The sequence below is a fragment of the Phaseolus vulgaris genome, chromosome 6 (genome assembly GCF_051622355.1).
Source record: "Phaseolus vulgaris cultivar YP4 chromosome 6, ASM5162235v1, whole genome shotgun sequence".
Classification (NCBI taxonomy): domain Eukaryota; kingdom Viridiplantae; phylum Streptophyta; class Magnoliopsida; order Fabales; family Fabaceae; genus Phaseolus; species Phaseolus vulgaris.
The window spans coordinates 23,699,517-23,761,162 of record NC_143503.1 but is presented as its reverse complement, the minus strand read 5'-3'; the positions used below and the strand labels follow the sequence as shown (position 1 = coordinate 23,761,162).

General features: G+C 30.4%; 5 protein-coding genes and 1 long non-coding RNA gene across 9 annotated transcripts; 5 read left to right on the top strand and 1 right to left on the bottom strand.

The window, feature by feature from the left end:
* Positions 1 to 11,934: 11,934 nt before the first annotated feature.
* LOC137831420 (TATA-box-binding protein) lies at positions 11,935 to 15,995 on the top strand. Of its 2 annotated transcripts, none has more exons than XM_068639091.1 (10): positions 11,935 to 12,206; positions 12,315 to 12,500; positions 12,978 to 13,065; positions 13,442 to 13,513; positions 14,316 to 14,366; positions 14,629 to 14,673; positions 14,793 to 14,885; positions 15,336 to 15,437; positions 15,509 to 15,582; positions 15,844 to 15,995. In XM_068639091.1, coding segments are annotated over exons 2-10 (603 nt in total). In that variant the 5' UTR covers positions 11,935 to 12,206; positions 12,315 to 12,423; the 3' UTR covers positions 15,845 to 15,995. The 2 variants fall into 2 exon arrangements, with proteins under 2 accessions (XP_068495192.1, XP_068495191.1); XM_068639090.1 differs by having other exon boundaries at positions 11,961 to 12,206; positions 15,834 to 15,995.
* A 5,008-nt stretch (positions 15,996 to 21,003) lies between these two features.
* Positions 21,004 to 24,371, top strand: LOC137831418 (P-loop containing nucleoside triphosphate hydrolases superfamily protein). Its single transcript, XM_068639088.2, has 2 exons — positions 21,004 to 21,874; positions 23,525 to 24,371. Exons 1-2 carry the CDS (start codon positions 21,126 to 21,128, stop codon positions 24,171 to 24,173), a joined length of 1,398 nt encoding a protein of 465 aa, XP_068495189.1. The 5' UTR covers positions 21,004 to 21,125; the 3' UTR covers positions 24,174 to 24,371.
* A 2,141-nt stretch (positions 24,372 to 26,512) lies between these two features.
* Positions 26,513 to 33,523, top strand: LOC137831416 (uncharacterized). 3 transcript variants are annotated; one of them, XM_068639086.1, is made up of 9 exons: positions 26,513 to 27,047; positions 28,102 to 28,821; positions 30,707 to 30,802; positions 30,888 to 30,971; positions 31,588 to 31,822; positions 31,906 to 32,066; positions 32,189 to 32,467; positions 32,544 to 32,730; positions 32,910 to 33,523. In XM_068639086.1, exons 1-8 carry the CDS (start codon positions 26,712 to 26,714, stop codon positions 32,592 to 32,594), a joined length of 1,962 nt encoding a protein of 653 aa, XP_068495187.1. In that variant the 5' UTR covers positions 26,513 to 26,711; the 3' UTR covers positions 32,595 to 32,730; positions 32,910 to 33,523. The 3 variants fall into 3 exon arrangements, with proteins under 3 accessions (XP_068495187.1, XP_090159734.1, XP_090159735.1); XM_090303608.1 differs by having other exon boundaries at positions 26,563 to 27,047; positions 28,102 to 28,799; XM_090303609.1 differs by lacking the exons at positions 26,513 to 27,047; positions 28,102 to 28,821 and adding an exon at positions 30,465 to 30,614.
* A 16-nt stretch (positions 33,524 to 33,539) lies between these two features.
* LOC137831417 (uncharacterized) lies at positions 33,540 to 34,174 on the top strand. The gene is made up of 2 exons (XR_011084425.2): positions 33,540 to 33,652; positions 33,815 to 34,174. It is a non-coding gene; the product is annotated as an uncharacterized LOC137831417 (long non-coding RNA).
* Positions 34,175 to 35,720: 1,546 nt separating this feature from the next.
* On the bottom strand, positions 35,721 to 38,902 carry LOC137831419 (chaperonin-like RbcX protein 2, chloroplastic). The gene is made up of 5 exons (XM_068639089.1): positions 38,120 to 38,902; positions 36,959 to 37,050; positions 36,430 to 36,487; positions 36,146 to 36,211; positions 35,721 to 36,053 (listed from the first exon to the last, which is right to left on the bottom strand). The coding sequence occupies exons 1-5, from the start codon at positions 38,444 to 38,446 to the stop codon at positions 35,931 to 35,933; spliced, it is 666 nt and encodes a 221-aa protein (XP_068495190.1). The 5' UTR covers positions 38,447 to 38,902; the 3' UTR covers positions 35,721 to 35,930.
* A 9,376-nt stretch (positions 38,903 to 48,278) lies between these two features.
* Positions 48,279 to 53,859, top strand: LOC137831415 (RNA-binding (RRM/RBD/RNP motifs) family protein). The gene is made up of 2 exons (XM_068639085.2): positions 48,279 to 48,446; positions 52,901 to 53,859. The coding sequence occupies exons 1-2, from the start codon at positions 48,433 to 48,435 to the stop codon at positions 53,670 to 53,672; spliced, it is 786 nt and encodes a 261-aa protein (XP_068495186.1). The 5' UTR covers positions 48,279 to 48,432; the 3' UTR covers positions 53,673 to 53,859.
* Positions 53,860 to 61,646: the final 7,787 nt, after the last annotated feature.

The following is a 61,646-nucleotide window of genomic DNA, read 5'->3' as shown; positions in this document are numbered from 1 at the left end:
ATTTATTCTTATATCGTATATTTGTTATTAAATAATATTAAATCTCTTCTTCTATTTATTTTATCATTAAAATAAATGAAACACATGTTTTGTCTTAATTGATCACATATATAGTAATTTTTTTTATCTTTTTTTCTTCCTTTAAAAGTATTGTTGTCAAATATTTTAGATGAAGAATGAGTTAATTTTGATTTAATTATTTTTATAAATCATTTTAATTAATTTTATAAAAAAATTAATTATTTTTAAACTATTTACAAGTCTTATTTTTTAAAAACTTACTCAAAATTTCATTCTACATTAATATTATTAGTTATTAAATAAATTTGAAAACTCACTTGTCAATAAGTTAATTAACACAACTATATATATAATTTTAATGAATCAACATAAGTTAAATAAATATTCTTTTAATAAATTAAATATATATTATTTTAAAAATAAAATTTAACATAATAAATATTAGATTATTTAAATAATCAAACTTAAAAGAAATTTGATGGAAATTTTCAAAATTTAAACAAACATTAAACTATATTTAAAAAAATTAACATAATAAATATTAGATTATTTAAATAATCAAACTTAGAGAAATTTGTAGGAAAATTTCAAAATTTAAATATACATTAAAACTATCTCGATTGTATTAAATTAAAAAAAGTTTGATGATGAAATTTTTTCACAAAATATTAAAGATATGTTTGGTGGATAAAATATAATAACAATTTAATATAAAAAATAATTTTTAAAAATATAATTAAAATAAGATTTAATATAAAATATATTAATAAATATTAAAATATTTCATTTTTTGCATTATTTAGTTATTTATTTATTATAATATAAACATAATATTAATGAAATACTAAAAGTATAGTTATATATAAATTATTATTTATATTTATAATTTAATTAATTATATAAACATAAAAACTGATTTGGCTTTTGCATTAAATGTTTTTAACAATTAATTGGAGTTTAAATAATCTGCTAGCTCCTGATTGTTAATGATTCATATTATCTCTTTCAAATGAGTTTTTTCAAGATTGCTTCAAGCTTAGGATTTTTTCTAAGAATGGAATAAGATTGCTTTGTATTTTTCATTCTCAATCTGTGATTGTACCAGGTGTTATCATTCTTTTTATCTCTTGACTATTTTATTTATGTGGTGCAGATCCAAAGGTTGTTCTCTGATCTGTGGTGTTGTTTGTCAAAGGTGATGTGTGTTCTCGAATGGTTCAAGATCACTACTTTGGTTTGTGTTGTGTAATCAAGGTGTTTGATTGCTTAGTGGAATTTCCAGAGGTTTCTCAGGACAGGATGTAGCTTTTGGTAAAGAATGAACCAGTATAAAACTTCCTGTGTTGATCTTTCTATCCCTTATCTCATTTAAATTTGTTATGCTTTGGTTTTTAATAGATAAAAATAATCGATTGTTTCGCAAAAACAACTGGTTGATTTTCTAGAACCATATTAAAAACTGATTTGTTTTTGGCTGAACTGATTTCTCCTTTATTGATTTCTCATTGACTTTCTCTATACCTTCAACATTTGCGAAAATCATACATAAACAATTCACAAACAAGCAAATTGTGATGGTAATATGAACCAGAGTTGTTTCCAGGTCTAATCTACCATATGAAGCAATCTAAGATAGTCTTGCTTATTTTTGTCTTCGAAAAAATTGTTCTAACAAAAGTTAAGATGATATTTTTTGCTTTAAAAATCCCTTTATAATTTTTTCACCTTTTTTTCTGGCTTTTAGCTGTTTTCATTTACACTTTTAGGTGAGAGATGAGATTGTATACTGTCTTTGAGAACATATATTTTGTAGTTATTGAATTCAGGAAAAACCAACAATGATAAGATTTTGTCTTCATATATTTAAACATTTTCAATACATACACCAAAATTATGAATGCATTAGATTTAGATCTCGTAAGGTTGTATTTTTGTGCGAGTATCTATGTAGTTACACTCGATGCATTCCTAAAATGAAATGGTTTTTTTGCTACTTTTTATCACTATTTCTAGGTATAAAACCTTGATTCAATATTTGACATAATTATGACAGATTTGTCTAGAAAGAGCAGAGCAAAGGGTTTTGCATAAAAGTTTGTGGAACTGTAAATACTAAGACAAAGGAGATGATCTTTTGATTGATCTTCTTGGTAAAGTGCCAAACATTAAAAATATGATTTTGAAGAGTAAGAAATCAATGAGCTAAATGCAGAAGTAGTAGCACATTCAGTTTTGACATTTCAATATATTTTGATAATTATTTTGATAAATTTCACTAGTGTGGTCTGAGTACTGAATATCTTGATCAACAAATCAAATATTTTAATGATGGAATTGTAAATACTGATACAAAGGAAATGATATCTAGATTGATATAAATTAAAGACAGTTGTTAGTTAAAATGATCATGTATATTACTCTAATAATCATCCTAAGATAAACGAATATCACTTTTAATAATTAATAGATATATTATTTTTAAAATAAAATTTAACACGATTAAAGAACTAAATTGATTAAACTTGAAATTGGATATTTTCAAGGAGTGGAGAACTAGTTTCATGTTTGATGAAACTACCATATTTTATCCAATATATTATTTATTGTGTTGGAATGTATTTCCACCCTAAAAAACAGATAAATGAAGTTAAGTGGGGAACTTTCTAGAGACAGGAAGAGTAGTTGTTGAGGGTAATCAAGAATCTCTCACTTTGAAAAAATATATGAAGACAAATTCGTACCATTATTAGTTTTTCCTGAACTCAATAAGTACAAGATATATATTTTCAAAGGCAGTATAAGTTTCATCTCTCACCTAAAAATGGAAATGAAAACAATTAAAATCTAGTACAAAAAAGGGAGGAAATTATAAGACAAAACATATCACCTTAGCTCCTGTAAGAACAATTTTTCCAAAGACAAAAATAAGTAAGACTATTTAAATAATCATCCCCACTATAAGGCAATACAACCAATACATCAAATGATGGAGGGAACTTTATCAACAACATAGTTCATCCTACATAGTTTAACTAGATGCAACCAATACATGAGATGGAGATGAATTCTATTAATAATATAATGCATCCTACACATTTTAATCAAATGCGACCAACACAATAAACAATGTATAAAAAATATTAATATAATGTCATTGCAAAAATAAAAGTATAGAAAATATTATGAAGACAAATTTGTACCATTATTGATTTTTCCTGAATTCAGTAAGTAAAGGATATATGTTCCCAAAAAGACAGTATAGGTCTCATCAATCACCTAATAATGGAAATGAAAATAGTAAAACCTAGTAAAAAAAGGGAGGATATGTTTTGTCTTATAATTTCCCCTTATAATTTCTTCACTCTTCTTTTTGTATTTAATTTTAGTTGTTTTGATTTACACTTTTAGGTGACAGATGAGAATGATAAGATTTTTGTTTTGTTTGTGGTTTATTTTCACTTTAGCTGTTTTCATACAATGTCGTACATATCTCATATTTATATTGTATTCCTGATTGAAGATTCACTCAACTACAAGCCATTGTAAAAATATAATTTCCAAATAGACTAGTGTGTTGTCCATTTTTATCACACTTTCCATAATATTTACCACTACTATCTAACCTGACAATTTTCACCTTTCTGTCTAGTTGCCTTTCCACTTCATTTATATAAATTTCCAAGACATTCACTGCTTGAGATTTTTCATGCAGTAAATAAACATAACCATCTGCATGAGATTTTCCAAGGCATTATATTTAGAAGTGTATTCGCATAATATTGTCACGAAAACACACCTAGGTAGGATAAAGAAAAGAGGAAAAAAAGTGCTCTGCAAAGAAAAGAACAAATTTGCAGAGAAAAGAGATGAGAAATGACAGACAAATAAATATAATGATAAATAAAGTGTAACAAAAAGTTGGATAAAGTGAAGAAGAGAATCTTCTTCTTCTTCAAGTTCTTGGATGGCGTAAGTGGTTTTTCTAAACCGTTGAAGAAGAAAGGGATAAAAATGGGGTTTTAAGACAAATGATTGGTTGAATAACTCAAAAGAGGAATAACTCAAATCAAGAATCAAATTCAAGACAATTGCAATTTTGAATTATGTTTACAACTAGCGGGAACACATGCGTTTTCGCGCCTGTGTATCTGCATTTTTTATTTTTATCGTTACAACACATGTGACACCATTAAACAATAAATCAAAAATTCATCCTCAATCGCTCAATCAACATTAATCATGACAACCCAGAGAGACTTAGTCAAATCGTTCTGATCATTTACCACCACCGTCAACCACTTCCCCTTCATATCCATCATCACCACCACCCCTTTATTCTTAACCTTCCCAATCAAATCCAAAAACTGAACCATTTTTTTATTCACAAACAAAACTACCAACCTTTCACTACTCTCTCCAGTGGATGTATAAGCACATTCAACACGCACCGAATCCAGATTACACACTGCTCTTAACCGTGTTACTTCACATTGGAACCTTGTGCTTGGGGGTAAGCACGACAATGATAGGAACGCGCACATAAATAGTGTCTAGGGGTTCATTGTCTTCCTCATTCTACTTTCTTCTAACTAAAGTTTCTCTCTATTTGAAGATTGTGAATAAGTAAATCAGATTGGAAGTAACTTTTCCGTAAAACATGAGAAAATGAGAATATAATTTAGTCACTGTTCTGTATGATTTTATTTAAATCCATAAAATTATTTTCAAAAAACGTCTTATGATCAAGGACTTTCATCACTTACCCTCTGCCCCTTGTTGAATCCTTCTTATTCCTCTAGTCATATGTTTCAATCACAATTTCATAAGAAAAATGTCAAATTAGTGTTTCACAAATTGAAATGCGAATAAAGAGAATTACCGATTGTTGTGATGGTGCCCGCAACTCCTTTTGTTAAGTCATTCCCCTCCATCTAGTCACAAACTTCAATTACAATTTCATAAGACAATGCTCAAATTAGGGTTCCACAAAGATTAATCAAAACATAGAAATACAAAGAGAAGTGAGAATCAAAGTATGCTTTTACATGAAAGAAGAAAGGAAAGAGAAAAGAAAATGAGAAGTATGGTACAAAAAGGAAAGTGGGAAGTAGTGTGGGTACGTGGGTTTATGCGTAGTGAAAATATTCATATCCAATATTAAAGAAAACTTCTTAAATCAATTTGAAAACTATTTTTACATACATTTTTTATAAAATATTTCAAATAAAAAATTTGTTTCTAATTTTATACCTAATATATTTAAAATTTTGAAAATTTAATTTTTTTTCAAAATTTAAAATTTTTCGAAAAGGCTTTAGGGTTTGAAAATTCAAAAAATTAAAATTTTTAAAAAAAATAAGAAATGACGCAATATCCATAATAATAAAATCAAATCAAATATTGATATAAGAATAAAATAGAAAAATAATTAAGAGAAGTTAAAGAGGAGAATCCCTTTATATAGAGGTATAGAATACTCCATAATTCAAAATTTAAAATTCAAAATTCAAAATTCAAAATTCAAAATTTAAAATTCAAAAATTTAAAATTTAAAATTTAAAATTCAAAATTCAAAGTTTAGTTTTTAAAAATAAAGAAGTCACCAAATCACAAATATCTACTCTGGTATATTTTATAATAATAAAATAACACATAAAAATAAAAATAAAATTTGAATAAAATAACTGGGGAAGGTAGTTAAATATATGAAAGTAGTTGTTAAGGATAGATAAGAGTCTCACTCTAAAAAAACAAAAAAGTTAAATATATGAAAACAAATTCATACTTATTTTTCCTTAATTCAATAAGTTCAAGATATATATTTGGAAAGGCAATATAAGTTTCATCTCTCACCTAAAAATAGAAATGATAACAGTTAAAATCTACTAAGAAAATGGAGAAAATTATAAGAAAAAATATATCACCTTACTATCAATATACAAAACACCTGTTAAAATATATGTAAAAATATATGGTAAAATACCAGTTAACATCAACTTTATATATCATAATTTCGACTAAAATCCATATAAATATTTTTTTTAAACATAACAAAACGAACCCTAAGAACATAAAGAACAGAATAGGACTTTTAAAACTCAATGTACTAAAACGGAAAACTAAAAGCTAACATTTTGACAATAAAATATAACTTGGCTAATATTAATTTATAAAAAAAATACCTATCATAAGTTTTGTTTGACATATTATAATGTAAATATTTATATTTATTATTACAGCGACATATAAACTTAAAAATATAACATGTAATTTTTTTATCTGTATCAGGAAGTAATTATACAAATAAAATATTTGTTTAAATTTTTTGTAAATATATTAATTTTAATTTTAGAAAAAAAATTATAATTTACATTTAGTAAAAAAAACATATATTCAAACCCATCTTAACATATGTGGCCATCCCAATTGCCAAAAAAAAAAGCAACACAAATAAATATTTTAAAATATAAAATATCAAAACAGTATTAACCGTAATATTATTAAGGTGATCTCTTTTATCTTTTATCTTATTGTTAATATCTATATGATTTAGTGTGTTATCTTATCTATGAATATAAAAATGGATGTGAAGAGTGAAATGTTTGAAGGAGAAAGTGTGAGAAGAGAAAAGAAAAGTGAGATTTTGTAGTGAGTTGGAAAGGAAGAAAGCGTTTAAAGAAGAAGAAAGAAAGAAAAAAAATGGAAGTGTTGAGTGAGGAATGGTGGAATGAGACGAATGCTTTGTTTTTGGAAGTGTTCCCTAACATCCAAACTCAGCCTGCCACCTCGGACATGATCAATGGTCCTCCAATAATGCTACCGGAAGCAACTTCCCTCTCCGGTCACCCTCATCAAGATGTTGTGGAAGCTCCTTTAATGTTGCCACCGTCTCAAACATCCAAACAGTGTGGAATCCAGGTTCAGTCCAATAAACGAAAAAGAATTACCTGGACTATGGAAGAGCATAGGTACTTCTATAATATCAATATTCTTTTTATACTTTTATTTTTGTAATAACATTATATTAGAGTTTCATATTAATTTTTAATTTATTTTAAACTCATTTATTTTTTCATCATAGATTGTTTTTGGAAGGACTTTCCATGTACGGGAGAGGATATTGGAAAAAGATTTCATATTACATTCAAACAAAAGATGCAACTCAGGTGGCGAGTCATGCACAAAAATATTTTATGCGTAACAAAATATCGCAAGAGAAAAAGAAAAGGAAAAGCATTCATGACATGGTGTTAAGTCAACCAATGCAAGTGCAAGAAGGGATACACTTCAATCCTCCTATCAACATGCCTCATCCAGTACATCTAAATCTTGTTAATGTGACTCATCAAATACCACCAATAACAGGAATGATGCAGTCAAATCATATCAACCATATAAATCATCATCCACAATATAATGGAATAGATCAAATGATGGAGGACAATTATATCAATAACGTAGTATATCCTACACTGTTTGATTAGATGCAATGAAGATGGAGATGAACTCTATTAATAATATAATGCATTCTACATAGTTTAATCATATGCAAATATATAATGTATAAGTTGGTCATGAGGATTATGTAATTGTTTTTAATAATAATAATAATGCACAACCATATTATTTGATGTAACTACTACAACTCTTTTTATTAACTTATTTTTTAATGAATGATTTAATTTTTATTTTTATTATATATGTTAATTTAAAATTTTATTATTAAAATTGCTCTCAAATAGTTGTTTATAAAAGAAAAATCATTGTCAAAATTTTATTTTCTATTTAGTGAAAACTTGTGATGATATTATTATATATAGACTATCTCGTTCAAATGGGTGGAACGAACATTCAAGATTTTCATTACTTTGTAGGTGATTTTTTTTGGATTATTAAGCCTAAGCAATTTAATATAGACTATAAACTTATTAAGAATGATTATCAATAAAAAAAATGTATTAATGTAGAACATGGAGCAATTGGACAATGACCAATATAAATGTTTTTTTAAAGTTAAATATAAGTTTCATGTAAAACACTGTTATCTTTTACATTTCATTTCATGTATTGAGTTTTTGTTACATATAAGTTAAATCTAAAAGGATATTATCTTTTACATTTCATTTCTTGTTTTTTATTAGTGTATTTGTAACATCTCATAATACATCTAATCATTATAATACAAGTTCTACATGTTTCTATACAAACTTAGAGTTTTTCAAATATTCTTAATTCATTATTAGAGCTTATAAAAATAAAAGTATTTACCATATAAGGTTCAAAATTACATCCTAAAGCCTTTCAAACTCTGTGACACCTGTATGATCATTTGCTCGTGTACGTGGTATAGTCATCACATTTCACAACATAACAAGAAAAGTAAGGATAAACTAATGAAAAAAAAATTCATAACATATTTAATTCATGCAAAAAGAAATCAATCAAATTAATCATTTATAAACATTTATTTAAATGTTGTCATATAAAATTTCAATACCAATTTCATCATTCATATAGACCACACATGGATCTATTTTCAATCACAACCATTGGATTTCATTTCAATCACAGTCACTACACATGACTCCATCATCTTTTAGAAGACCCATTAAGTATGTCCCTACCATAGACTAACAATAAATCCATACATATATCAAGGATCATAATGAGTTCAAACATCCAATACCGAGTGTCTACAGCAAGACCCGTCATGTATGAACTTCCTCATCAGCTTCTCACCGACTGATATCTTAGTCTACGTGACTTAGATTATTAATGAAACCAGATAATCTTTGTTAAACATAGTCTTTCCATAATTAATGTACCATCAAACAACAATACATTATCCCAAATGTATGACATAAATTTCATACAATTTTCATCATTCATATATAATACATATCATTCATAGATATCTTAATATATTTACGTAATGCATTAGTATATAGAGACTATTGCTTTTTTAAGCTTCTTCATCCCGAATGATGTATTATACATCCATAAACTGAAAAAATAAAAGTGCGTTAATGTTTTCAACATTTAATAATAATTTATTGACATGGCTATTAAAAGCTTATCACATTTATTTGGAGGAATAGTATTAAAATTTTTATTATCATATTAATTTGTTACACACTTTATATATTTAAGACTTTAATTTAATCATTTAAGTATAAATTTTATTTTTAAAAGTTTTATGATTTTCATACTTCCAGCTGAATATTGGTGATTCTTGTATCAACTTAGTAAATATCAAAACCTTTATTAATTATTTTACACGTAAATTTTTTTTGTCTATTTGATTTATGTCTAATAATTAGAATTTAGATATTTCATTAAATCTTCTAACTTAATACTTATATCACATTTTAGCATTTTAATAGTAAATTTTATATAACTATTATCATATACAAGTCATTGCATTATTATCACTCTAGTAATTACTCTATCATCATAGACAACATATCAATTTATTACACTAAATGATTCAAAATATGATGATTCACAAACTCATATGATATCTCATATTATTACATACATATCAAATTTAAGTATTAAATAAAATATCAAATATATCTCATTTAAACAATACATTTTTGGTTAAACAAAGAAATAATTGTTTGAACATAATTTACGCTTAAGGACATCATCACCATTTGAAAAAAAACACTTAAAGTAAAAAAAAAAAATATTGTTTAAATCTCTTTTTCATTTTTGCAAAAATTACATAAAATAGAACTTTTGAATAATTAAAACAACAATCACCAATCAAAATTCTCCAAATTTATCTATTCTAACATGTTTCATAATCTTACTACAAAAATCAAAACCACTATTTCATGTAATCAAAATGTAGCATACATGTTAATTCAACCATTCAACAAAAACACTACAATCTACAAATATGCAATATCAAAACAAAACATGTTAATGTATATGATGAATAAGTAAACTATCACTTTATTCCACTTTCACATGTTCTATCAATCTATAGAATCTAAAAAACAGTAGTGGCCCAATCTATAAAATCTACCTTAATTTTTGAAGAGTTGAATATGTTTTTTTTTTTTATGTAAAATTGATTTTAGTTGTTATTCAAAACTATTGACTATTTGTAATTTGAAAACTACTAAAATAAATCAGACGATGTTAACATTTGTACAACGTTATAAATAAAATTTTAATATAAAATTTATTAAATTTTTCACGTCAACGAGAAGTTATTATCGACTTAAGTATAAAAGTTGAGTAACTAAAAGTAAATTTAATTTTTTATATAAAATTATTTTTTTATAAAAAAGTTTAAAATATTTAAAAAATATATTATACTTAATAAATTTTTTAAAATCTAAGATGAGAAACACCCAATAATGATTTCTGGTTCATGTTGCGTCACCATTAATCAATATTGATACCAATTTGAACTTTTGGTATTGTGTTAGTACCTTAATCAAGTAATGAAAACTAATTTAATTTTAAATAGTACCTTAGGTTATATGATCTAGATGTGAAGGTAACATAATCACACTATTTTGAGATTTTTGCAGGGATTGATATATTGGTTGATTCTTTTGAATTAAAGAAGTGTATGTAAAGTTTATCTTGGTTGATGATGATTTAACTTATGTTTACCTTTAATTTGTTTTGTGATTATAAATAAACTCACCTAAAATTTATGGATTGGTTGAATGGCAAGAAAAACCCTATTTTGGTTTTAAATGTTTTGTAGGGAGTATGCATGTATTAATACATTCATAATCTGATGGCTAAACAAAAGGTAACCACGGTTATGGAAATAGTTGAAATTAGAGTTGTATGTATTGAAAAAAAATTAAGTATATGAAGACAAGTTCGTATCATTGTTGATTTTTCCTTAACTTAATAAGTATAGGATATATATATTCAAAGGTTGTATAAGTTTCATATCTCACCTAAAGATGGATCTAAAAACAGCTAATATTCAGGACAAAAAAATGAAGAAATTATAAGGGGAAATTATAAAGCAAAACATATCCACCTTAGCTTGGGTGAGAACTATTTTACCAGATACAAATATAAACAACATTATTTTACTATTTATTTTTATTATTATTGATAATGTAATCATGTTAATTTTAAGGAAAAAATACAAGACATAATTATAAAAAAACCAAAGTCAATTAGTATTAATTAGTAGTGGACACAAATAATATTAAAGTGTGTACCCTAAATGCAAAATCCTAAAAAAAAAATACTAATACAAATGCGCTACACTTAATGCTTAAAAATGAGAATAAAAAAATAAAAAAAAATATAGAAAATAAAGACAACAACAATAAAAATAAACAAAAAACATAAATAAATAAAGAATGGTAAAAAAAAAATAACTAAAAACATTAAAAATATAAAATAAAGAGAAAATAAAATAAGATAAATATAAAATATATAAAAAAAACAAAAACAAATCTAAACATGATAAAGATAAGAGATCTAAGAGATACTAAATAAGTAGTTGTTGAACATAAAAAAGAAAATAAACAAGATATATTTAGTATCCGCTTATATATCTTATTTTTATCTTATTCAAATTTGTTTTTATTTTTTTATATTTTTTATTTCTATCTTATTTTTTAGTTATTATTATTTTTTCTACCATTCTTTTTTTTTTTATTATTGTTAGTTTTATTTTATATATTTATTTACTTTTAAATTTTTTTCTTCTCTTTTACTTTTATTTTGTAAATTTTTTTTTTCATTAATAACTATTTTAGACATTAAAAATAATTTTTTAATACATTTAAAATTATTAAAAAAATTATTAACTTTTTTAATTTAATAATTTATTTTTATTTTTAAAATAGTAATAGATAGAGAAATAAAAAATAACAGATTAAAAAATAAAAACAAAAATATACGAATCCAACGTGGCGTGTCATACTCAGATAAATAGTAGGTGGCAGATCTTGTTTCTCTTCTCTCTTCACACACTCTCTCTTCTTCTTCACGTCTCTGGACATACATACAAACGCTCATTCTCTTTCTCTCCCTCTCCTTTATCGTATAAAAGAACTCTTCTTTCGAATTCTTCCCGCTCTCTCTACACCTTTTCACTTCTTTCCCTCTCCGATTCACTCCACGCTCACACGCAAGCCTTCCAATTTCTCCCAAACTAATTTTAAGACATCAAGGGGAGTTCTTTGCATCGGGTGAAAATCTTTCATTATCTATTTGTGTTTTTCTTGTCTTTCAAGATCTGGGTTCTTGGTCTTTTTGATTTTTAATTAATAAAGGTTTTTCCTTTCCCTTTCTTGCAGTTGAGAATAAACCTAGCGTAGTTTTGTTTGGTACGGATCGGTGTTGAACGTGGTGGGTTTTTTTTTTTTTGCGGGCAGCTCTTCGTTTGAGTTAATATATTAGGGTTTGATGGCTGACCAAGGATTGGAAGGGATCCAGCCGGTGGATCTACAGAGGCATCCTTCTGGGATCGTGCCCACCCTTCAGTGAGTTTCACTTGTTTCTTTCATCAAGTTTTAAAACACTGGATAGCAGGGTTTCTGTTAACACCTTCCCACATTAGTGAAAGCGTGTATTTTTTATCCGTATTGCCGAAATTTGTTTTCTATGTTTATTGAATTATGGTGTTTATGTTAAAACCATTTGAATTTGAGGTCGTGCCTAACAAGATGGCAAATCATATTGGCCACTTTCAATCTCCTATGATTTTTTTCAAGATGGATTTCTCTATGAGTCAAAGCGTGTTGTTGTGTAGAGGTGTTTCATGTCATTTTCACCACCTTGTTTTTCTGTCCCACTCACACAAAATTTGCTTCTTTTGATTAATTTTCTTTTATTTTTGTTGGCATGTATAGTAATTTTGCTTGAATTTACATTTTATTATTTAATAATTTTGCTTCTGTTTACAATTTACTTTGGACTGTGCAAATGATTTGTTTCTATTTATATTTGTGTACTGCCAGAAATATTGTGTCCACGGTCAATTTGGATTGTAAATTGGACCTCAAAACAATTGCACTACAAGCTCGTAACGCTGAGTACAATCCCAAGGCAAGTCTCGTTTACTTGTAGTGAGTTTCACTCACATTGGTTATCTGCGCACTTGTGCATGTATGCATGTTTCTTTTTTCTGATTTTGCATCTGAATTACGATAAAGTTTGATGGTGGTTGTGCAGTCATCTTTTCTGCTTTCTGCTTTTTGTTGTTCTTATCTGGATCAGAACAGTATGGTTAATCTAAGATTGCTATTTTATATATCCCATGTGATATCTTCTACATGTTTATACTTGTTTTATTCAGAATTATTAAGTAGCAGATGTACTATATATGATAGTTTTAGAACCGCCCTACCTTACTACAACATAAGGACAGAAGGGAGAAGGTTGGTGGTATACTGTACTGATGTTATGATGTGTTTGCTTGCAGCGTTTTGCTGCTGTTATTATGAGGATAAGAGAGCCCAAAACAACTGCACTAATATTTGCTTCTGGAAAGATGGTATACTTCTTTTCTTCCCTTCCGTATCTATCTTGTAGATTAGAGCATGGTAGTAAGTATTGCACAATTACAAACCCCATGATACGAATCATAGGAAAACTCATTTGTTCTCCCAAATCGGTGTTGTATCGTTTGTATCAAACTCGGAATCGCGATTCTAACAAGAAACTCAGCCTGAATCATGCATTCGGGTCTCACTACAAAACGGGTGAAGTCGCATGACTCAGTTTGAAAAAACCCTAATCTGATTTGTTTTATTGTGTGAACTGAGTTAGAAGAGATGTATACCAATTCGTGTTCTTCCTTACTTTGATTGCCATGAATGGTTTATTTTAATTAACCGTGTTTATCAAATCAATGGACAAACTGGTGTTAGTTATAAACTCATTAGGTTTGTCTTTGCCTTAGTATATCATTGAAGGTGCTAGTAATGAGGTTGCAAACATAGTTGCCACTTGTCAGAATTGTATGAATAAATTGGTTATGTATAGCATGATGAGAGAAAAAGAGAGATCACGCATGGAGCAACCTCAATGGCCCAATTATTAATTTTTGCAAAATGGAAATTAAGAAGATATGTTCCATTTCTAAACTTATTTTAGTAATTTAGCATTAATCTTGCAATTTACTATACATTTCAATCAGGCATATCAGATCGTAGGCCTTCTGGTTTGGAATTTTCTTTGCTGCTTTATGTCATAGCTCTAATTTTTATTCCCTAACCAAATTAATTTGGTACCCCTCTTGTAAAGGGACTCTTTCTTATGGACTTTGATTTATTCTTTTTATGACCATTGACTAGGTTTGTACTGGAGCTAAGAGTGAACAACAGTCTAAATTGGCAGCCAGGAAGGTATGTTACTTTTTTTTTCTCTATCATCCTATAGGTATTGGTGATTCTTTTCTCAAAGTGAATCCCTCGAGAACTGAACCATGTTGTTGTAGCTTGTTTTTGAGACTATTCCTCCTGTTTTGAGTAGATTGAGGAGGCTGAATTTTTTAATTCTTTCCATGTGTTTAATATTGATCTTCAGGTTGCTCTCTTCAGTTAGGATTGTGAAGTTCATTCTGAAAAATTTACAAATTTTCTGACGTTTCTATTTTCCCCATTACAGTATGCTCGTATCATCCAAAAGCTTGGTTTCCCTGCCAAATTTAAGGTATTGCTTTTGTTCTTCCTTATAATTGTTGCTGTAATTGTTTTATCCATTATTGTTCTTTTCTCACTTAACTATGTAGTGCTTGATTACTAGTTGATTCCTTTGCTATTGTGCTTTAGGATTTCAAAATTCAGAACATTGTTGGCTCTTGTGATGTCAAATTTCCCATACGGCTGGAGGGTCTTGCATATTCTCATGGTGCTTTCTCAAGTGTAAGTTTTTTTAATTTTTGGTTAAACAATGGCTTGCATTGGATCTTTGATATTGACTTTTAAAATAACACCATTATTTTTTTTTCACAATCAATTTTTGGCTATCTTGATTTTTAGCAGTCTCAAACAAGGGCGTTTTTTTTTTTGTAATTATATACTTGATGTCAAAATAACCTATGGAAAAACTGTATTTTTGTTTAAAGCACTATGTTGCAAAGCATAAAGGATTGAAAGGCTTCAAGAGTTCGAAAAATTTAAAAATAGAGTGAAATGGTTAAACTGGACTAGTATTATTATAAATTACTATGCTCGTGTGATAAAGTAACTTAAGTTAGTATAAATTGTGGAAAGGGCATCTTCTGTTATGTTTATGCATGTGCTTAATCTAAAGTTTTGAAGTAGGGGAGAATGATGGATATTTGCTGATACTTTGCTTGTTTGTGGTGGTAGTATGAACCAGAGTTGTTTCCGGGTTTAATCTACCGAATGAAGCAACCCAAAATAGTGTTGCTTATATTTGTCTCAGGAAAGATTGTTCTGACCGGAGCTAAGGTAATATGTTTTGCTTTATAATTTCCTCCCTTTTCTTACTGGATTTTAGCTGTTCTCATTTCCATTTTTAGGTGAGAGATGAAACATACACAGCCTTTGAGAACATATATCCTGTACTTACTGAGTTCAGAAAAAATCAACAATGGTACGAACTTGTCTTCATATATTTAACTTTTTTCAATACATACAGATACAGATGGAATTTCAACTATTTCCATAATCGTGGCTACCTTTTGTTTAGCCATCAGAATTATGAATGCATAAGGTTGAATTTTTTGTGCCAGTGTTTATGTAGTTACACTTGATGCATTCCTAAAATGTATTGTTCTTTTTTTACTTTTGATCACTATTTCTGGGCATAAAACCATGATTCAATATTTGACACGGTTATGGCAGATTTGTGCAGAAAGAGCAGGAGCAGCAGGTCTTGCAGAGAAGTTCACGGAACTGTAAATACTGATACAAAGGAGATGATATCTAAATTGATATAAATTAAAGACAGTTGTTAGTTAACACAATCATGTATATTATTTTAATAATCAGCATAAGTTAAACGAATATCACTTTTAATTAATTAATAGATACATTATTTTTAAAATAAAATTTAACACGATTAGATAATTAAATTTGATTAAACTTAAAGAATTTTGAAAGAAAACTCAAAATTTAAACATAAAGGTATGAAGTTGTCTTTGTCCTTGTACTTGTCGTTAAGTTTAGTCGTTTCTTCTAATTTAAAAAATTTATTAGTTAATTCTCAAACTTACAAAAAAATTATGTGAATTTATTTATTTTTAACAACTTTTGTCATCATAAAAAAAATTGTTAATAAAGTTAAATTTAAATATAAATAAGTACTAAGATCACACATAATGTAAATTTAATCGTTCTATCTCCGACCATAAAAATTGTTACTAGATATAAATTGAGGTGTAAGAGATTGAAATTATATATTTTCAAAGAGTGGAGAACTAATTTCATATTTGATAAAACTATCATATTTTATCCAATATATTATTTATTGTGTTGATATGATACCATACTTTTATATTGTCACTATCATGTCTTATTATTTCTACCCTAAAAAAACTGATAAATGAAGTATGGAATGCAAGCACATTTTGATACCCTTGATGGTGATGCAGTTGGGAGTTTAAAAAATCAAAACAACACATTTATATAAAAAAGAAGATACACGAGTACTCAAATTTAGTATAAGAACTGACTCCAACATACAAGTATAATCATTACAGAATGTGTGTTATACAAAAACTACACCTGATTTTCCTTTTGTGATGCTACAGCTAGCATCTCATTGGCATTTGAAGGTGAAAGAGAGAGCAGTTGAGTGATGCAGATGGAGGCCGAGAGTGATTCAGAAGAGTGACTGAGATATGGTGTTTATTAAGAAAGAATGATGCAAATGTTACTTTTCTTCAGATTAGGATGCTTCTTGCTTTGTCTCTTTCCACCTTGTTCATTAAAAACACCTATACTATAGTTACTTTTCTTAATAAAATAACATATTATGATCAAATATAGAATTCAATAAATCATATGAACAGGAATATTAAGGTAAATCATATGAACATCATCTCTCCTACTACAATAGAGTTAACCTGTTTAATAAGTTAGTTATCTTTCACACAATTTATCCATTCATATGAACATCTTTTGACTCTCACCACCTGAATAACTTCATCTATATGATTTCATTATATCATTAGAGTCAGTATACTTCTTTCTAGACGAATTCCTAGTCAATGTCATCCTAAAAAATCTTAACACGGTATTTTCTTTCCTGAAAACATTATATCTTGATTAAGATTCATATTCCACATCTGACAATATCCAAAATCACACAATCATAAATCATACCAAACCTTAGAATTTCAAAACACAAGAATTCGTCCAATTATTACATAAATATCTAACAAAGAATTTTCAATTAAATATACATAAAAAAATTGACATAAGTTATAAGTAAAAACTATAAAATAGAAACAAACCAACTTTTTAAAAGGATTCTTTTTAAGGCTAGCTTGAACGAAAATGAGTCTTGCAAAAATCTTCTTGCTTGAGTAAGATTGAACTCGAGAGCACCCAAAATTTCATCTTAGACCTTGCTTGAGCAAGATTTCTTCTTGCTTTGGTGAAAACGGACTCGAAAGCACCTCATTTTTTCATTATATTATCACTTTTGAGATATGCAAAACAATCTGCATAAACCTGTTATATTTCTGAACCAAAATAACTATAAACTCATTATGTTATAAATATACACATTAAAAGGACAGTTCTTACTCAAAATTATTCAAGCACAAATATTCAAAAACAAGAAATCTTATAAGAAAATTTGATACACTGTTGGGTATGAAGTCAAAACCAATTGGGTTGGGATGACTAGACACCATGTTTAGTGAGTGAGCTTAATTATTGTGTCCTTTTTATAATCTCTATTTAAAGAGATCATTGTACTTGTAATTGTGTGCAACAAGACTGAATGAAAATCTAATAGTTGCTCGTGTGGATGTAGGTTGCAGTTGATTCTTGATTATGTGTGTTGCTTCCCCGTGCATTTTTCCCATCAAGTGGCATCAGAGCTTGGTTCGTTTACACACTAGAGATCCGATCAACAGAAATTAATCGACGAGACGTGAAAATTGCGGCAGCAGCATTCCAAAGCTAGGGTTTCGCAGGGGTTGCAATAGCGTCTCAAAGTTAGGGTTTCGCAGAGGCGGCAATAACATCCCAAAGCTAGGGTTTCGCAGGGGTTGCAGTATCATCCCAAAGCTAGGCTTTCGCAGAGGCGACAACATCATCCCAAAGCTAGGGTTTCGCAGGGGCTGCAGTAGCGTCCCAAAGTTAGGATTTCGCAGAGGCGACAGTAGCGTCCCAAAGCTAGAGTTTCCCAGGGGTTGCAGCGGCGTCCCAAAGCTAGGGTTTCACGGCAACCTAGGATTCGCGACAGTCTAGACCTGCGACTCGCGGCAGGCGCGCTCAGTAGGCAGTGCGACGTGCAGTGGTGTGGGTCGCGACAAGAGTGGTGGCGACTCGTGACGTTGTGCAGGTGGTTTGCTCGGAGTAGGGTCGTGTCCAGACAGTGCAGCAGAGTGTGCCAGTAAGGCGGCAGATCGTGTTTCACGGCGAACAGTTGCAGGTGCTTGCGGTGAGCGAGATGACACGGAGGTGCAGTGCGATGACAGTGATGGAAGACGCAGGATGGCAAGTGCATTTTTTTGCTGGTGCAGCAGTGAGAATGCGGTGCTAGGCGCGGGGTGTGGCTCTTTTTCACTACGGCACGAAGTTAAGACAATTCAGTTACTAAGCACATTAATAAAATGAATTTGATCTTAGCCAGACTTATGTCAGTGGGCATTAAGTTCGACGATGAAGTTCAACCTTTACTACTGCTATTGTCTTTGCCTGATAGTTGGTCTGGAACGGTTACAACAGTTACCAGTTCAGCGGGATCCGATGGATTCACTTTTGAGCAAATTCCTGATCTCATTCTTGGCAAGGATGTCCGAAGGAGGAGTTCTAGAGAATTATCTAGTGAATCGCTATATGTAACCAGAGGTAAGAAAAATATCAGAGATAGTGGGAGCAAGAACAAAAAAAAGAGTTAGTCAAAGACTCGGGATTGCTCAAGTGTAACATGTTGGAACTGCAAGGAGGTGAGGCATTTCAAGAATCAATGTCCAAATGATAAATAAGTTAACATTGCAGAAGACTTTGCGGACAAGGACCTTTTAGTCTGTTGCGCAAATAACAGTGTGGATTCCTGGATCATGGATTCTAAAACATTGCAGAATCTAGTTATTGGAGACTTTGGAATGGTAAGATTAGCGGACAACAAAACTCTTGATGCTATGGGTATAAGTGACATAATGTTGAAGACACCAGTTGGTTTCTGGACTTTGAAGGATGTCAGAGTTGTTCCAAGCTTAACGAAAAGTTTGATTTCTGTTAGACAGTTGGACGAATAGGGACATGAAATGAAGTTCGAAAATCAGTAGTGGAAGATCGTCAAGGGAAATCTTGTCATGACCCGCGGAAGAAAGAAAGGTTCGTTGTATATTATCGGATTACCGTATGAGGAAGTGACTGTCTCAATTCAGAAGATAAACAAAGTCTGGTTTACAGAATCTCGTGGGCAGAAGAGGGTTGTCTTTACAAGAGAGAAACATATTGTCACAGGTCAGATTCAGGATGAACGAGCATAGAAAGGTTCAGGTAGACCAGTCAGAGGTACTTATGGTAGTGGGAGCACGGGTTGTGCTTCAGCTGAGGTACAGTGGGTTAGGAGAACCAGTATTCCAGTTGTTGAAACATCTCCAGAAAATTTCTTGTTGAGTATGGAGTATGGTTGTCCGTGTGGATGTAGGTTGCAGTTGGCGACTGAAACACGTTAAATCCTGTGTTGTTTATTTTCTACAGTTGATTCGTGATTATGTGTGTTGCTTCTGCGTGCATTTTTCCCATCAGTCACTCCCACATCCAAATCTTCTAGTCTAAGGTTCTATTGGAAATTTAAAACTAGTTTCCCTTACTTGAACTAAGCATATACTCACTAATAGCTTCAAACCTACCAAAAGTTCAAGGGATAGCTTAACTTGAACCATAGAGTCCTGATAAAAACTCTAACTATTTCACTAGGACCCTAAACTAATAGAGATTAACCATAAAGCTAAAAGAGTCAAATGCAAAGCCTGGACTAAGACCAACCTAACAAATTCAAAATTTGACTCAGAGAAGAAAAAAAATGGACTTACTCTATCAAAAATTCCGATCGGGCAGTTGTAATCTTCGCTGTCAGGAGTTTAATGGCAGATTCTGATTGTCAATTTGATGAACAAGGAGGTTAGAGTCTTAAAAAGAAGAAAAAAAAAAGAGAACTTTTAAGGTGATGATGATTATTATAAAATGAGACTTGAATAACTAAATTTTATATTTATAAATATTATTTTTTAATAATAAAATATTGATGTGTCATTTAAAATATATCAGAGGTTATTTTTCAATTTAAGATTATTTTATAAACCCTTGTATAACTTCAATAATTATTTTTTCTTAAAATATAAAAATTATACATTATTTATAATGTAAGAAAATCAGACTAATTTTGTTTAAAATAACTTTGTTTTATTTAATATTTAGTAATTCCGTATTATTAAATATATTAAATTTAAATTTTATTATTATATATGATATATATGAATAATATGTATAAGAAAGTCTATATTAATTATATATTCGACATTATTAAAAATTAAAAATAAATAGAATTGCACAAATTATTTGATTTAAAATGCAAAAAATAACTCCAAGATCCTAACTTTCTAGTTTATCAATATGAGTTACTTATTCTTTTTTAACTAAATTTAATGATTCAAAACTTTAAATATAAAATTTTACATTATTAATCAATCAAAGATAATATTCGTCTAACTTTTTTTAATATATGTTTTATAATTAAAAAAACCAATCCACATTTTTTTTTTAAATTTTACTAATTTTCAAATTTTGTAAAGCTTTATATGGTTTATTTTGAAGAAAAAAAAAAGGGTTTTAGTTTATTTTTCAACGTTATATGGTGATCAACCAGTAACGTATCAGTTTCACAACCTTACTCTCCCAAAACCCTCAAAACCCTAATTAACCCCTTATTCTCCCACCGCCGCTACCATGGCGGAGCTCAAACTCTCCGAGAGCCGCGACCTCACCCGTATTGAGCGCGTGGGCGCGCACTCCCACATTCGCGGCCTCGGTCTCGACTCCTCACTCGAGCCGCGCGCCGTCTCCGAGGGCATGGTTGGTCAGACTGCCGCTCGCAAGGCCGCCGGCGTCATCCTCCGCATGATTAAAGACGGAAAGATTGCCGGCCGTGCGGTCCTCCTCGCGGGCCAGCCTGGTACCGGCAAGACCGCCATCGCCATGGGCATGGCCAAGTCCCTTGGTCTCGAAACTCCCTTCGCCATGATCGCAGCCAGCGAAATCTTCTCCCTCGAGATGTCCAAGACCGAGGCGCTCACCCAGTCCTTTCGTAAGGCCATTGGCGTGCGCATAAAGGAGGACACCGAGGTCATCGAGGGTGAGGTCGTCGAGGTCCATATCGACCGCCCTGCGGCGGCCGGTGCCGCCTCCAAGACCGGGAAACTCACGCTGAAGACCACCGAAATGGAGACCGTTTACGACCTCGGCGCGAAGATGATTGAGGCGCTGGGGAAGGAAAAGGTTAGCAGTGGTGATGTTATTGCGATTGATAAGGCCACCGGCAAGATTACCAAGCTCGGGAGGTCGTTTTCTAGGTCAAGGGACTTCGACGCTATGGGGCCGCAGGTGAAATTTGTGCAGTGCCCTGATGGGGAGTTGCAGAAGAGGAAGGAGGTCGTGCATTGCGTCACTCTTCATGAGATTGATGTTATCAATAGCAGGTTGGTCGTATTCCCATTTTGCCTTTTCCAGGTTTTTCAGAATTTCTTGATTTGGTTAACTAGTTAGTGGTTAATAGTTGTAGTTAGGGCTGGTTATGAACTGAACCAATTTGAAATATGTTCGAGACTCCATTTTATTGAACTTGGTTCATGAACTAAATGAGCCAAACTGGAGTTGAAAATTGAGTTACTTAAGTAAATGAGCTAAATTTGAGTTTTGTATAGTTCATAAATAAGAGTTGTTCACGAGCTTGAATCGAGTCAAGCGACACGGGAAAGATGTCTCATATTGAATTAGAGTTGAGCTCGTGCTGAACAAATTCTTGTCAAGTTGGGTTAAACTTCGCAACCCTAGTCAAGTTAATGGTTTTATTTCTTGATTTTGCGTAAAATTAAGGGAAAATGTGGCTACAATTGCAATCGCACCCTAAAGCCAATTCTTATAAAGTTGGGTTCAACTTGACTCACTTCATTTTAACCCCAGTGAAGATTTTATTTCTTAATGTTGTGAAAAAGGCAAATGTGGCTACTATTGCAATTGCGTTTGGGTTGTGGATGGTAAAATATCCTCCCTGTTGCCGAAGAAATGGTGATGGTAGAGACCATGTTTTAACCCTGCCAAAGGCTTAGAAAACAGTTAGTAACAATTTCAGTTGCAATATCAATGAATGCAACTAATCTGTGACCAAAATTGTGTCTGGTTTCGTCACAATTTTTTGACATTGTAGGATAATGCAGTCAACTCTACCAATGTGGTCGTGGAGAGCCCAAAGATCTTAGCTTGGGGTTGAAATTGGGGTTGCTGTCTGTTTTTTAAATCCTTGGTCCTAGTTTGAGTAACCAATTAAAATCTAGGCACTGGCTACATCATGGGACTGCGGAATTCTTTGAACCAGTTTCTGTTGTTAATCTTAACATGTATTTTAAAAAGTATTGCTATGTGCCTTTAATCTTAAGTTGGCAGATAGGTCTATGTATTTTGTGTGTTCTTCATGTTTTTATTCCTAATTTAATATAATCCTTGAGCTGGATTGGAATGTTCTATCCAAATAATGTGCAGATTTATATCCGTGATTCTGATTTGTGGTTTGTAAGTAGAGTTGGAATTTTAAAGTTGTCAAGGGAGAAATGGATATTTTGTGCTGGGATCATTATATCCTCATTGAAGCAAATGCGTTTCTCTTTAATTTGTTTATTGAACTTTATGTTTAGTGAAATTGGCTGTAAAAGCTTTGATTCACAAATGTTGTGTTTCCTTTTTATTCCCAAATTTTAATATATTCTTAAGCAGATATGGAGTTGCTAATTAAGTTTTGTCTGGGGATCGATTGTGGTCCTTGTTGAAGCAAGTACACTATTCTCTTATATCAAGTTTATTGAGATCTGTAAAGTGGAATTGGTAGTGAAAGCTTTTATTCATGTGTGTTATGTGCTTTTCAATGATTTAAGGAAGTGCCATTTTCCACAAATTTTTATTTTTTTTTCCCGAACAGATAGACAGACTGTTGTTTTCCAATTTATGTGTATGACGTCATTAGCTGTTTACCTCTTGCGTTGAAGGATATACACTTGTTAATTAGGCTTCTAAATTGCTTTACAGGTTAACATTTTAGTTCTTCATGCCATGTAATTCTGTTATGTTAATTTCAGAACACAGGGATTTCTGGCGCTTTTCACTGGCGATACAGGTGAAATTCGTGCAGAAGTCAGAGAGCAAATTGACACCAAAGTGGCAGAGTGGAGAGAAGAAGGAAAGGCTGAGATTGTGCCTGGTGTTCTTTTCATTGATGAGGTGCACATGCTTGACATAGAGTGTTTTTCATTCCTGAATCGGGCTCTAGAGAATGAGATGGCTCCCATATTAGTTGTTGCTACCAACAGAGGCATCACAACTATTCGAGGAACGAATTACAAATCCCCACATGGGATTCCCATTGACCTTCTGGATCGACTGCTCATCATCTCTACTCAACCTTACACAGAGGATGAAATTCGCAAGATTCTGGATATCAGATGCCAAGAGGAAGAAGTAGAAATGACTGAAAGTGCAAAACATTTGTTAACCAAAATAGGTGTAGAAACATCTTTGAGATATGCTATTCATCTAATCACAGCAGCTGCACTGGCATGCCAAAAGCGAAAGGGAAAGGCAGTGGAGTTGGAAGATATAAATCGGGTTTACAATCTGTTTTTGGATGTGAAAAGATCAACACAGTACCTAATGGAGTATCAAAGTCAGTATATGTTCAGTGATACAGGAGAAGCTGATGAAGATGAAACCAATGCCATGGTCTCTTAGATTTACAAACATCAGCTAGAGAGTTTGTAAGTACCCGGTTAGTCTTTGTACAAGTTGCAGAAATTTGTTCTATCTGGTTCTTCATTGCACTTCAATTAGTCTTATACAGTTCACCAGAAGTTTTCAGTGGTTGAACTCTGCTCATGACTTTGCAACTTATATATTTTGAACACGAGAAGCTGTACCGAATTTCTGTTACTACTGAGCATTTCATCCTTATTTTTTTTTGCTGTATCATGCATGCACAACAATCAACAGAGAGTGCTTTAACAGTAATTTATTAGACATGGTTTGCTGTAAGCAGTCAAAATGTCACAGGTGGAAAAATATGTGCCGTTGTCTTAATAGATTAGAATTGGTTGTTTTCTTGTTAACTTAGAAATTGAGTTTTATATTGACAAATTAAGCAGTAAATCATATAATAAATAGGTTGTTGAGATGAAGGTGTAATTATAAATAATTGTTTTAAGGAATCGCATGCCTATGATGGAAATGCTCGAATTTTGATGATGTATTTAAACAAATAAAAATTATAAAAACTATGGTCGTGACATTTGCAGCATACCATGAACCCAACTCCTTTTAGCAAATTATGTTATCGTTTTACAAGTTAACGGAAATATAAGGTGTCTAAGTATGGAACAAGTTTTACAAGTTAACGGAAATATAAGGTGTCTAAGTATGGAACAAATAAAACGTAGTTTAGTTTATGGTTATACTGTGATAGCATTAAAGGGTTGTCAATACACAATTTGGTTTTAACTTTTAAAAGGGGCTTACTTTGTTTTCATCTTCTAAAATTTTTGCATGTGGAGTTTATATTTTGAGGGATGAAATTACTTACAACTTAAATTGATATGAAGGTTATATAGATATACACGTTCAGATACCAAAACAAAAATATGTTCATATACCAAAACAACAAAACAAAAATATTCATATACCAAAACAAAAAAATGTTAATAGGAAGAGTTTGATAGATGTAAAGACGAAAACATTTCGTAATATATAAATAAATATAAATCTTATTTTATAGTTTGGTTTTATAAAGTTGATTTAGATTTAAAATTGGCTTTTTAATCTTATCTATAACGATCTTAACGAGAATTTATTGATTTTGTTAAGTTATTCAATATTGTATCACCTATAAATATATAATTTCAATAATCTTAAAATTTCAACATAAAATTATCTCGACTAAAAATAAAAATATTTTATAATAATATAAATAAATTCATACTACAAAAATCTAATTTAGTTCGCACAATAGTTTAAGCTAACTAAACATACCTCCTACTCTTACGCTTCGGCCAAAGGATGGAGTGAAAAACAACTACAAGCACCTGAAATATTGCAAAGAAACAGTAGAATTAACAAATGTTGAAGTAAAAGCAAAGTGATAGACGAAGTATGCTTTTTTTCTCAAATTGTTTTTACCTTTTATTTGATTGAAAGCAAAGTCATATCAATAATGGATTTTTGAAGTCTTCGATTCATAACCGTAATGATTATTTTCTGAATAATTACAGTGTTAATGTTATTGGTAGGTATTATTTGCACAATAACTAGTTTTAGGCCATAAATATTAACTTTTATATTGAACTCATTCTGCTGTCTTCCTTTTGCAGCAACACAGTTTAAAGTTTTAAATATCATCAGTTCTTTACATATGTATTATAAATTTCAAAGTTTTAAGGATATTTTTTTAAATTGCTTATCAGTTTTTTATTTGGGAATAACTCGTTATTTGTCGAAATCTACCCAATACATTTGCAATCCTCGTGAAAAGGATGGCAAACTGATACAAAAGATTATATTTTTGAATAAAATATGTAACTAAATGATGAAGGATATGATTTTAAAAAATAGTGCCCCATGACCATTATTAAATTGTGGGGTATATGGTGAAGTTTTTAATCGAGATACAGAAAATTGAAAAGTGATACAAGAAATAAAATCCTATAATATCTCTAATTAAAGTTGTTTACAAAATTTGTTTATTAATAGTAAATTTATTGTATATTTTATATCCTCATATTGTTTATTACATATAATAAAAGGAACACAAACATTAATATTTCAAAAAACTATTTATAGTTAAAAAACACACATTAGTCCAGTCAATTTCATGTCTTTATTAGAAATTGTATGAGAAACTAATTATTAAATAATATATATTTTAGAAAACATTTTCGAAATAAGAATACAAGCCTTGGATGGAGTCATGAAGTTAAATTTGAGTTTTAAAAAACAAAGAATCAAATAATTAATTTGATTTTAATTTAAAGTGAAAAATCAATTAACCAAACTAAATTGTGTAGTTGGCACCAACAAACCTCACTCTCAAAGCACTCGTATATAATAATGTAATAAAATAAAATAAGAAAAAAAAAACAAAAAAACAAAAAACGAAAGGCTCTTTTGTATCGCTCTTTCTTTTCTCTCTCTTCCATTGTTTTGTAATTTAGCGTCTCCTCCGTCTTGCACGAGCTTCCGCCACCGTCACCGTCGCCGTCGCCGCCTATCTCCGCCGCTTCCATGCCAACGCCATCCGCTTCTTCTGCCACGGGCCTATCATCCTCCGATCCGATCCTCGACCGTCTCGCCTCCTCCGATGGCGCGGTGAAATTCATAGCCATCCGCGAGTTGAAGAACCACATAATCGGAAACCGAACCAAGAAGCTTTCCTACATCAAGCTCGGTGCCGTCCCCGCAGTCGCCGCTGCGCTCGCTGACTCCGACCCCAACCTCATTGTCCAGTCTGCCGCTGCGCTTGGAAGCTTCGCCTGCGGCGTAGATGCCGGCGTCCGTGCCGTACTTGACGCCGGAGCTTTTCCTCGCTTGATCGGACTCCTCTCCGCTCCCGACGAGAAGGTTTATTCAAATATTCAACCGTTAGCAACCGCTTTTTTTATACTTTTTTAATGTTTGGTTTGTAGGAAAATTGACGCGTGCTGTAATCAGTGTGCTACTGGTTCAAGTTTTAGAACGAAAATGGAATGTGAATTGTTTGATTCATAATTTTGTTAGGTTTTCTTCTTCGCAATCCAATGGAGCTGAAAATTAGAATCCTGACTGTTACGGTTTTATTTCGTTTCGAAGTAGTTAATCTCTCTGCCAAGTGCATCTTTGCCATTCAATTACCTTTTCCGAAGATTAGTTATAGTTTTAGTAATCTAGTTTATGCCTCCTATTTGTTCACTGGTATAAATTTTATTATTTTATATGTTTAACTCCTCCGACTGATTATTAAGCCGCGATGTTAAATATGAATTATTCGATGTTTCTGTTTAGTGATGAGTTTATTGATGTATTCAATCCTGTTTCTGGGTAGAATTCTTACTGGTATTTGCTAGTGGTACGGAATCACGAGGGAGTTTCAAATAGGATCCCCATCGAGGATCGTGTTGCAGTGATGGGTGCTCCTGTGGTGGCACTGCAGGGACTATGCCAAAGTTAGTACGCGAGAAGTTGAGTTTGTTATTTACTAGTTGTTGAGCCCTTTTATAGAGTTTCTTTGGAGGGAAAAAGGGATAAGGCTGTTGAGATGTCTCCTGGCTTACATGTATGCTCTGCATGTGTTTGGCTACAAAATTAACTAGGTTCTTACTATGCCAGCTGATTGAGGTTGGCTTTGTAAATCGGCTCCACGTTGTGAGAGCAAGGCCGGCTTAGAATTCTGGAGGTAAAGGTGACTTCAAGCTGCCGAGAAGAACTTTTAATTCCTTCTCAGTGTCTTTGAGATTTAGAATTAGGACAATGTGGAGGGGTGGGTGATGGAAAAGGAGCAAAAGTTGAAGCAGTGTAGTGATGGCAGTCCTTTGTTGGAAAGATATACATACGAAATGTTGACTTCATTATTTATGTTTTTTTTATGTTATTTTCATTTGGAATGCCATTTATTCACCTGTTCTCTCCCTCTTATCAGGTTTTGGATGCTGCAGCTCGAACTTTACGAATGATTTATCAATCAAAACTAGCTCCGAAGTATGATTTTTTTCAAGAGGAAAACATGCAATTTCTTCTTTCATTATTGAAAAGTGAGAATGAAAATCTTACTGGGCTAGGTGCAGGCATTGTTATTCATTCTTGCAAGACAATTGGGGAACAAAATATATTATGCCATACCGGTGTTTTAGAGAAACTTACTAGTCTTCTTGATGGTTCTCTAAGTCAGCGAGATGCTAGTCTAGAGTCGTTAGCTGCAATTATTAGAGACAACCCAGCAGCTGTCTCTAACTTTGTTGAACTTCGTTGTGGAAGAGCTTTACATTGTGTTACTGAATTAACTAAAGATAAATATCCTAGAACAAGATTACTAGCCTGCTTGTGCTTGATTTCTTTGAAGAATTCTTCGACATGCTATCTCCAAGATATAGGAATCAAAACCAAATTGGTCTACATTTTGCTTGAGCTCCTTGATGATTCTGGTCCAGTTGGAGATGAAGCTTCTTTTGCTTTCTCAAGTTTAATTGCAGAGAAGGAAGATTTGCAGAAGTTAGCGTTTGAGGCAAATGCTATTAATAAGTTCAACTGCCTTTTGCAAAAGCATCCCATACAACCTAAAAGGCTTGAAGGGGTACTTCTGGCCTTGGCTGATCTTTGCTCAAAATTGGAGTGCTGCAGGTCTAATTTTCTTTCGTTGCAGGTCTGTTGCTTGTGTCTGTGTTTTTGTTTTTGAGCCCATGCATGATTATATTCATTACTGCAAACTTGAGACATGAGTGCTATAAAGAAAAAGCTTCACTAAGTCATTCATTATAATAGCACCATAGGCGAGGGTGCTAGCAAGGATGAAAGCTATCTGGTGTATGATTGGAGGAATGTTAGACACTCATGCACCAATATGTTGTTTTTGCCCCCTATCAGAATTGGATATTTGTCCAATATTGATACCTTCAGACACCAGATTAGATATATATCCCATTAGTATACATTATCATTTTATTTGAAAAATCAATATTAAAATATCAGATACATTGAGATAAAACTGGACACACGAATTTTTGAAGATATATTATTTGCTGATATGGTACTTATTTGTGCAAGTTGTTTATATAATCGAATAATCAAATTGCTTCAAACAAGAAACAAGCTCAGTTTCACATGTTTGATAGTAATCGTAGAGTCTTAAGGGAAATGACGGTGGTTGTACTTGTGTGTCCCTGCACACAGAGACGACACAGTGGTTTTTGCCTTTCTTCTTACTTTTAAATTTACCTTGTTTGCTACTTTTGTCTTATGCACTGCACTCATGTAACTGAAAACTGTATTTCATTTTCAAAATTAATTTTTTAATATTTATATCAATAAACCTTTTATAACTTTATATTTATTTTTTATCCTCTTTTGCACTGTACCGAAATTACCAAAAGTTGTTTTAGAATTTAAACTTTTATGTTAAAATTTCATCTTAATAATGTTAATAAATTTGTATGTTATTATTATATTAACTATCATGGCGTTAAATAAATTTCATTGTTATATAATACAATCACATTTTTATATTTCTCCTAAATCTGTATGGTTACCATTGTTATTTTATTTTTAGTAATATGTAGAAGTACAAAATTATATTTTTAATGTATGGTAGTTATTTGTAATTACTCTTAAAGTATTGTACTTATATTTTCAAACATTAACATATTGTTGTATCAAATACATGGTGTCTCCATTCGTCATAGGTTATAGCTAATTTGGCAGGATGCGATGCGAATTAAGAATCCTTAAACTAATAGACTTGCTAATAAGAATAGTGATGTGATTTTTCTTTATTTTTGTGCATGGGTTACTAACATCTCTATTTTTTTTTTCATTTTGTCTTGGTACCTGTGTGTTTACATGCAGTTTCTTGCATATCTATACGTACTGCATTTGCTTTCTAGAAGAATATTAGTTAACTGAAATATATTTTAATTTATTTAGCTCATTATTTTCTTTCTAGCAATGCACTAGCCACGTGTATGGGATTTTACATGTAAAAATACTTTTGCTGATATTTTCAGATGTAAAAGTATTTTATTGATTTTGTTAGGATGCCATATTTTATTTTGCCTACCATTAATTTGATTGACTACATTTCAAGTTGCAACTAAGTAACTAATTTTGACACTGTAACCCAGAGTCTGCCATAAACAACAAATCTTATTCTACCAGGGTGAATTCCAAAATCTGCCATCAAGATGGAAATTTTTGCACCCCCTATAAATGGATTCTTGACAAAATGCTGTGGTGACTGCTTTAATTATTTATCGTTGTTGGTGATTTTGGACATTTATTGTTGTCTAAAGAGGTTTTATACCAACCCATGTTCCCATTTATGAACATGTTTGAGTCGGTGCTAAGCTGTATTTCTTCCTGATAGATGACTAGAGCCAATTCGGGTGTTTCTTCTCAATTTCAATGGATGAAGTTATGATTAGGCTTGCTCCAATAAACTACGTATGGATGAAGTTGTATAAGGCTTGCACTAGTCAACTATGGTTTCAAATCCCAAGTCCACTTTTAACTTCTAATACACTTTTTTGACACAGGTCTTGAACCTAGTAATTGATGCCCTAACTCACGAGGATGCTAGTGTACGCACTGCAGCTTGCATTTGCTTGAGAAGTGTCTCTCGCTCAATTAAGGTATGTAACATGAGATGACGTCTGGAACTTGAAGTCTATTATGCTAGTGCTATGTACAGTTTAATTCTCATGAAACTGTGTTCAGAATTTGAGTGCAGGTCGTTTTATGAATGAAAGGGTTGTTTTTCCTTTGGTTCAGCTTCTCTCTGATCTTTCTACTTCTGTCCAGGTATTTTGGATGTAACTATAATTTTCATTTTTCTGATTATGCTATGTTAAGTAGTTTCTAAATTTAGAAAACATGCATATCATACCAAATCACAAACTTCTAAAATTTAAAAATTGAGGGGTATAAAGCAAAAGAAAGATTGAATATACATCTGTTACTTGTAATTTTAGCTATGTCTGTGGTATTGGGATGATAATTCTGATGCCATTCTCCATTGATCTTAATTGAAACATATGTTCTATACATTAAAAAGGCTGTTACTAGAAGCACTGGCATATTGATGGACAAATTCGAATAATTTAGCACTGAAATTGTTATGTCTCACATTAAATGAGGTTGTCTCAAGGGGGATAATGTGTTGTTCTATTGATGATCATATTATAAGATTGCATGCTATTTCACCCATTTTGTATCTTGGTCTTGCAGGATATGGGGTTATCACAAGGGCTATAAATTTTTTTGGGAAGCTTAACTTTAATTAGACTCAAGTCATAGTCATGTCCACCCTAAGAATTTTTTGTTGGCAAAAAACATTCTGATTAATTATTAAACAGACGTGGTCTGGTAAATTCTATAGAAGCTTAGTAAGGGTTTCCTTTTCTGTTTTATCTTCCAGGTTGCAGCCCTTGGTGCCATCTGCAATATAGTGGTTGACTTCTTGCCACATAAATCAACATTCGTACAATGTGGGGGCATTAAAGAGCTTGTGCAGTTGACCAAGTCGATGGATTCATCTCTAAGGTTAAATGCTGTATGGGCATTGAGGAACATGGTATTCCTTGCAGACAAGATATGCAAGGAAGGAGTTTTTGTGGAGTTAACAGCATCTTCAATGGCTAGCCTTATTTGTGGTATGTATTGGCGCTACAGGTTTTTGCTGTTATATTGGTAACTATTTCCCAATAAGTTGACCTTGATTGTGTATACCTTGCAGATCCTGAACCTTCGGTTCAAGAACAAGCTCTGGCCCTTGTTCGCAATTTTGTTGATGGATGTCTGTACTCTGTTGAACATGCTTTTGCTGAAGATGGTATCATACTAGATGCTGTTGGAAGACAATTAAAAAAGTCTTCAAAAATTGAAATTGGGATACAGGTTGGAATTAGCTAATGAAATTAATTATTTTTGTATAGAGTGATGATAAAGATTTTCACACTTTACAATGGTTCTCAAGTTGTTTATTTATTATATGCCTTTTGGTTTTGTTTTCCATGCAGGGAATGTATATTCTCAGCAATATTGCAAGTGGCAATGAGTTTCATAAGGAAGCAGTTATGCATCTACTCTTCCCTCAAGATGAGAATGGGTCTCACTCTTTCTTCGAGCAGTTTTTGCAGAGTCCTGACAGTCGCTTACGCACAGCTGCAGTGTGGGTTGTAGTAAACCTCACTTTTCCTGCTAGTCCTGGTGCATTTGGCCGGATTGTAAACCTGCGGAGTTTTGGCATTGTTTCTCGAATAAAGAAGATGGTCAATGATTCTTGCATGGATGTGAAGGTCCTTTAATCTTCATAATTTTTTATGTTCTGTACTGTCAAGTAGTTGGTTTGTAAATGTTCTTCTGTTGATGCAGCTTCGTGCGAGACTTGCACTTGGACAAATAATTGCTTTCGGTGATAGTTGAATGCATTGAAATCCTCTGTTCCAAGTCTTTTGGCAAAGAACAAAGTCGAGAAAAGGGATATTGATACAATTTATTTTCTCATGTGTTCTATATTATGCAATGTAGTCTCCGGCCTTCTGCATCAGCTTTCAATATGGTATGTTTCAATTAATGTTCTACAATGTTTTTTTTCTCGTTTCACTAACACTTTTTGCCATACCTTGGCACTAGTTTAATATTATTATGTTTGCCCCAAAGTTCCTTGACTAGAAGATGGTCTTGCTATTCTAATGTATCAAATTGCGTTTTTTTTTTCTCTTTTTGTTTCCTTTGCAGGTGTATCAATATGCTTTAGTTTATCATTGAGTAAACTCCTAAGTTGGTCTCCCATAGATTCCAGTGTGACCTCATAAGCCGTTCAAGGATTTTTGTCCACAGTATATTCCCTAAAACGACCTGAAATGTCGCCACATGATAAACTGTGATACATAAAAGACGGATTAGGTTACTGTTTTATATATTTTGAATAGATTACTTGGGTGACAGGAATCTTTAGAGGACTAATGTGGTAACACATTGATCTTTTGAGAACCAGTGTAGGGGTTTACTCTTTCTTCTAACCAGTCAGGGCAGTGTCAGAGCTTTGTGGTTCTGTAAGCACTCTTGGCCAGGTTACCCTCAAATCTCATTTTTCTTTCTTGTGCACAATATGTATTACTTTTTTGTAAATCTGGTGATCATAGACTCATAGTAGATTTACAGGATTTAGTGTTGTAAGATATGAGTAGTAAATGTCAATTAGAACCGAGTTTCAATTTAATTTTGGTTATATTGACAAATAGCATAATTGTCTATGTTTCTGGCATTCATGCATGCCTTGTAATTTTCGTTACATGCCACTATTTTGTATGAGAACAATTTTTAAAGGAAGTATATTCTTATTTTCAAAATATTTTGTCAATTTAGAAAGAAAAATTCATAAATATTTATGGGGGATGACTATGACTATGATGATGCTGATCACGATTCATGGTGGTAGTGGCTATATTTGGTGAGGGTGCAGGGTCAAGTTATGATCGGTAAGTGCTTTTTTTTGTCATTATTACTTTTTGAATTCTGTTCTTGAAATTTGAAAAAAGGGCACCACCCACGCTCTCCGTCCATCTGAGTACGTTTTAACGTTCCAAACGAGAAGCTTAACAATATTTCTCGATTATGTTGTGTTGATCATTTTTGGTCAGCTGCATGCACATGACATTTACAGATGCAGATAACAAATTGGCCATTGATTTTGAAGATGAAACCTCTTTTACAGCCACTGCCAAAAATGAAGAGTGAGCAACTTTGTTCATTCATCATTCTCTGCCGTGGTCTTGATGTTGTTCCAAAATGCATATTCATAGGACTTTTAAATACCCAAAATTAGCTTCCTTGTATGGTTGTTTGAAAAATGGGTTGTATTTTGAGTTTCTTTTTTCCTTTCTTGATAGCTTCAGCTTCTTTTTATTATCTTAGTTGGTGCAAAATCCATTGACATGAACTGAATTACAAAAAATACCTAAATTTTTAGATGGAAAAATAATTACTATGGTGTATAAAAATGGTACTCTCACTCTCATTTTCCGTGACATTAGTTACAAATAATTACTATGATAGATTTGCTTATGGCCTATCAGTGATAGTTAATGGTATGGATTGGGATGTCATGGAAAAAGCACGTTGAATTTGACATAAGAATTTATACTATTGTTTTAAAAAAAACGTAGTAGATGGTTTAAATTGAAAAGTTTAGTTAAAAAATGGCTTATAGGGGGAGAGAGGTCACTTAAAGCTTTGAGTATGGATATGCATGAAAGTTCTTACCCTGGCTGATTTGGAGCTTCTTATGTCTCCCGATAAATCTATTTCAGAAAACAAATATTTAAAGAGAGAATGTATACGTATTTTAATGTGAACAGGTGTTATTTAGCATGTCAAGTTATATGTAAAGTTATATAATGATGTTTAATATATGAAAGTTTTTATATAAAAAAGATATATAAGTATAATTCCTGGGGGAACATGAAATCTGTTATATTTATTCTTTTTCGTGGCATGTAGGAGTTTTAATTTGAATTATTTGTATAATATTTGTTTTTTTTTTTTGATCAGCGTATAATATTTGTAATAGAACATTTTTCCTATTAGATTTTCCCAGGATTAAATATTACTCTGTTCCCAAAACACCTGGTGAAGGATTTTTATTTATTTTTTAATTCCATTCTACTTTCACATTTTTTTTTTATATATTTCGCACTTCACAGGTTTCTATGAATCATTGAATCTAGTCATGACACACTATAAGGATTTATATTCTAAACATAATTTCTCTTATATAAACAGAATAATCTAGAAGGTATTTAGTTTTTGAATAATAAAAGCTATACTTAAAATCTAAACGAAAAAATAAAATTAATTTAATTAGATAAACATAGATAAAAAAAACTTTATATATATATTATAAATATAATTGTGATAAAAAAGCAGATTATGTATTTTTTATCTATACAAAAGTATATATAAGTACACGAACATTCATGTTATTTAATGGAAATATTAAAATTAATAAAATCAGACATTAATATTTAAATTAAAATGAAAAATAATTTCAAATAAAAATTAAAGCATTTAAATTAACTGATTTAAAATAAATATTGTATACAAAAAGGTATATAACATATCATTTGTGATTTTATATTTAAAAGCCATTTCAATTTCAACTTTACCATTTACTAATTCAACAAGTTAATTTGGAATCTGATATGGCTCATGATCTAGCGATAAATAGTGGTTCATGTATTTGAGAAGCAATGTAATCAGGCGACAAAAAGACTATTTTATCCTTAAAAAGTATATTCTGAATTTTACAATTTAGAGTATTTTTTTAAAGAAAATAATTCTGAATTATAAAATTTTGAAAGCATTTTAAGAAAATAACTTTTGGATTGTATAATAATGTGAAATTTTTTCAGATCACCTATTTTGAAATAAAAAAACATCAATAAAATAAAAAATATTTTTGATATTTTGAGAAGTATGGTGGAGGTGTCTTAAAGAGCCTAAAATGGATAATGTATTTAACAAGGTAATTTTCAAGTCACTTGTAAATTAATTTGAAACTACCTTATCTGGTGCGTGCATTTAAGAAGGTAGAATTATATACATAATTTACATAACGTAAAACTGAGAATCCTATTAAAGGAAAATGACAGAAATAACAATTTTGGAAGAAGAAGACATTGATATTGAAACAAAAAAATATAGCTAGACTAGGAAAAGGGTGAAGACAGAAACTAAAAATGTGAGATGAATGAATTATCAGCCAATCTTTTCCGTGTTTGTGTCATCTGAGGGCCATATTACTGTCTCCATCAACCTTTCCCTCATTAACTCCAAGTTTTCATCAGATATTTCCTTGTATATCTCAGCATGATTACATTTCTGCATAACACAATGGTTCTTCAGTTAAGTACATCATATCTTCATAAAACATTCTCATTCTTTAGATATATATACACATTCTATTCTATTACCTTGACCCATTTACCATAAAGGTGAAGCCGAGTTACCATCACTCTTTCAGCAAGCTCTCGTTGCTCCTATCAGTTGGAAGAGGACATATACAACATCATTGACATTGACAAGAGGTAACATGTTTTTTTGAAATTTGGAAATTATGTGAATAAAATTTGGTGTAATTGTGTAAAGGCATTGAATATGACATGTATAAAGGAATGAAAGAGAAGGCATTTCAGATTGAGTATGGTGAAAGTTTTAAAGAAGCCACAATCCTTAGGGGCACAAAAGAAAAGACTACCTTCCCAAGGGATCGAATAAAACGTTTTCCATCTCCTGGTTTGTTTGATACAACAAAACTGCCAACAAAGAAAACATTACAAACAATTATCTAAATGTTTATGAGATAGCTAGTGAATCACCAATTCTAGTTTAATAATCACACTGAACTGAACCTTCTTACATTGGCCAATTCCTTCAGCAATCATGCATGTTTGAAGGGGGGAAATATTCCATGAATTCAAGTTATATACACAACAGATTCAGGGTGCATTTGGTTTGCTTTTATTTTCAGTTTACATGTTTTCACTAATAATAGGAAAATATCAGATTGTTTTTGCTCTGTCATGTTTTCAAGAATTTGAAAAGGATATAGTAAAACTAACAAAATATTATTCTCACCACTTGGTTCACAACATCTTGAAAACAAAACCAAATGCACTCTAAACCTTAGACTTAATAGAAAACATCATTTCAGACTAAAATAATTACATGGGCAAGTAAATCTTTGTTGAAACATTTTTCCTCAGATTGATAGAAACTTCACTTACTTGTAGAACCACGTATATTTAGGTGGATTCATCTCATACAACTGATGAAGAACAGTCCTCACAGCCTTGTATGTGAAATAGTTGAGCATTTGCTGTTTCCAAAGATGCATCAGTTAGATCGCATACAACGTTTAGTGTATTTGTATCATAGCAGACAGATTGGTGATGATTAAAGGGAGAAATAATGTAATAAAAAACATATTCTCATTGAATATAAAAGACTCATAATGAGTGAAAACGATCTTCCTCTATATAAGAAATGAAAACCGATTTTGTAATTTGTAGTACTCTTTCATAAGTTGTTCTTTGAAAACATATTCTCATTGCATGAGTTGTTCTTCGATATTTGCCCTCTTACCATGAGCAAAATTAGAATAAAATGATGAATTATTTAAAAGGAAACAACTCTCATCTTTGTAATGGTGACAAGCTCAAAGCAGCATTTTGAGAAAATGACCACTTACATATAAAGACTGAAATTGAAGAAAAACAGAAGGATACTGTCACATTTCTCATATACAATTTGAAATCTTTATATTATTGTGCACAATATATATACTACTCTTTCAGGTATCTATCTCTTGTTCCTTAACACATTTCACGATGATAAACAATTTTGCATTCTCATTTCTGATGTAAGAATGAAAAGGAAAGGAGTTCATGGTAGAATTCTGTAGAAGGTTATTGGTTTAAGAGCTTCTTGGGACTCCCTTAACTGTTGCAGGCTACAACTCACTAACAAATGACACTTTTTCTATAATGATATACAATGTTCAAAAGCTCTGCAACGCCTAGAATGTCTTAGAAATTAGAATTAGAATATGCTATGAAGCAAACACTCCATAAAAAAGGTAAAACAAAGCAATGCTAAAGGAGAAACTGAGTCATAATAAACTTAAACCAAATACAAAACGGTATCATTAAGGATATGCTTAGTTTTCAGTAAGAAACCTCTATTATCCATTGAAAAAAGTAAAATGAAAAAGTGTCTTGTATGATTTTCAGTTAGTTCTGATTATAAACCGAGTTTAGTCTCAATTTTATGTTTCTTCAAACTCAGTTGGTAAAAGGAAATTCATTGGAACTTAACTTTACAAATTTAGATCCAAACATGCAGTAAAATATCAGATCTAAAACCAGAAGATACATTAAACATGTTACCGTTTTAACATCTTCAAAACTTTCTTCATATTGGCCTCCAAGCTCGTTGACAATGGCGACTCTCCTATCCTTACGCTGCCTCTTGCAACTTCTGCTAACAAAGACTCTCCACTCTCTACCAGGATCAATGAAAGAACTGCTCAACTTCATAGTCCCTACACCATGCTTCAACAAGTGCTTCCTTCCCATCAAATTCTTGCACAAAACAACATCTCCACCACTCTTCAGATTGACACTAGTTGTTGTGGGGAGAGCATCCACACACAAACAAGGGCCAGTGTGAGATTCCATCACTGATGATCCCACAACAGACAGAGCACCCACCATCCTCTCTCGCAATCCCAATCTCCACACAAAAAAAAACTCTTCAAGAAACACACCTAGGGTTCAAAATAGCCTCAAAAGACAATGGAACTCTATAAATAGAGATACCCTTCAACACAAACTACACCTAGGGAGGAAGAGCAATAGAGGGTGTCCAGAAAAATTGGAAATTGAAGAAGTTCTTGTGGTCAAAGACGTTTGCAGTGTTTGTGAGAAGGTTGAACAAGAGAAGTAGCAAGCTTTTGTTGGGTGCAAGGAAAAGTAAACTAAAACTATAGAGGTGAGATTTTTGAAGGGTGGGAGTGAACCTTCACCAGACAATTTTTTAAGGTCCAAATTTGTCCAACAGAAAAAAGAAAAAAGTGAAGGATTCAAATTGACAATGGAATCTCCCTAGATTTTCACACAAACGTTTTGGAATTGATTTTACATAGAATTAGATTTGATTAAAATTGAATTAAAGCTGTGTAATTTATGAGAACTTATATACTTTTTTATTCAATACAAAATTTACAAACAACTTTATCTGAGGTTTTCTTTTCACTTTACTCAACATAGAATCCATTCCTATTAGTTATTTACATTTACTTCAACTCAAGATTATTTGTAAACTTGAAATCCAATACAAAAAATTCATCTAAAAGTGTGTTAACTATATTTTAATTGTAATGTAAAGTGAATAAAAAACATACTAAATTCGTCAACACCTGTGGGGTGTTGATTTGATGGGTTTGGTGGATGTGAAGCCACGTGGTTGTGAATCTTTGTTCCTGTTTAATGTTTTGTACTACTTTGTTGAAACACATGTTAAAAGACAAGTGTGCCACACCAACCAGACTCACTGCACCGTCCTCACGCAGCCACATGTGCATCTCATGCATTCTCTTTCCAACTCAACGAATGTAGCACACATGTTGGATCACATTCACATTGCCCACTGCTCTCCTTCATAACCTAATTTCATGAACAACCTCAGATCATAGACATGCACGTGTTATCAAATTTTAAATATCATCTCAAATTTTACCACCATATCCATTATATACTTTCAATATCACCGTCTAGAATAAAATATTTTAGTGGAATATCCACATGTTTTCACAGGCCAAAATCTAGTTTATGTATTTGCAAGCATTTTGGTAATGAAGTTATATATATAATAATGATAATAATAATAATAATTATGCTGGGTGCCGAATTAACACAATACATTCCTGTGTAAATTTAAGGAGATTACAATAATACCCCTCTCATAATCTCATAACAGAAAAAACAACTACACACTAAAGTAATAAGAAAAGAAAAAAAGGAAGAGATTTTGGTGTTCCGTAAGAAATATTATGTTTCTTTTTTATAACATGAAAAGTAAACATCAAAGTAAAATTTTGTGGATGTAAGACTTCTCTTCTCATATTAATTCACTTGAAGATATTAATGAAAATAATCAATTTTCCATGCTTTATTAATTGTCATCATATTATTTATTTTTCCTGATAGGTCATAGTGATCAAACTCACATAAAGTTGTCAATTTGAAGCAAATTTATCATAACATCTATTAGGTTTTCATTGGTGAATCTTTTGCATATTCACATTTCCTTTTTTTTGCTACTTCTCGAACAAATGGTAAGGTATACATATGTGTTTTGTCATAGAATGAAAGACATGGTCTCTTGCAGTGTGCAAGACACCGTGACTGTCACAATATACAACAAGCTTTTGTTGCTTGTGTCTGAGTTCCTCCATTTATCTTTGAATCCAATTAGCTTCCTTGCAAATTTGAGTAGTTGTTATGTACTTAGCTTCTCTTGTAACTTAGGTAACCAACTTAATGCACGTCTTGCAAGTGTAAACACATAGTCAGTAGTAGATCTCATTTTACCAAGATCACCTGCAAAATCATAATCGATATAGTCTTTGACAACTAATTATGATTCTCCAAAATATAATGCAACATTTGATATTCCTTCGGTGCATCTAAGGATTCTCTTAATAGCACTTTAATGCTCTCACCCATATTTGCATGAATCTACTAACCACTTTCCATGCTTGTGTAATGCCTGATCTTGTACAAATCATAGCATACTTAAGGTTTCCTTTTGTTTACTCGATAAATTTACATCTTCTTTGCTTCATTGTTAGGACTCATACTCGATGATAAATTAAAGAAAATGGGGTAGAAATTGTATTTCAATCTTGCATGTTGAAGAATTGCAAGATTTTTAGTAAGTAATTATTTTGAGAAAGCCAATTTTTTTTTTTTTATCTTTTTTATATTGGTGAATTCGCATCCCTAAAATCTTCTTAGTCCCAAGTCCTTCATATCGACCTCCTTATCCAACTATGCTTTCAATTTTGGATTCAGACTTTGTTGGCACCTACTTCCAACATGTCATCCACATACAACTATAAAATGATAAAATTATTCTTATCAACCTATTGTAGTAAGTACAATGATTTAACCTCACTTTGTTGTAATCAAGGCTAATAATGAAGAAATTAAATCTTATTTCCACTATTTTGTGTCCTTTATTTTAGTTAAATCTCATTGGTACATCATGAGGATATAAATGTTCTTGTGATTTTGAATGAATGATCACAAGAATATGAATGACCTCTTCTGGTGATTTTTAAATGAATAATCATCTTTTCTTATGATTTTTAATTTGTTCATGTTTGTGACACTTAAACCTACTCAATTAAAAAAAAATCACAATATAAATTACACAAAAAAATCCAAAATTATATTGATTTTTTTTTATATTAATAAAAATTTAAAACCAAATTATAGTTTACTTAAATGTTTAAGTTATGAATAGAAAAAAAAATTGTTCATTATTATTTCTTAAATACCACAATCTTTGTAAAACTTACTTTATGTGATATCTCTATAATTTCTCTTTACTTTATTTCTAAGATTTCAAACCCTCCTTTCCTTTCTCATAACTCATAAGAGAAAGTAGTAGACTTTAAGTCAATCACTAAAAAAAGATCATTTAGAGACCAATTTTAGTGACTGAAATAAGTTGGTCACAAATTGTGATACATTTGTTATAAATCTACGATCGAAATAACAATGAAATCATTTGCTTCAAAAAATATCATTTAGTGACAATTTATAGTGACCAAAATAAGTTGGTCACAAATTATGTTTGAAATAGCAACGAATTGACAATAATGAAATAATTTGTTATATGTATTGGTTTGTCTAGGTACTGAAATAACAATGATAGTAACTAAATTTTAGTGACTAAATCAGTATGTATGAAGTAAAATAAAAGTGATGGTAAGTGATGAAAATAATGACTAAAAACCAATTATTATTATAATTATTTTATTATTATTATTATTATAATTATTACTATAGTAATAATTTTTTTTATTATTGTCCACAATTTTTTTTTTCTATTTTACCCTTTTTAACTACTTTTTGGTGTTCATAATTTTATCTATTAAATAACTATTTTTTAAAATTTAAATAACTACCTAAAATAAAAAAATCACATATATAAAAAATAAATTACCTACAATAAAATCATAAAGTTTATAAATAAGCATGTAGGAATGGAATAAAAAATAATAAAACATGAAGACATTACCAAACTATTACACCAGATACATTTTTCAATCGTATTGCTTAGTATTCTTCTTATTATTATTATAATTATAATAATAATAATAATTATTATTCTAATTACAATTATTATAATTATAACTATACTTACTATAATTATAACTCTAATTACTATAATTATAACTATAGTTACTATAATTATAACTATTACTATAATTATAATTATAATTATCATTATAACTATAATTGTAATTATTTTATAATTATTATTACTATTAGTAGTAGTATTATTAAAATTATTACTACTAATAATAATATTTTTATTATTAATAATATTTGATAATTAAAATAATAATAATAATAATATTTGATAATTAAAATATTATAATAAAATAATGTTAATACTATCATTTAATTACAAATTATTATATTTGATAATAATAGTAATTATTATTATTTTAAGAATATATATTCAAGATAATTCCATTTAATAATTGATATTTAACAGGGTCAAATAAAGAGATGCAAAAATATGTATCCCTATAAATAATCTCATGAGAACTACTCCTGAAAGGAATTGAAGTATGAATGTAAGGTTAAGAATATGTAAGAAAAGATAAAAAAAATTTGCAATTTTTTTATTAAACATTTACTTTATTATTATAAAAAAATTATTAAATAAAAACTCATTTTAAAATTTAATTTTAAAATTAAAATAATTTTACACATCAAGATTTTAACTATGTATTAAAATTTTATGTAATAATTTTCTTAGTGTATTAATTATTTTATATATAAAAATTGAATTTAGTTAATCTAATTGTTAAATTATAATTTTATCTGTTTAACATGAAAGTTTTTATATAAAATAATTACAATTTTGTGATATCATAATTATATATATATATATATATATATTAAAATTTTATTAAAATTAAAAATAATATTAATAAATGAATTTTAGTATATTTTAAAAATATTATATATATAAGAAGCATTAAATAATTTTATATTAATATAATCTTTTATATATATAATATATGTGGAATAATCTTTTCACCTATCTAACATAAGTTTTAGAAAATAAAATGTAATGTATTGAATTAAGTGATAAAAGTTACATTAATATAATTTCATTTTCCCATATATATATATATATATATTTGCACGATACAGGTATGAAACAATTAATAAAAATATTTTAATATATATATATATATATAATTAATTATAAATATGATTTTTTTATAAATGCTAAAAGCATAAGTAAAGACGATTTAAAGTGTTGAATGAGATTAACTTGAACAAAATATATATTTCAGAACAAAAATATGTAAGTTTTAACAAAAAAACTATAAGACCATAACACAAATAGTATCATATTATAAGAGTTTAAATTTCATCATCTCTTTCTCCATTATTTTTGAAAAAATTATTTAAAATTAGTTCATAAAAAAATAGCAATTTTGTGAAGTTTTCAACTCTTCGTCATCTCTTTTCTCTTATATTTTGTTTTTTGCTTGCCTTATAATTATTAACTCTGTTTTAAATCATAACAATATTTCTACATATATAAATATATAAATGGTAAGGACATAGAAAATAGTTTCTAAGGAAAAGTAGTATATTAAAATAATCCTTAAATATTTTATCATTAAAGTGAAAATTGATATAGATAGAAAAAATAATTATTCATGTTTCATTTAAAATAATCTTCATAACTTTAAAATAATATTTTTTTTCTTCTTTCCTCTTCTACCTTCTCTTTAAAAATCTTACTCCATGAGAGACCACTTTTGGAATCTTATCATTTTTTAGTTTTCTTGTTTACTTGGGTACACATGTTTTGTATGTGGTGTCTTTGGCTTCAAGATTAGTCTTTATTAGTTTAAAGTTCTAGTGATGTGTTCATAAAATTAACCAAGACTCTATTATACAAGTTATGTTATCCTACTTTCTTTAGGAGTTATACTTCTAATAAATTAAGAGAAGTTAATTTTATCTTTCAATAGAATTATAGGTTAGGGGATCTGAATGTAAATGTGACGTGGTCACAAGTTTCAAATTTCTCTTCCAAGATTGTTTGTTGTGTGAAAGAGATCTTAATGGATGAAAATTGTTTGAAGTTTATCAATTTGGAAAGTAGTTGATAAAGTTGATTGTTTGATTTTGAATATGAGTTGAATGTTAAAATTTTAAAGTCTTGGAACTATTTGTTATTTTATAAAAGGATATGGATAGAGGCTTCCTTTTATCAATTTTGTCTTTTCTAATTCTTAGTTGTTTTTATTTGTACATGTGTCTAACTTTTATTTTGTCTTTTTTAATTCTAACATTTATTGACCCTTTACATTCTATCTCTTTAATTAGACATAAAATGAGTGTACTACTTGTATATATTCTGACTATCTGCTTTGATTTCAATAGAAAAGTATAAGAAATATTTTTTTTCTCATATTATTTGCCTTCCTTCTTCTCTGGTTGCTACATTTATCCATGAGTGAAGCTGTTTATCCCTCACAAGATCTTTGTTCACCTTACCATGTTAGTTCATCTTATAATCATTCATTTCTCATTGTCCTTATTATTCTCGAGGGATCAAACTATCATCATTGGTCTCATTTATTTCAAAACAGTCTCATTTCAAATAACAAGATAGGTTTCATTGATGGAACCATAAAAGCTCCCACTCATATCATCTAATTGTTTCCAGCATGGCAAAAAGTCAATATGCTAGTTGTTTCCTGGATGTTCAAGGTTGTTTCTCCATCCATCACACAAAGCATCATTTGTATGGACAATTCCTTTGACATATGAAATGATTTAAAGGAGAATTTTTTACAAGGAGACATGATTCATGTTTCTTATCAAAAGATTATTTCTTCTTTCAAATAATATTCTAATAATGATGAACAGAATCATGAAGGTTCAAAGTCATAAGTGCAGTCTCAACAAATTGGTTTTATTTCTTAGCAATATCAAACATTGTTAGCTATTTTACAATAGTCCAGATCCAGTGACAATACTTCTAATCAAGTCTATGTTATTCCTTCCAACATAAAAACACACATTGGTAATAAATTTCTTTCTTCCTTCAGTTTGTGGATTCTTAATAGTGGTGCTAGTGACCACATTTTGTTCATGCTTAACTCATTTCAATTCATATCATCAAATTAATCCCATTTGTGTCAAATTACCAAATGGAAATCAAGTTTTTGCCAATTATTCTAGAAGTATTTTTCTCAATCCAGATCATGCCATAAACAATGTTATGTATATTCCTTGCTTCACTCTTAATATTTTTTCAGTGACAAACTTGATTAATAATTTATCTTATGTTCTTACATTTAACTCTAATGGCGGTCACATTAAGGACAATAACTCCTTAAAGATTATTGGTTCAGCTAAGATGCACGCTAGGCTTTATATGCTCAGGGTCCCATCCTATCATAAACTTCAAATCAAACCACCAAATCTACACATATCATCAATATTGTTAATGTTAGTGCTAGTAATCTAGAAATCCTTTGACATTTTCAATTAGGGCATCTTTCAAACAAATGTATTGATGTTATCAAGAATAAATTTTCTTTTCTTAAATATAACAAATCTCTTATTTGTGATATTTTTTCATTTTGCAAAGCAAAATAGACTTTCCTTTCCTATTAGTACATCTAAATCTAAAAAATATTTTGATTTGATTCATGTAGATTTGTGGGGACCATACTTAATACCATCAATTCATGATCACAAATATTTCTTGACCATACTTGATCACTATTCGAGGTACACATGGATTTTTCTTTTAAAACAAAAAGTTTGAAGTTGTCAAGACTTTGGAAAATTTTGTTGTTTTTGTTCAAACACAATTTGAGATAGTAATAAAAATAATAAGAAACCACTAACTGTATTTTCCATGACTAATTTCTTTGTTAACAAAGGAATAATGCATCAAACATCATGTGTCAATACTCTACAACAAAATAATATATTTGAAAGAAAACATGGTCATTTATTAAATGTAGCAAGAACTCTCATGATACAATATCATTTACCCAAAATTTATTGCTCATGTTCTATACGTTGCGCATATTATAAACATGCTTCCTACATCTATTTTAAAATATTTTTCTCCTCATGAAATGCTTTACAAAACTGCAGTAAATTTTAATGGATTAAAGGTGTTTGGATCTTTATGCTATGCTACCACTTTGACAACAAATAGAGGAAAATTTGATCAAAGGACATCAAAATGTGTTTTTATTTGTTTTAAAAGGGGGACAAAAGGATATATTTTGTTGAATATTCAATCCGGAGAAATTTGTGTGTTTAGGGATGTTGTCTTCTATGAACATGTTTTTCCATATCAAAAGGTTCAAGATACTAGCAATAAAACTAACAATCCTAACATTCATGATCAAAGTTATTTTACTGAAGATTAACTCGTTTAGAGTCAACCATCACAAGTCACACAAGCCACTCTTGCACCCTGTGATAATGTTGAAAATAACACTAATAATAGTTGTGAATCAAACATTGAGGTTCAAAAAGAAGTTTGTTCCCACATAGACCAAAACCTCAATGAAGATCCTGTCATAGAACAAAATTCTGAATTAGATCAATTAGTCTGAATGAGTACAAAAATAAAAAAAACCACCTGAGTATCTAAAGGATTATCATTCTAATCTTAATGTTTCTCATACATCTTTAAGAGTTAAATATCCTTTGAATTTTGTTTTATGTTTCTTTCTTCACATGTTGAGCCAAACACTTATAAGCAAGGTTAGTGACAAGGGATACACACAAATAAAAGGCATTGACTACATTGATACTTTCTCTCTAGTAGCTAAGATCAATCATTGCATCTGAGGTATTGTCCGCTTTTGGAGCTCGGAGCTCCGTCACGGTTTTGTCCTAAAAAGGTTCCTCGGATGTTACGGGAGGAAGGTGTATATAAGCTGTTTTTGGCATCGACTCCTTAGTGATGTTGCACTATTGAGTGTACCAGAACAAACTCCTCAGTCGAGGTCTAAGGAGAATGGATTACCTCTAGTTGAGGGCTAAAAAGGTTTGTTTTCGAAACCTCGTCTCGTTCCTACAGACAACGTCAATGTTGCGTCTTCAAGTTCGTTAAGATAACATCGCTAAAGTCAATCACCACATTTAAGATATTATCCACTTTGAAGCTCAAAATTCTGTCACGATTTTGTCCTTAAGAGACATATTAAAATATTAAAGGTGGAAGATGTATAATTTTTTAAAAATAATTTAATTTTAAAATATATTTTAACCAGTTAATGTTGTTACTGTTTAATTTTAACAATCAATATATTTAATTTTTTTTATATAAATGTGATAGAATAATATAAAAATTAGTACGGAATAATTTGATTTCTCATGTCTCACTTCAAACGAAAATATATGATTTTCGTGTATTTATATTTTTATTCCATTAAAATATATGTATATATCTGTCTAAATATATACAATTTATTATTTTATTATTTTTATAAGTAATTAATTAAAAAAAATAAAAATAAAACAACTTCAAAAATATATATATAATTTCATAAAAATATTATTAAATATTTTTGTTATTTTGAAATAATGTGAAATTATTTCATTTTTATTTTATTAAATAATAAATAAATTATTTTTATGTATTAAAAAAGTAAAATGATCTAATTAAAAGATAATACAAGTTACCAAATGCTGATAAAAAAAAACAAGTTACAAAATAATATATTTTGTTTATACAAGATATAAAATAAACTTAATAATAATTTTTTTATCTATAAGTGTTAATCTATAACCAATGTTATTCTAAAACTATTGAATTAATTGTGACCGTATATATTATTTATTATCAGTTTCATCTTTATTAATATATTTTTTACCAGAAAAAACACGTACATTTCCAATACGTGCATTCACACTTTTATTTTATTAAAAATGTATTATTTATTTTATTCATACATAATTAATTAAAAATAAAAAATAATACAATAAAAAATATATATACATATAACTTTATTATATTAAAAAAATTATATAATTTTTATTCTTAGAAAAAATAAATTATTTAATTATTTTAAAATAATAGAATTTTTTATTTATTTTTCTTTTCTTTTCTTTTCTTAAATAAATAAATAAATAAATAAAATAAATAATTTTAATTTATTAAAGAATAAAATTACCTATGACACTAAAAATATATCAATCATATGTATTGGTATATATTTAAATGATGGTAAAGAGAGTAGGTAAGATAGTACCAATTCCAATACTTTTCATTCATATGTAACACAACACAACACAACAACAGGCACAAAGAGGGGAAAGAGGGGGAAGACAATAAGAGTGGCGTCCCTGTTCTTGGCTTGTTCAATTCAGTATCATTTTCTCAACCTTCTACAATGTTCTACAGAGGGTAACTCCTTTTTCTTTTCCTTCTTCTTTTCCCCTTATCAACTTTCTGCCTTTTTTTTTCTTTCAATTTTAGGTTTAATTCATAATTTCATCTATTCAGTTTATTCGTTTCTTTCCTTCCCTTCTGTCTCTGTGAGCTATGCAATTCATTTTTAATTTCTCAATTTGTTGTGACCCTAACATTTTGTGTTTTACGAAATCTGAACTATCTCCATCCTCCAAACTGGGCGACGACGACGAAATCTGAACTGTATTCGAATTATTTGAAATAAAACCCTAATAGATGATAATTAAATAGAAAATAGGATGCTATGTTCATTTGTGAATTGGAGTGACCAATGATGTGTGGTGATTTAGTGAGAAGTACCGTTTTAAAACTGATGCAAACAAACAAGCATGGAAGGGAGTTTTGATGTTGTAGCGTTTTAGACAAATGGTGTTTTTGCAGTTATAACTGCAATGTATTGCATGCATATTGAATTCTTGATAAAGCAGTTGCTGTATAAAACTGATAAAGCATGGAAGGGATGAACACTTTATAAGAATACAGTTTTTGGAGTTTTTTGCAGCCTTGTATTTTTCTATTATCCCATTTGTTTTTCTTTTATAGTTATCACTTATTTAATCAAATTGTCAAGAGGGATCTTATGGTGAATAATATCCTTGAGAATTTTATCTTTAACCAAACTCAGTGGCGTGTGTAATCATTTAGCCAACTTAGCTGTGTGGGATAAGACTTTTGTTGTTGTTGTAATACTGTATTGTTTATCTTATAATATATAATTCTTCCCTTTTTGTCATGACCATTGCTTAGAGTCTATTGTACTTCTTGTTGTTGCTGGATAGAACCACTGGTATTACACTGATTCTATTAATGCGGAAATGGACATTTTAGCCCTCTTGTAAAGAGGTATTCATGCACGGGAACCTCCTGCCTAATCTTTACTTACTCATGTAGATGATTATGTTTTCTAGATAAACTAACGTAAAGGCATGGAAAGATGATAATTTGTCTATGCTTTAAATTCAATGAGAATAACTATTTTTGCTAAAGGACTTGTGTAGCTTTATTATTAGTGTATGTGTCTGTGATGTTTAGTCCCTGTTTTGTCTAAGGAAATGTTCTGTTTTCGTTTTTTATTTTCACTAATAATTACAATCTTCCACCTTGTTTTCATTCATGTTTTTATCAGAAAATCTTTTGAAACAGGAAATAAGCGAAAACAATTTTTTTTTTGTAATTATTGGTGATAGAAAACCCTTAAACCAAATATGTCCTTTGCAACTTTACATAGTTGATCCTCAAATTTAGAATGGTCATCATAGGAACACCTGCAGGAGTTGGGTTAGAGAAAACAAAATTTGTATTGATTGAAGGAAACTGAACAGAACAAGGAGAAATGATTCTTGTCCAATAAGATCCCCTTTCTTACAAATCTTATGCTTTTAATATCCCTTTCATCTTTTCTTTTCCTTATTTGGCTAACTAATTCTGTCTAATGAAATAACTGTCCCTAACTAATTTTCCCCCCTTAAGTCTTAGCATTAACATGCATCTCTTAAATTCAATCCTATCACCTAGGTGGAAATTGGGGACTTCCCTTGCAGGAGAATTTCTGCTGGTCACCCAAATGGCTGGCCACAATGAAAAACATTTTCTCTGTCGTTTGATATACTTGTCCTTAGGAAGCCGACACGCTTTCTTGGTGGAAATGTTATCTGTGCTGGGATTTGCTGCTGCTAAATCAAAGCTATATTTTCAAATTGCAAACCCAGCTAAGAAATGGGTTGGACCAAGGGTGCTCCTGATTGGTCAGGAGAATAAATTGAGTTATTTAAGCTCACTGGAGGTTCCTCCATGTGAAACAAATGCTCCATCGACCATTATAGTGAATATTGGCTTCTGTGGGTGGAATTGTAAACCCCCATCCCTTGTGTAGTACACAGCTCCTCAACAGCATCTATAGAATCACATCCATGACCATAAATACATCTGTGGGGGCATGGGGTCTGATTCTGCACTTCACCTCTTAGCCTCCAGCCACCCAAGAAATACACTCATAAATTTTCCTCAATGAGGGCAAAATGTGCATAACCAATGCATCAAATTCTTTGATGTACTCCTCTACAGAACCTACTTACCTTAGAGTCGTTTGTGTTCCATATAGATTTCTAATACACTCAATCCCATCATAAACACTGGATGAGCTCAGAATAAGCCCTTCCAATGTCAGTTCTGGTGTTTTCTTCCTGAAGAATGGTAAACAGTGCAGAGAGTGCTAGTCTCAGTGATGAAATCCATCTGAACCTTTTTTATGGCTTAACCTAACAGACCTGTTGCACTTAAAAAAAATTGGGTTGGATTAATCACCCTGAAGGATCTTCACTGACAAAGGTGGGTTGATTCTTCCTTTTAGTCGAAGAATGGCTCTCTGGATTTCTACTTGCCCACTTCTTGTCTGCAACAGGATGTACCTCCTCTCGAGTGGGTTGTTTGTGGTCGTGATCCTCCCAATCAGTTGCTTCTACATCCACTTTCTAGCATCTGTTTGATGCTCTTGATTTGTCCCAAACTCTTTTTGATCTCCAAAAGCTAGGAATTGTATTTGCATGGCACCCACTTAAAAATCTGTTTTGAATTGTCCAAGACTTTCTTTTGGGACCCCGTTATGGTGACTTGTGGATCCCCAGGTTTGGCCAATTACAGGAACCTCTTGAATTGGGTGAAAGACAAATTTATTCTTATTTATTTAATGAAATTGAACAGAACAAGGAGCAAAATTCACCTTCAAGCATTTCCTGCTTCTTACAATTTTTCTATTTCTTTGAATGCCTTTTCTGTTTATATTCCCCCTTATTTATTTAACTACCTTTCTAGCTAACTGACTTTCTGCACTAATTGTCCCTAGTTAGTTGCCCCATCTTTTCAGTCCCAAAAGGTTAATTAATAGGTAGCATAATAGTAATCATTGCTTTGTTTTGTGGTGCTATCGTGCCCCTGCAAACATTGTGCTGCATTTTAACAAGTGGTCATTGCAACTTGAAATGGTGTCAAATTACTGTCCTATTGTAGCATCTCAACCATTTCTTTAGTCTGGGAGGAAAACATCGACTTCTCTTTTTTTTCATGCCCATCTAGTGTTTTAGGACATTCTGGTGAATTCCATAATCTCCCCTGCTTAGTTCTGGCAAGCTCCCACCACTGTTCTATTTCCTGCAATGCCTTCCCTGGATTTATTTTCCTCTGTTTGATTGCTTGTTAGTGACGAAAGTCCCTCTAATTTTTGGGTATTATTTTTAGTTTTTTCGAGCATTTGTGTTTTGTGTGGTATAAATTATTTATTGTGTCCATAATCTTTGGTATAGTAGTCAACTAGTCATCCTACTATTTACTATCTTGCTTTAGCACTGTGGAATGGTCTCTCTGTGCATTTATCCAAAATTGATAAATTAGAATAAAACTAGGTCAACATTTGAGTGGATAACTACTGTTAAGGTTATAGTTGACTCAATAGAGTTTATTTGTGCCTTCTGCTCTGTCATGTGCTATTTATTTTGTTTTTGAGAGTAATGACTTAAGTAATCTTTATATTTCCTTTTTCTTTTTCACTTTTTAAATGCTGTATCTTTGTTTTTGTTTTCGTCTTTAGAACGATGCTTTTGAAATCTTCATTGTACTCTTTCTTTTCCTGAAAAAAAACAGTATGCTATTGTAACAAATGCTTATTCCTGTGGATTTATTGTGATACTTCTTTAAGTATCATCTTTTTAGTAGATGTGGTAACTTATTTTATTGCCAAATCCTTCTTGAACTTTTATAGATTCCAAGGGTTAGTTTCAATGTGATGGTATCACATGTTTTGTTGGCTCCACAATTCTATTTAAAGAAAATGGGATTTCATTGACCCTTTGTAATCACAATTTTTGTTGGGCTTCTTTATTAATATTTACCCTTTCTGCGTTAAGTTTAATTGGATCTTGTCTCTCTATATATAGTTAGAGAAAATAGCAGAATGAAGGATAATGTAATTAATTTTTATGTCACCCCCGTTACTGTTTTGGAGGTGTTTAATTGCTTGTCTCATGACTTGAGCTTTCATACTATTGAAATATGTGGATGGTAGATGAAATGATAAGTCTGAATGTGTATTTATTTTTTCTCAACCGTATCAGAATATTTTTACATTGTTACTGATGCGATGAATGTCTACCTTCAATTTTGTTTTGCTATTAGATCTATCTTTACAGTTACACAACCAGAAGATCAAAATACTATTTGTTTTCAGTTGTGAGCATAATATGAATTGAGTTTAATGTCATATAAAATGTCTAGACTGTAAACGTAATGATGTAACTGAAATTTGCAGTTTACTAAGAAAGGTGAAACTTTTTAACATTTGTTGACTGAAAAACAGGGTTTTTGATTTTTGTTATGTTTATGGGTGAAAATTGCAGTAAATTTGCTGATGGTGGTGATGGGCGTGAAATGGCTGCGAAACGCCAGCGCACTGTTGATCCAGGATCCTCATTCTATGGTACTTCCACCGGTTCCAATTTTATGTACAATCCTTCTCCTTATGGATATGTCAGCCAACCTCCTCCTCCTCCGCCTTTTCCTGTTGTTCGATTGCGAGGCCTTCCTTTCGATTGTACTGAAACCGATGTGGCCGAGTTCTTCCATGGACTTGACATAGTTGATGTTCTTTTTGTTCACAAAGGTGGCAAGTTCACTGGTGAAGGTTTCTGTGTTCTGGGGTATCCTCTTCAAGTTGACTTTGCTCTTCAAAGAAACAGGCAGAATATGGGTAGAAGATATGTTGAAGTTTTTAGAAGTAAGAGGCAGGAATACTACAAGGCAATCGCAAATGAGGTTTCTGATGCCCGAGGTGGTTCACCTCGTCGAAGTGCTCCCCGGGCTAAATCATATGATGAAGGAAAAGAATCGGCTGAGCACACCGGGGTGTTGCGACTAAGGGGATTGCCATTTTCTGCAAGTAAGGATGACATTATGGAATTCTTCAAGGATTTTGGGCTGTCAGAGGATTCTATTCACATTGTAATGAATTCAGAGGGAAGACCTTCTGGGGAGGCTTATGTGGAATTTGCAAGCGCTGAAGATTCAAAAGCAGCAATGGTAAAGGATAGGATGACACTTGGGAGTCGTTACATTGAGTTATTTCCTTCATCACACAGTGAGATGGAAGAAGCGATTTCAAGAGGACGGTGATTCCTTCTCATTTGCTTGTTGCTCTTTGTAGTTATACTTGTTAGCTTGATCTTATAATTAAGTTTTTGGTCAAGGATATACTTTATTGCTGTATTTGTTTTAGGATCCATATACTTTTTTCCCAATACCCAGATGAGAAAATATGACAGCTAAAATTGAAATTTGTGGATTTATTTATTCTTGGTCACCAAGCATCAAATTTTCTTCTATGGCTTGCTTGCTGTGTATAGGATGAAATCAATCCCCACCATGCTATTATCCCTTACTGTATTGAGATCATGAGGCAGGTGGTACCAAGGCTAATTGTTTGGATCTGCCTTTGATTTCCTTAGCATGGTTCTAAATTTCGAATATCTTTTTTTAGCAGTCCTAATATCTAACAGTGGGTAGGTTAATGTTTTCTAGCAAATGCTGTAGCTTATTTAATGCTATTCAAAATTGAAACTGAAGAAACAACTCTTAAATGTTTTTGTACTTTTCTTGTAATGTGGTTAGGCAATGCAACTACCTTTGTCATGTTGATTGCCATCATATTCTTCATTTCCAACTTTGACTATCTCAACAATCAATAAGCTCGCCACAGTACGTTGTACTGTACCATTTAATGCCAATCAGTTTTCCCTCCTTCTCACCCTTTCACGCGCCAAACACCATATAGTTCGGTAATTTTATCTGTTCTGTCGAAATTTTGGTCTGCAAAATCAGTTCTTGAGAATGCTAATAGTTATGATAGAGAATGCTACATATAAAGGTTATGTTTGAGAAATTTTTCTATGAATATTTCTAGCAGAAAAGATGAAATCAAATCTTTTTAGAATATAAAATTATCTTTTATTATCTTACAGAAAGGCTAATTGGCTGAGGATATTTTGTATTAACTTCTGATACAAGTTTGCATAATCATTAAACTTGATTAAGAATGACCACAAATTACTTACAGTGTCTGCTACTGTAGCGACATAGTATTCCAATAGTTGGTTCAAGATTCCCCACTGTACATAGTCATCATGGTAATGCTGCAATGTTCTGAGTACAAATTAAATTTGATTGTATGTACTCGAAGGAGGGACATGGAAGGATTGGAAAATTTTGGATGGACGTGGAAATGTGGTCCAAGTGCAATCTGGACTGTCTGGTGGCATGGACTATCAAGTGTGAACATAATCTAGCTAGCTATCAATATCCTACTTTGCAACTTCAATCATCTTCACAACTATTTCTCTATATTGGATCTAATCATTTCACAATTTAACCTAATTCAATTTCATTTAAATAAATTACGTTAAATCTTCTTTTGTGATTGACAACAGTTGAAGAGTATCTTTATCCCCTATTCCTGTTTCTTTATCCTTACTTTTATAATTAATTCAATATGAAATTTATGTCTCATCTTTGTTTATATTAAATAATGGGTATATTTGTATTTGTGTCCATGCTTATTTCAAATATTAATTCAATAACTTAAAAGAAATAAAAATTACAAATATATAAATTTAATGTCAAAAGGTTATTTATATTATTTTTTCAATATCAAATATCAAGAAAATATCAAATAACAATTGAATAAAGATCAAATGATTATAGAAAAGAGTAAAAATATTAAATGTATTTTAAAAATGAAATGATTATAGAAAAGAGTAAAAATATTAAATGTATTTTAAAAATGATTTAATTCGATGAAATTGAGGATTGTATTTTCTAACGTGTAATAAGGATTTGAATGAAATCAACTAAAGGAAAAATAATGAATAATCAAATAGTTTGAAAGACTAAATAGTTTGAAATATTGAACAAATCGAATAGAAGAAATGAAACTTGTTTTAGCAATTGAATACTTGAAATTAAAGAGTTAAATATTCTCATATGAAAAATAAACAATAAATTAAAATTTTAGAAAATAGTAAAAATAATTAAATATATGTTATAAAAACTATTTGATTAAGTGAAATTTGTGTTTCTTGAAATTTAATATTCTTGAAGGAAACCATTCAAAGAGAAAAAAAATGTGTTATCAAGGTTATGTAAGAGAAAAAAATACCTTCTAGACGAATTTTGAACAAGTCAAACATTTCATAGAAAATAAAATAAAAAAGACTTTTAAATTCTAATAAATTATGAATGTTTTAATAAGTTAAATCGGTAACAAATTTGAAGACAAAGATAAATATTTTAATAATATGGAACAATATGAGAACAAGATAAATATGTACATATTTATTATTCTCAATATCCATTTAAAAAATCGATAGTATCCATTCACAAATCGCAACACTATTATAGAAGAAATGTTTTTTATTTAAAAAATTATTTATATGCTATTTTAAATCTGTTTTAGTTTTTATATTTATTTTTCAGCAATAGATTTTTTAATTAATTTTTACTTACAATTTATTATAAAAATAGTATTAAAAAAATCTATGTAAAAAGGTTGCAAATTACAAATTTTGATAAAAACATATTTTTCAAAATTTATAACCAAATTTACTAAACTTATTCCAATCAAGAATGATGACTTGGATTAAAAAAACACTACAAAAGCTCAACATTACTTCTACGAATAAATGAATGATCATTTGTCATTGATGTTTCTTTTAGTAATGAGTATTTTGGGGTGAAATTAATTAACATAAAAAATATTATTTAATTTATTATAATACAGAATGCCTTTTCTAATTTTTTAAACAACCATTTTACTGAATTCACTAATGACTAAATCTTCCTTAAAGAAAGAAAACTTAGTTGTTTAAACCATATTTAGGGTCTCTTCTTCAACCACATTTTTTTCCTATTCAGTATTGCTTAAAAGGACAAAGTTTACTACCACTTTTGATCAAATACAGTATATTCTTTTAATTTGAGTCTTATAAATAAAAATAAATAAATAAATAAATAGATACGTGATATCATTAAATGGAAAAAAAATACTACCATATTTAGTATCTAGAAAATATAAATTAACACTATTTTTTCAGTAATTTATCTGATGATGTTACCGAAAACTCTTTTATAAGATCCAAACTAATTAATCATAATTAAGAAAAATAGTTATTTAATTATAGCATATTAGCATTACATATTTATTAAATTCGTATTTTTTTTCTGAAACCATCTTTAACATTAATAAAACTAAATTTAATGTTCTTCAATCATCATTAAAAAAAAATTAAATAAAAATTAATTTTTAAAGATAAAAAATATCTAGTTATTATATTAATTACATTAGATATTATTTTGTACACTTAACAAATTATTAGATATTATTTTGTACACTTAAAAAATTATCCATTTAGTGAGTTTTATTATTAATAAATATTTTTAAATTAATATTTAATTAATCGCTAAAGTTTTAACTACTCACTGATTAGATCTTAAAGTTCGTAATTAAAATTTTGATCTGTAAAATAGTGTTTTTATCTAATAATTTTGTGAATTACCTATTGAATGAAGAGAAAAAAACTTTTAATAAGTGTATTTTCCTAAAAAAAATAATTAATACAAATACCATTTTAGATGAATTCTTATATGAAAAAGAAAAGAACACCATACACTACTCCCAATTTATTTAACAAGAGTTTCAGGGATGTGCATGGTTATCACCATAAAGCAAGTATCCACCTTCTCATCAACTCAGATTCTGTGAATCCCAAGCTCAGACATGCATGCATGCATGCAAAGCTACCCACCTTAAATTCTTAAAACCACCCTTCTTCTTTCTTCCAACACTATTCAAAATTTACTTCTTTAAATAAATAAAAAAGTGACAGTTTTTTTTCTTCTTAACAGCAGTAAAACTACTACTACAGTAATTACATTTGATAATTCTTTTTTATTTTAGTGGTAGAAATCAGGAAGATTCATAACAATTTATGAAAGAGGAGTATATATGAACAATATTTTATGCAGTGTATTGTTGCATTGATAGTCACTGTTTCACCATTGTAGCATATATTATTGAAGCGACATGCTCATCGGATTCTCCCGAGTTCAGATAAAAAAAGTGAAGGACGCAGACAATTTTATAATCGAACATGTTTAATGGCCATGTTCTTTGTTTTTCTTTTCTTTCAATTATAAGTTTTTGTTGTGTTTTGTATAATCATATTCTATCTTCAACCTCTGATTTTTTTTTTAAATAATTTATTTTGAAAAACACTGACAGCTTCATGAAAAAACTTTAGAAAAAAACTTTTGTTACAGAGAAAATAACAGGCATGTCTTAACTGTAATGGTGCGTGGATGCATCTAGAAATTCAACCAATATTTTTTTTTTGTTTCAAAACATATATATGAACTGAACTTTGTGGAACATGTATATGTAAAATATTTAAGTGGTGTCTGGTTCCAGAAAAGACAATAGTTACATAGTTGTCAACCTTTTTTTAATGTTCTTTTGTTCATCTTATGAGTGATTGAAGAAACCATCGTAGATTAGGGTTGAGAAAAAAATTAGATAGAAAAAAGTAGAGTCTCTTTAACATCATGTAATGTCATGTGTATTAAGTATATTAAATTAATGTAAAGATGTTTTAACAACAAATAAGATTAAATTTGCTAATGTTTTAGTCTATCAAACTTAAATTTTTGTAATTATTTTAGTGTGAGAGTATCTTGTTAGAAATATGATTTAAAAATTATGTGCAAAGTTAAAATAAATGGTATTTTATTGATAAGTTTGACATAAAGTTGAATTAAGAAAAATAAAACTATTTAAGTGTTTGTGCCGACATTTTTATGATGATGAAATTTACATATGCAAAGTGTGTAAGTCTGACATGTGGTTATTTGTAACTCGAAGGGACCAACCGACACCAACCTCTCTATATTTTGTATTTAAATTTTGGTGTGGACCAAAGGGGCATGCCCATTTGTCTTTCATGCTTCTTATCATTCATCAAAACAGTAACACTAAAAACCCTCACTATAAACATTATTTGTTATGTGTGTATTTACTCTATGATTTTTGCCTATTAAAATATAAAAAAAAATTATTAATATGATTTTAGGTATATTACATATGATTAGAGATTTGGTATAAACCAACGTTGTTAATGAAGAAAAATGGAGTATACAATTCTTGTCACTTTTTTTTCCATCCAATACATTGAGTACTACTAAATTATTCATGTGAAATACAATTAAAGTCTCTAAATACATTAAGTTATATTATTTTCTTTCTTTTACCTTTCTCTCTCTATAATTTTTCCTCTCCTTTTTTTCTTCAATTTCTCTTCCATAACTCATCTATTACAAAATATGATCACGTCATGTTGTAGATGAGTAATCAGGGTACATCTTTACCCAATCAGATTTTCAAACAGAAAAAGTTCATTTTTTACTCTAAAGATTCTGTATCTCTGTTTTTCTATATGATTTAGTCATTAATCTTGATGGGACAGTTGAGAAAAGTGTTCTTCTTAACTTGTTTTACCATATACTAAAATTTGATAATATTTGGATAACTTGCTATAGGTTCCTAAATTTTGGAGTGGTATTCTGTTTGAGGTAGAATTTTCTTCAATGGAATTTCAGGTAAGGGAAGCTAACTTAAATTTTTAATAGCACCTTAGGCTAGAAGATCTGGATGTGGAGGGGATGTGGTCCCAATATTCAATTTATCTTGAAGGGATGTTGTGTGTTTATATATTGTGTTTTGTTTGTTTATATATTGTTTAAACTTGTAAAAATATTAGATTTTGATGGTTTAATATTTAAGTGTTATTTTTTATGTTAAATAAGATTTTAAATATTGTGGATTGCGTTTTGAATGATATTGTATGATGAAAATTATATGGAATTGAATTCATACATTTGGGATAATGTATGAACTGATGTTTCTTTGTGTATTAAGTATTGATGCCTATGTGGTAACAGAGATCTCTGAGCTTCACTGATGATCTAACTCACATAGACTAAGATATCAGGTGAGATGGTGAGAAGCTGATGGGGGAGTTTATGCACATCGTGGCATATGAGATGCATAACTTGAGTTGTATTGAACTTACCCTGATCCTTTCTCTTGGATTCACTAGTAATCTTTGGATCAAGTGTTAGTCTTTGGTAGGACTTACTTAATATAGGTATTCCGGAAGATGATGAATTCATGAGTAGTCCGTGGGATTGAAATGAAATTCAATGATTGTGATTGAAAATAGATCTATGTGTGGCCTATATGAATGATGGAATTGGTATTGAAATTTTATATGACAACATTTAAAGAAATGTTTAAAATGATTAGTTTGATTGATTCTTTCTCCATGAATTAGATATGTAAGGATCTAGAAAATTACCTTAGAGTAGAAGTACACCTGAATATTTTATTATTAAAATGAAAAGACAATATAAATAGAAAATTCAGTTATTTAGGTTTCATTTCAAAAGAACCACCATCTATCTATAAGTTCCTTTTTTCTTTCCTCTCACTTCTCTCTAAGATTCTAACCTCCTCGCTCATTAGACTTCTGGCAGTGAGATCTACAAAACTGCCCGATCAGAATCTCTGATAGAGTAAGTTCAACTTTACTCTTCTCTTTGAGATAAATTTTGAACTTCTTAGGTTTGTCACTGCATAGGTTTTGCATGTGACTCTTTTAGCTTTAAGGTTAATCTTTGTTAGCTTAGGATCCCAGTGGTATAGTTAGATTTTTTTATCAGGTCTCTATGATGCAGGTTAGGCTACCCTTGAACTTTTAGTAGTTTGGAGCTCTTAGGGAGCATTTGCTCAAGTTCAGGTAAGGGAAGCTAGTTTAGTTTTTCAATAGAACCCTTGGCTAAAAGATCTGGATGTAGGTTGACGTGGTCACGAATTCTAATTTTGGTTTACAAGAATTATTGTTTATGAGTAATGTGGTATTATTTGAAATAAATTGTGAAAAATGTTGATTTTGATATAGATGATTTATGGTAGAAGATTTGGTTTGAATCTAAAAATTTAGTTGATTTGTATAATTGATTAGTGTAAGTTACTTTTAAAATGAGTGAGTTGTTGAAATTGTTTTTGTTTGACTTAGAATGGTGAAATTAGGAAAAATTATGCAGATTTTTCTGCATATCTCGCCTAAGCGAGATAACTCTCGTTCAAGCAAGAATAAAATGAAAAAAAGGGTGCTCTTGGGTCTTTTCTCGCTCAAGCGAGTAAATTCTCGCTCAAGTGAGATCTATGATGAAATTCTGGGTGCTCTCGGCTTGGTTCTCGCTCAAGCGAGAAATTCTTGCTCAACCTAGAAATTCTTGCTCAAGCTAGAATCTCTGTAAAAAAAACTAAAATTTATTTTTTTCCTTTAAAAGGTTGGTTTATTTGTTTTTGTATAGTTTTACTTATAAATTATGTAATCTTTTATTTCATGTATATTTAATTGAAAATCTCTTTAATTAGACATTTATATGATTAGTAGATGAATTGTGGTGTATTTTGGAAATTCTAAAATTTGGTATGATTTGATTGTTTGATTTGGATTTTGTGAGGTTCAGAATATAAATTTTAATCAAGACATGGTATTTTCAAGAAAGAAAATACCGGGTTAAGATTGTTTAGGATGTGCATTGACTAGGGATTCGTCTAGAAGGAGATATCCTGACTATGTTGAGATAATGGAATCATATATAGATGAAGTTATTCTGGTGGTGAAAGTCGAAGGAGATTCATATGGATGGGTAAGTTGTTTGAAAGATAACTAACTTGACCTGTTATATGAGCTAACCTGTCATACTGGGAGAGATGATATTAAGATTATTTATGCGCATAGCTGTGTGGATTTCACAGTGATATAGTATGATAGGTGCAAATCTTCGAGTCTAAGTCAACGCACGAGTCTTCTAGAAGTATAGTCAAGTATCTATGTATTGTGAGTCAGTGGAAGTCTGACATGTGAAAGATGAATATAGAATTTTAATAGACACTTGATGATTTGAGAAATTGTATGAGACTTGATGATTTATGTTTATTATTTTGAAATTAAAATTATGTAGAGATTTTTT

Coding starts and splice junctions, on each gene's coding strand:
- LOC137831420 (XM_068639091.1), top strand. CDS start 12,424: ATGGCTGACCAAGGATTGGAAGGGATCCAGCCGGTGGATCTACAGAGG. Junction 13,066..13,441: donor ACGCTGAGTACAATCCCAAG/GCAAGTCTCGTT, acceptor GTTTGCTTGCAG/CGTTTTGCTGCTGTTATTAT. Junction 15,438..15,508: donor TTGTTCTGACCGGAGCTAAG/GTAATATGTTTT, acceptor TTCCATTTTTAG/GTGAGAGATGAAACATACAC.
- LOC137831416 (XM_068639086.1), top strand. CDS start 26,712: ATGCCAACGCCATCCGCTTCTTCTGCCACGGGCCTATCATCCTCCGAT. Junction 28,822..30,706: donor CTAATTTTCTTTCGTTGCAG/GTCTGTTGCTTG, acceptor TTTTTGACACAG/GTCTTGAACCTAGTAATTGA. Junction 30,803..30,887: donor GTGTCTCTCGCTCAATTAAG/GTATGTAACATG, acceptor AACTGTGTTCAG/AATTTGAGTGCAGGTCGTTT.
- LOC137831419 (XM_068639089.1), bottom strand. CDS start 38,446: ATGGTGGGTGCTCTGTCTGTTGTGGGATCATCAGTGATGGAATCTCAC. Junction 36,212..36,429: donor TTATTCGATCCCTTGGGAAG/GTAGTCTTTTCT, acceptor TCCAACTGATAG/GAGCAACGAGAGCTTGCTGA. Junction 36,054..36,145: donor TTTATGGTAAATGGGTCAAG/GTAATAGAATAG, acceptor TGTGTTATGCAG/AAATGTAATCATGCTGAGAT.
- LOC137831418 (XM_068639088.2), top strand. CDS start 21,126: ATGGCGGAGCTCAAACTCTCCGAGAGCCGCGACCTCACCCGTATTGAG. Junction 21,875..23,524: donor ATTGATGTTATCAATAGCAG/GTTGGTCGTATT, acceptor TGTTAATTTCAG/AACACAGGGATTTCTGGCGC.